The 57,232-nt window shown below is 34.2% G+C and overlaps 1 protein-coding gene, 1 long non-coding RNA gene and 1 pseudogene across 12 annotated transcripts; 1 reads left to right on the plus strand and 2 right to left on the minus strand.

Moving 5' to 3' along the window:
• The first annotated feature begins 8,382 nt into the window (after positions 1-8,382).
• On the plus strand, positions 8,383-16,809 carry LOC144564262 (protein GLUTELIN PRECURSOR ACCUMULATION 3-like; annotated as a pseudogene). The gene is made up of 16 exons (XR_013514586.1): positions 8,383-8,535; positions 9,175-9,272; positions 9,741-9,882; positions 9,969-9,997; positions 10,651-10,747; positions 10,851-10,906; positions 11,554-11,628; positions 12,204-12,260; positions 12,787-12,866; positions 12,999-13,083; positions 13,361-13,513; positions 13,626-13,717; positions 14,340-14,522; positions 15,012-15,114; positions 15,584-15,674; positions 16,653-16,809. The product of XR_013514586.1 is annotated as a protein GLUTELIN PRECURSOR ACCUMULATION 3-like (transcript).
• Positions 16,810-19,806: 2,997 nt separating this feature from the next.
• LOC144564440 (putative disease resistance RPP13-like protein 3) lies at positions 19,807-27,289 on the minus strand. The gene is made up of 3 exons (XM_078314039.1): positions 26,667-27,289; positions 24,543-25,328; positions 19,807-21,979 (listed from the first exon to the last, which is right to left on the minus strand). The coding sequence occupies exons 1-3, from the start codon at positions 27,287-27,289 to the stop codon at positions 19,807-19,809; spliced, it is 3,582 nt and encodes a 1,193-aa protein (XP_078170165.1).
• A 12,843-nt stretch (positions 27,290-40,132) lies between these two features.
• LOC144564356 (uncharacterized) lies at positions 40,133-44,241 on the minus strand. 10 transcript variants are annotated; one of them, XR_013514607.1, is made up of 7 exons: positions 43,993-44,241; positions 43,069-43,196; positions 42,589-42,739; positions 42,247-42,402; positions 40,743-41,820; positions 40,577-40,667; positions 40,133-40,432 (listed from the first exon to the last, which is right to left on the minus strand). It is a non-coding gene; the product is annotated as an uncharacterized LOC144564356 (long non-coding RNA). The 10 variants fall into 10 exon arrangements; XR_013514612.1 differs by lacking the exon at positions 40,577-40,667 and having other exon boundaries at positions 40,743-41,295; positions 41,535-41,820; positions 43,993-44,240; XR_013514611.1 differs by lacking the exon at positions 40,577-40,667 and having other exon boundaries at positions 40,743-41,307; positions 41,535-41,820; positions 43,993-44,240.
• Positions 44,242-57,232: the final 12,991 nt, after the last annotated feature.

Genomic DNA, 57,232 nt, shown 5'->3' on the forward strand with positions numbered 1-57,232 from the left:
GACGCCAGTATTCCCTGACCTATTCCAGGAGGCCGTTGTTTCTGTAAAAGACCAAAATAACCCCCAATAGGGCCGTTTGCATATCTCCGGATCCCAGCACCTGGTGCATGAGCATCTGGGGTGGACCAGAGCTGCACCGGCTCTGATTGGGCCGCCGGAGCCCCCCTTCTGCTTGGGTCCCCCATATGCAGGCGGCACTGAATTATCCTCCTCCTCCAGGGTGGTATATAGGGCCCCGTCTGAGCCGCCATTGTACGAGCATATGCCATGTTTTGGTGAGAGTCCCTCCCAGGTGGCGGAGGGGGTGGGAAGCCTTCAATGTTAGGTTCGTCCCTGCCTTGGAGTTCTACCCGACACTCCGACCATTGACTACCATGCCCAACTATTAACCTGCGGGGGATAAGGCCGGTGTCACAACAGTCAATCCTAAGCTGCACGTACGCCTGCTGAGAACCCCCCAGTGCCTCCTGTGAGATCCCAGTCAGGACTCCCATGCTTGCCACCGCCTGTCTAAAATAGTAGGGATGCCAATAGTCGATTGGAAATCTGTGGATCTTAAGGGTAATACTTTCTCGGACAGGCAAGGGATCCGTTCGGTTTTGTGCTTGCCAGGGGAGAACGATGAGAGCATGGAACCGTTCCCAAAACAGAGTATCCCCCTCTAGGTAGTCCCGAGAAAACCAATCGGGGACCTTCAGCAGGAAACCTCTATTCACCGGGGTTGGTGACCAATCCGCCAGTGCCCCTCCATACCTGGCTTGGAGGCGGATGGCAAAGAAGAGGGGTGAGGGGAGTTGATGGCCTTCCATCACCGTAAAGAGTACAGTTTGATCCAGGCGGACCACAACTCCATCATGAACCTCTTGTGGAGATAGAAAACAATACAAGGTATCCAGCTGTTCGGAGAATGGGAAAGGGTGCGACATTACCTCGTGGAGAAGAGAGGGTGAGGCTAGAGGGGAATAGGTAATACAAGGTATCCAGATGTTCGGAGAATAGATAATACAGTAGAGAGGGTGAGACTAGAGGGGATAAGACTTTGCTGTCTTAGAGGGGGAGAGGCTAGGGGGGGAGTAAGACAGAGTTGAGAGGAGGGAGTGGAGTAGGTAATAGCAATGGGGTTTGGGGGGCTGCCAAGGCGTCGCCGGAAGTCCATAGGCAATCGCCATTAGAGATAAAGGGCTAACGTAAAGGGCTAACCTACAGGCTTGAGTTTGAACTGCTGCTCAATTCCAGACAGCCCCAGTCGCTACTACTACTAGTACAGCGGGAGAGTTGACATAGTTAATTGAAGGGGAATTTCATGCATACCCTCAAAAACCTCATAAATTACGTATTAACTCCTCTAAAATTCATAATATCATATTTATTCTTCTAAATTTCAAAACTCATATTTAAATGTAAATGTTAGTATAATTTGTCGGTTTTTTTAATAAATGGTTCATTTATTTACTTCTGATACTTACATAAGCGTATACCTAAAAGTTACAGTGTGTAGGCCTTAATTAGAAATAGAAAAACAATTTACTCTCGAAAATCAATCAATCAGAAGACTGACTTTTCTTAAATATGCTTCATATTTTGTATTATTAGAATAAAGGATAAAATATATATATAAATTTAAAATGAGTTTTAATAGAAAAGAAAAGAAAATGAATAAATATGTGAGTTTTTTTCAATATAAAAGGGTAAATATGATATTATGAATTTTAGAAGGAAAAAAACGAAAATTTAAAGTTTTTGAGAGGTATACATGAAATTCCGCCAAACACAAAAGAGCAATAGTTTACCGGAATTAATTTTGTTTCCTTGAGTTGTGCACTTATTTCATATATAGGAAAAATGTTGTTTTGTTGTACGAAATCCTAATCTCTTACATGAGTTTCTATATTTCATGAATTAGTGAAAAAATGAATCATTATTTTAAAAGAATATTTTATTCAGTACTGGTACTCTTTGAGAAAGAAAACTTAATTCATTTCATTAGAAAATATATAACTAATGGAAGTTGAAAGCAAAACTAAATAAGTAAAAAAAGTTAAAAACATTATAGATAAAATTAAAAACTTGGACACTTCAAAAAGATCGAAATAACATTATAACAAAATATGCAAGTATTTATAATTTGTTATCTAATTAATAACACAAGTTTTATGTTAAATTAATGAGTATTTCATTTTTCAATTTCCATTATTGTCTTTCATAATTTATTTGAAGATCAACAAATGAGAGTATAAACATAATAAAGAAGTTGTCTGATTGTTTCCTTATTTTATTGAAGTAATTAACAGTACAAACATTCTCAGTCATTAATTCCCATAAAAGTATATAAAATGTATTGTATAAACAAACTGATGCCATGAAAACTAACAAGCTCAACAAGTGCATGCATGTGCAACACATCATCAGAGCATGATAATATCATGAGAGGAGGCATTTATTCACAACATTTGTAAATTACAACATCTTACACATACGGTGAAGTCCGATTCACTACTTTACGACTTCAGATTAACTCAAAAAACTATGTCGATCTATTCAGAATAGCGCAGGGACCAATATTATTTGTGCTTTGAGATCCATGCAAAGTTAAAGAACGGTCCGGATCATCTCACTCTACATATATAAAGGTACCTCAAAGGATACGAATTTTCTTCTTGCTACTTTTGATCAAGATAAAAAAAAACTATAGATAATTTTTCTATTTCGTTTGATTGGCAATTTTGGTGTATTTTGTTGGTATTTTGATTAACTACAAACCAAAAAGAAAAAGATAAAGGTTCCAAATCATTGTCTGAAGCTTATCCCCTGATTTTAAAGATGAAGTCCACACATTCTCTTCATCGATTTATGTAGTAATTACTAATTTTTTGAAAACCTGGCAGTAACTGCCATGTAATTTATTGATAGGGAGAGTTACACATACAAAGTTCTGAGATCTATATATTTTACAAAGGAGCTTTCAACAGACCACGATATTGAAATGGTATAAACATTATTAGCAGTATATTAACCATAGCTTCATGTCTTGGATGGCTCTGTTAGCGATCGCATCCGGTCTTGAAATCTCACCTCTGAAGATGAGGTGATTTCTGTTCTTCCAAATATTCCAACCTGTGCAAATGAATCTCACCATCCATTCTTTGAACTGCATGCCCCCCTGAGACCGTACCAGTTCCCAAGATCTATTCCAAACCCCCTGTACCGACTCAGCATGTCTGAAGATTTGCCTTCCCAAAAGGGATCCCACCTTGAACCAAACATGGACTGCCAACGGGCACAAGAAAATTAGATGCAGCTGTGATTCAACCGGACAATTGGCACAAACCGCACAGTGTCTATCTATTCTCATACCCCGATACGTCAACACATCTCTAGTGAGTAGCTTACCTTGCAACAGCAAAAATGCAAATATTCTAACTGTAGGTGGCAGTTTGCATTTCCAAATAGGATAGAATTGCCATCTAATCAGTCCACCTCCATTTAGGATCTCACTAATTGAACTTGCTGTATACGACCCATCTCTGCTCCAATTCCACCTGATTCGATCCTCTTCTTCCAAATTGAAATCTATTTGGATTGAAGGGTCTAAAGCAGGATCTATCTGGTTACGGCATGGGCAAGCTTGTTGCAGTGATAGTAGAGGTTGATTGATTTCCTGTACATACGTCTCCATTCTTGGCAAACCTCCCCAAGAATCAAACCAATATGAAATTGTCGACCCATCTCCTATCTCCCATGATGTGCTCCAAATGAATAGGGATTTCAGATTATGCAATTGGCGCCAGAAGAAGGAGCCCCCTTTTAACCAAAATTTTGCAGTTGTATCTCTAACCGACTTTCGATGAATCCGGTTAATCACTGTTGTCCACAATCCAAGCGGGTCAGCATACAATTTCCACCACCACCTTAGTAGTAGGGATATGTTAGTGATGTTGAGATTGGTGATTCCAAGCCCTCCCCATTTCTTAGGCCGACATGCCGATGTCCAGTTAATGAGGGATATTCCTCTCTTACTGTTATCAGTCGCCCCCCATAGAAATGATCTTCTGACCTTGTCAATTCGCTGTATGACCCATTGAGGGATACGAAAGCACATCATGTGATATACCGGTATTAACGAGAGGACCGATTGTACCAGTTGCAATCTTCCCCCCCTTGAGATAAGTTTTCCTTTCCATCCACTCAACTTTCTTTCAACCCTCTCAATTAGAGGTAGGAACAAATCCCTAGTCGGTTTGTTGATGGTTAGAGGTAGACCCAGATACAGAACCGGAAAGTCAAATTCCGTGCAACCCATTATCGATCGAATCCAAGTTAGGTCCTGTTGTTGTATATTTAGTGGAATAAAGGTGCTCTTATTAAAATTCACCTTAAGACCCGACACTGCACCAAATATCCGAATGATAAGCTTTAGCGAAATGAGAGAAGTGATGTCTGCCGATGATATAACCGCGGTGTCATCAGCGTATTGGAAAGCAAGAATAGAGTCAGGTATCTTTCGGGATAAGGTGTTGTGTAAGGACCCATTGATCGCCAAGATCATTTGCTGAAATACATCAGCCACCAGGTTGAATAGGAGAGGTGATAGAGGGTCGCCCTGTCGGAGGCCCCGTTAAGTAATTACTAATTAGCAGTGTTTTAAAATGCGATTTTGTTCATGCATGCGGAAGGCCACTGCATACTCCATATGCGGTATGCGGACGCATATGCGGATTTTCATGCATATTTTAAAATAAAAATTTACATACATATATATATATAGAGGTTGACTAAGATCAAAATGATAGTTCCTAAACTTTGGTGCTACCAGTGTTGTAAAATGTGGTCCTATGCAGCCGCATATGCGTTTGCGGTCCACAACCGCATAAAATCTAACTATGCGGTTTAATATGCGGATTCGATTCAGTCTCGATATTAACCAAAACCAAATACAATCCACTTAAAACAATTATTTATTTATATTTATATTTAAAAAAACACCGGATTCGGATCCTGATTCCAGTATAAAACCGAAACCCAGTTCTTAATCCTCATCCAGACTCCATAGTCTGTTAAGTTGATTTGCGAAGTTACCAACGGACCCCAGCCTCTTTTATAGGCGCTCAAGAGCAATGTTTCTCTTTGTTTGGGATTGTGGGACAACTGTATTGATTCTATATACCGGAATCATCACGTGCCCACGTGGTCTTCTTTTGATTTGGAATTGGGCTTGATAGATTTTGGGCCACGCATCTAGTCATTCACAGAATACAAATCATATAATACAAGTCACCCACTAGTTATCACGTGGTCTTCTTTGGGCTTGAGCCTATGAAATTTATAAAATGTTTGACTAAAAAAACATGAATTTGCTTTACCCAAGAATACAAATCATCCAGCAAACGTTTCCTTAAAAATTTTCTATTTTTTTTTCTATTTTGAAAATACAATACCATACATTTTGAAATTTTGAAAATATCATGCCTCTAATTTTAGATGTAGTCTTCTGAATTAGTCTAATTTGAATGTTCTCTTCCGCATAAAAATCCGCATATGCGGTGCCCTTCCGCATACCTTCCGCATACCGCATTTTACAACACTGGGTGCTACCAATTCGTTTTTCAATTTTTAAAGTTTAAAACATCGATCCGAACCGTTCAAGTTGTTCTCCATATTAAATTGTGCTTGGAGACCAAATTTTACATTTTTATGAATTTTTTTACTATTTATTAAGCCACTTTGAAAATAGCTGATCCAACGGTGGCTTCTGATTTTACTGTTTTGTTAAGCCACCGTTGGATCAGCTGTTTTCAAAGTGGCTTAATAAATAGTAAAAAATTTTAGAAAAATGTAAAATTTGGTCTCCAAGCACAATTTAATATGGAGAACAACTTGAACGGTTTAGATCGACGTTTTGAACTTTGAAAATTAAAAAACGAATTGGTAGCACCAAAGCTCAGAAACTACCACTTTGATCTTAGCCAACCTCTATATATATATATATATATATATAGAGGTTGGCTAATATACAATCGATTGTTCCTAGCCTCCCGTGCAACCAAGTCGTTTTCTGATTTTTAAAGTCCAAATGATCAATCCAAACCGTTAGATGTGATCTTCATATTAAAATGTGCTAGGAGACCAAATTTTATATTTTTTGGAATTTTTTTACTATTTATTAAGCTACTTTGAAAATCGCTGATCCAATGGTGGCTTAACCAAACAGTAAAATCTGAAGCTACCGTTAGATCAGCGATTTTCAAAGTGGCTTAATAAATAGTAAAAAAATTCCAAAAAATGTAAAATTTGGTCTCCTAGCACATTTTAATATGGAGATCACATCTAACGGTTTGGATCGATCATTTGGACTTTAAAAATTGAAAAACGACTTGGTTGCACAGGAGGCTAGGAACAATCGATTGTATATTAGCTTACCTCTATATATATATATATATATATATATATATATATATATATATATATATAGAGGAGGGTTCAAATGCACTCAAATTTGTGCACCCAAATGCACCCTATCGTTTTTCTTCGTTTTCAAAGTCTGAATAGTCAATCCGAACCGTTAGATGCGATCTATATATTAAGATGTGCTTGGAGACCAAATTTTACATTTTTTGGAATTTTTTTACTATTTATTAAGCCACTTTGAAAATCGATGATCCAATGGTCCAGAAAATGTAAAATCAGCGATTTTCAAAGTGGCTTAATAAATAGTAAAAAAATTCCAAAAAATGTAAAATTTGGTCTCCAAGCACATCTTAATATATAAATCGCATCTAACGGTTCGGATTGACTATTCGGACTTTGAAAACGGAGAAAGAGGATTTGAAAGATAGGGTGCATTTGAGTGCAAAAAAATTTTGGGTGCATTTGAACCCTCCTCATATATATATATAGAGTACGGCTAACGCGCTTCCTCTAGTATATCAACAATATGTTTTCGATCTCTAAAATCTATCAAATCGGCTTCAAATGACAAATCTAAACCGTTCAAACCAATGTCCTTAACGAGAACTTCGTTTCCATATAAAAAAAAATTTCAGTTTCAAATTTATTTACTATCAAGTCAAGCGGTCAAAAGATGAAGGATTTTATGCGTATTTTAATGCACTATTTTGGTAATTTTTTTGACCGCTTGACTTAATAGTAAATAAATTCAAAACTTAAATTTTTTTTATATGGAAACGAAGCTCTTGTTAAGGACATTGGTTTGAATGGTTTAGATTTATCATTTGAAGCCGATTCGATAGATTTTAGAGACCGGAAGCATATTGTTAATATATTAGAGGAAGCGCATTAGCCGTACTATCTCTCTCTCTCTCTATATATATATATATATATTCATATATTTGAATTTATTTTCACATAATAACATAACCAACAATAATTTTTTGACTTTTTTAATATAAATTTTAATTAAAATACAATTAAATTATCAAAACTGCATGAGAAGACTGCATGGCCGCATATTCAAACCACAAGGCCGCATATTCGGACCGCATGGCCAGGGGCGGATCTACTGTAGCACAGGGGGGGGGGGGGGGGGTCAGCCGCCCCTCCCTGGATTTCGAGTTTTAGTGGTGATTTATTGGTATCGGTTGACTCTGCCCCTCCCTGAAATTTTTTTTGCCCCCCTTTGAGTGTTTGAGTTGTAATTCGGGTTAAATTTAATGTTAAAATCAAAATATTTTTTTTGAATTATGATTGGTAATATTAATTATAAATTATAGAATTAGAAATTATAAGTCAAGGTGTTGAAAAAATAAGTCAAAACATTATTTTTTTATCGAGTACTCAATTAGTTAATAAGTTTAAATCCGATAAGCTATTTAAATCCGATTCGATATTTTTTTGCCCCTCCCTGACGAAAATCCTGGGTCTGCCCCTGCGCATGGCCACATTTTTAATCTGCATGACCGCATATTCGGATCGCATATGCGGCCGCATGGAAAAACAACATGAGCATTCTGAACACGGTTACCGACCACATACGCATATGCGGCCGCATTTTAAAACACTGCTAATTAGTGGTTAACGGTTCGAGTTCTACACTAGAAGGCGGGTCGGATATAATACAAGGATTTTAGCCCGAGAATTATATTGGGCCATATTGATTTATGGGCCCAGTTTTTCCAGAAGCTGGTTTATCTTGGGCCGTAACAACTTCTCAGATGAGGTGTTGCTTATACGAGTAGAATCCGAATCCTCTGAAGTATCACAAAATTTGAGTTCAGATCAAAACCCTCCGATCAAAATTAGGGTCCACCCAGTTCGAGGTGAATGCACGAGATCCTTTAATATTCGTTCTTAAACGGATCAGACGGTCTAGATCTAAACTTAAAATTTGAGTTACCCTAGTACTAGTATACTGCCTTCTTTCCTGGTTCGGATTCCATTGATGCTACCGCTGCTTCACCTCTGTGAAGACTAGATACTAGGAGAGAGCGAGAGAGAGACAGAGAGACAGAGAGAGATGGAGATGCACTGGGTAAAAGCTGATCCCTCTGATTTCGGAGGTGATCTCCCAATTGCTCGCAGGTAATTAAATGATCTCTCCTGTACTAAGTCAAATTTGCAACCATACCCTGCTTATTTGGTATAATTGTGTGTGCTAAAAGGTTAGAAATCAGTAATACAGTTGCACATTTGTTCTGAATTACTTTTTTTTTTTTTTAACTATTAAATCTGCAAAGAACTGATGAAACACACAAGTCTTGCAAAATGATACCTTGTGATGTTGGTAGTTAAACAGATCTGAGACTGATGAGGATATTTCAGAAAGCAAAAACTGAAGCAACAGGAAGCTGGTTCTAGTAACAATAAAACTGGTATCAGCAGCAAGGGTACTGGTACCAGTAGCACATCTCATCCCATATCTTGTCAGAAACCCTCTAGCAGGAGGGGAAGCAAGGGAACAGTGGTACCAGTAGGACTGGCTAGCATAGCCACTGATGAGGATATTATTAAGTGAAATTTTGCATTTTACATCCAATGCATTCCTATTTTGGTAATTTCCAGCATTTGTTTGATTTGTGTACTGCAAGGTTGCATTCCTTCAATTGATGTACCTAATTTATGAAATTACATATGAGAAAAAAATATGATAAACTTCCAACATAGAACAGAAATTACAAACATAAATAATGGACTTAGTTGAATACAATTATGTAACTACAGTGGACACACAGCTGTGCAAGTGGGAAAATCAAAGCTGGTGGTATTTGGTGGGTTTGCTGATAAGAGGTTCCTTGCCGACATTGCCGTTTATGACATCGGTATGCATAATATTCTCTTTGTGAAAACTAAAACTAGATAAGCCCTTTTTGTTGTACCAGTATTGTCCAGTTCTGTATGATACCTGTATGTACAGATTTTCTGTAATTTTTGCTGGTATTCGATGGAAACCCCTTGATCCAACCATACCCATAATGTACCAGGAATTCACATCCCCTGAGATATCTCCAACTTTGAGTTGATCTGTGGAAAATCCAGACCGTTCAAATCCTTTCTGCACGAATCTCAAAGCACAATAATACTGCCCCCTGCATTCCAAATAGGCACTTTAAAAAAATTGGCCCAGTTTTAGGTTAAGCTGAAAATTTGAGATATCTTAGAGGATACGGACTCCTATCCAGTGGGGTATGATGCATCAATACTGTTACTGAGAGTTCGACTGTTTCAGTATTTGTTATGTATAGGGACCTCTCATAATTTTACTTTTCTTTTTCTTTCTTTTATTTCAGAAAATAAGTTGTGATACACACCAGAGTGTTGTGGCAGTGGTGGTTCAGAAGAGCAGGTGGGCCCCACTGCCAGAGCATTCCATGTTGCAGTGGCTATTGATTGCAACATGTTTATTTTTGGTGGTCGATCTGGTACTAACAGGTTGGCACTTTGTTTGGAAGTAGAGATATTTTGTATGACCCAATAAGCAATACAAACAACTTCTGATTAGTATTTATATTTCTCAGGTTGGGTGACTTCTGGATGCTTGATACTGGTACGTGTCTCGCTGTATCTGTTATGCTCTCTTTTGATCCTATAATTATATTGTACATTAACTAATGCATCGAATAAACTATTTTTGTTGATGATCTTTTTATTATAATACATGAAGAGTGAGGCTATGGTACTGGTACGCATAGCGCAGATTGATCCATACTATAGATCAATATTTTCGTTTTTAGAGTCTGAATAGTCAATGTGAACCATTCAACATGATTACATATGAAATTGTACTTGCATTTTATTTTATTTTTTGAATTTTTTTACTATTTTTTAGGTAGGTAGAAAATCACTACTTCTGAATGGTCTAGACTCTAGAATCTTTATATCAAGCGATTTTCTACCTATCTAAACAAATGTTAAATAAAATGCTAAAAGATGAAAAATTTGATTTACAAGTACATATTTATATGGAGATCATGTTCAATGGTTCAGATCAATTGTTTGGACTTTGAAAATGAAGATATCGATCCATAGTACTGGTATGCGCTATGCATACATGATTATTATATTTTCTAGGATCTCAAAGAAACAATGAACAAGAAAAAAGAATGAAATAAAACACTTAATGTATAATCAAACATTATTCTTTTTGTAATGTCAATAGCTCTGACATTTACTTATTGCTTTTAATATTATCTTTCAAAGAGATATGGCAATGGTCTGAACTTACAAGCTTTGGAGATTTACCGTCACCGCGGGAGTTTGCTGCAGCTTCAGCCATAGGAAACAGTAGAATTGTTATGTGGGTCCCACTCTCTGATTCTTTCCATTGTCTTTTAACTGTATTCAGTTTATGTTCTTAGAACTTTTGGTAATTGGTAATATTATCTGTGATCTAAATTCAGGTATGGAGGTTGGGATGGTAAAAAGTGGCTTTCAGATGTTTATATTATGGATACAAGTGAGTTTTGTTTTTTATAATTTCATTAAAATTATATCCTTTTCTGCCCCTATACAACCTCTGTATAGCAAAAAAAGATTATGCTGTAGAAACTGAAGGAAATTTGTAGTACAATTCTTGTATTGCCTTAAAAAGTGGGTCCGTATCCTCCGAGTTATAGCAACTTTTCAGTTGATGTCAAAATTGGGCCAAAAAGTATTTTCGGTGCCTATTAGATGCATGGGGCAGTACTAATATAAAATGGGTTGCTTTAATATTTGTGCTGATCAGTTCAGATTTTGTAAGGATTAACTCAAAATTTGAGATATCTTAGGGGATGTGAATTCTTAAAAAATTACCCAAACTACTGCTCCTTTTTGCCTCATGTACAGAGAAACGCAGCAATTTAGGCATCCTTTTGATTTAATTAGAGTTGAGGAGAATGGGGGTATTTATCATGTTTTGTAAGTGTGTACATGATATGTTCTATATTTAGTTGGGGCATATATAAAGTTGCTTGACTATGGTGAGTTGATTTTGATTTAACCTTGATATGTGGGAATGAAAAAATGAGATATCTAATGTATTTTCTTTTATTTGTTATCTTTTTTCTTTTCATTTTGGAAACAAAAAAATGTCACTTGAGTGGACTGAGCTGTCAATCACAGGGTCGGTCCCACCGGCAAGATGTGGCCACTCTGCCACAATGGTCGAGAAGAGATTGCTTGTCTTTGGTGGTAGAGGTATATCTACTTCTGTTGCTTTAATGCTTTGCTAGAGTGAGGCTATGCGTAGCGCAAATTGGTCTGTACTATGAATCAATATCTCTATTTTCAAAGTTCAAATAGTCGATCTGAACTGTTCAACATTATGTCCATATAAAATTGTACTTGTAGATCAAAATTTACATTTTTTAGAAATTTTTACTATTATTTTAGATAGGTAAAAAATCACTTGATCTAATAATTCTAAACCATTCAAAAGTAGTGATTTTCAACTAATCTAAAAAAATAGTAAAAAGTTTTTATAAAATGTAAATTTTGTCTACAATTAAATTTATGGATATCATGTTGGAGGGTTTAGATAGATATTGGTAAATAGTATGCACCATTCCGCGCTATGCATAGTACCGTAACCTCACTCTTCTATCTTTTCTTACCAAATTTCTGGTGTAAAGCTACACAATTAAGGCCTTTATCTTTCTTGCTCTAATTATGTGGTTACTAGAGAAACTGAGTACAAATGAAGCAAAATAGACTTGTCCATGGTAGTGAACTTCTTTTATTTATATCTTTTGTATGCTTGTATGTTTTTTTAGGTGGCGGGGGACCTATAATGGGTGATTTATGGGCTTTAAAGGGCCTTATTGAAGAAGGTGGGTGTTATGCTATAGTTTCTGTTGAGCTCTTGAAACAAATATTACACTGCAAGGTTTTTATACTATAGCAGTTCATGCATGGTACTCATATTCGTGTGTTCTCATTTTATTTGTATTATTGGTTGTGCTTGCTGGTTATAATTCTACCATTGAAAAGCTTGTTAAATTCAGCCAGATACATTTAATAATCATAGAAATGAATGTCAAGATATCTATCATTCGAACCAAAATAAGAGAGATTAAACTGAACCAAATATAAAAAATCAAAGTAATTCAAGTAAATTTTTATTTGTTTGGTTGAACCAAAATAAGAGAGATTAAACCAAACCAAATATAAAACAAAATTTGGCAGTTCAGTTGAAAACCAAATTAACCGGATCCAATGAACAGCCCTAATTCTTGGTTTGTGCTTACTAGTAATAGTTCTTCTGTTGAAAAGTTTGTTAAATTCAACCGAACCATTTATTATTATTGGTCTGTGAAGAACTGGTACTGATAGCAAAATCCGTAATTAAATTTGAAGATAACGAGATGCCAGGCTGGACTCAACTAAGACATCCAGGCCAATCGTCAGCTCCCAGGTGTGGCCATACTGGTTATTATGTAAGAGCATTAACCTCTTATTTCCGGAATTATTACCAAATATTAACTCAATATCGGGAACAAAGTTAATGTGAAATTCATAATTAAACCATTTTGAGATTAAAATAGATTGTTTATTTATTTATTTTGTAGCTGTTACTTTTTGGCGGGCATGGGACTGGTGGCTGGCTTAGTAGATACGATGTATACTATAATGACTGTATAGTTTTGGACAGAGGTGAAGTAGAAACTGTTCTATTATTTTATGGGTAAACAATGTATATTTGCCAAAATAAAAAACCTTAAAATTTTATATAAACCAATGCAAAAAAAAATATCATTTCTCATATCCATAAAGCATGGGAATATCTTCTCCACCCCACCATCTCTTACTTTTCAAAAGATACCCAAATTACCCTTGCTTTCCTCAGTCATATTTTTTTTCACTATACTTTTGGTTTTTGGGGGTTGACTAAAAGTGACTTAAAGAAAACTAACATTTGTTGATGATTCAGTGTCTGTTCAGTGGAAACGAATGAATACGAATAATGAACCGCCGCCACCACGTGCTTACCACTCTATGACTTGTGTTGGTACAAGATATCTTTTATTTGGTGGATTTGATGGGAAGACCACCTTTGGTGATTTTTGGTGGTTAGTTCAAGGAGGTACTTGTCATTTCTATTTTACATGCATTTTGCTTTACAACACTTATCCTTTTATTTTGGCTGGGGTAAAAATTGTAGTATTTGAATTTATTTATCTTTTTTGTCTTTTCAGATGATCCTCGAGCAAAGAGACTGACAATAATTCCAAGTATTCCTTCAGAAGTCACTGTGCCTTCTGGTGGGTCCCAAAATGCTGATGCTAAGGTACTGAAAATTATAATACAAAATATGCTCAAAACTGTCCCTTTGGAACACTACTTGTATGTGAGACAAGGGTATTATTGGAGTTCTGTAGAAATGGGCACAGGAGGGTTATGCAAGTAACTAATTTATTGTTTGAGAGAGGCTATGGTACTATGCATAGCACAAATTGGTCAGTACTATGGATTAATATATTTCTTGTAAAAAGTTCAAATAGTCATTCTGAACCATTCAACGTGATTTTCATATGAAAATGTACTTGTAGACTAAATTTTATGTTTTTTAGAATTTTTTTACTATTTTTTTAGATAGTTAGAAAATCACTACTTTTGAATGCTCTAGAACTTTTAAATCAAGTGATTTTATACTAAACAAATAGTAAAAACAATCTAGAAAATGTAAAATTTGATCTACAAGTGTAGTTTCATATGGAAGTCATGTTGAATGGTTCAGATCGACTGTTTGGACTTTGAAAATGGAGTTATTGATCCATAGTACGGACCAATCCGCGCTATGCATAGTACCATAGCCTCACTCTGTTTTATAAATTACTAGGATCTATATAAAAAGACTAGCTTGTGACCATTTACTAATTCGTTCAATTGCATTTATTTGTGATTTCAAGGAAAACGAAGTGACGAATGAAGATTCCCTTATTTTAGAACTAGATGATAAATTGGGCATTTCAACTTCTCCAAAAGCTGATCTCAGTATTACCGATGAAATGGAGGACAAAGAACTAAGTGAATTATCAGCATGATTTACCAGAGAGAATTTACTGACTAGAGACCAAGCTGCTGGAATACAAGTAATTTGTAGTTGTATTCTTCTTAGATTACAGTGTACATGATTACATATCGTCTTTCTATGATTTAGGTTCTTAATCTATGCATAAACCCACAAAAGTTTAGAAAATAAATTTGACAATTAAAAAGGAAATATGAAGAGTAAGAAAATAAATTGTCCGATTTTCTTAGTTTCTCTTGCATTTGTTATGTCAACCATCTTCGTTTTTAAATATAAGAATACTATTATGCCTCCAAAAAAGAAACATAAATATAGTGGATAAAAGCACCAAACCTTGAAGGTACTGTAGTAATTTCTTTTGCAAAATTTGATTGTGTTAAATGAATAAGTGTGTGTGTGTGTGTGTGTTGGGGGGGATGGGGGGAGGGGTTTGTGGTATAAATATGCAGTGCAACCTGTACTATAATGAAGTAATTATTATGGTACATGAGATCCTCCCTGTTGACTCGTATATTGTTTGACAATTGGATTTATATCGTGAATCTTGAAGGTACATGAGATCACTGGAACAACTGTAGTCCCAGTTCCATACAACTCCAGGAGGTGGGTCCCATGTTGCGCGATTATAAGCGTCTCATTGTTTGAAACCACCTGTAAGTTCATTTTCATTCTTAATTTTGTGTGTTTGTTTATTTTTGAGGTATTACATGAAATCCCCAAGTTATTGACAAATTACGAAGTTTTAGAATTGTCGGAGAAACTAAAAAAGAGACCCTGTTTCTTGCTCATCTTAAACAACCATATTATTTAAAATGAAATAATGAAGCTAACTATGGTTAATAATTTAAACATCATTTCATAGAATAATTTGATGCTGCAGGAGTTTTATTTGCACATACTAGGAGCCAAAGAGATGTTTTTGCAATGTAAATAATAATATAGGGATTTTTTTGCAATTTTTTTTCCTCTCTATTTCTGTTATGTAAATGTAAATATGATTTCATGAGTCGTATGTTTGTGCTTGGTTTAAATTTGCATCTAATTTCAGTCGCATATTAATACAATTTATGCACTTAATTTGGCTACAAGAATTTGACTGATATGCAGTTCTACAAATTTCAGAGAAAAATTTAACTTCGATTTACATTCCTCTTCATCGGCTCATTCTGGCCAAGAAAATTACTGATTTTTTCACTTGAAAAGCGCTTCTCAGGTAATTACTCTCTCTCTCTCTCTCGCAATGTATCTGATGAAATGAAGTACCAAGCTGTACAGATTATTAGTGTAGTATTAGACTTAACAGAACTAAATGCAAATTGAGTGTGGCTTCGGTACTATGCATAACGCACACTGGTCTGTACTATGGCTCAATATCTCTGTTTCCAAAGTCCAAAATGTTTATCCGAACCGTTCAACATGATCTCTATGTGAAAATGTACTTGCAGAAAATTTAAACATTTTCAGAATTTTTTCACTATTTTTCAAAATAGGTAGAAATCACTTGATCTAAAGACTACGGACCATTCAAAATTTGTGTTTTTCTACCTATCTGAAAAAATTATAACAAAATTATAAAAAATGTAAATTTTAGTCATCAAGTACAGTTTTACGAAAACCATGGTTAGCGGTTTCGATTGACCGTTTGAACTTTGAAAACAAAGATATAGTAAATATTCACGCTCAGGTGTCATACAATATTTATTATATAATAGATTTCTTCAAATTATACCATAGTATGGACAGATTTGCGCTATGCTTAGTCCCAATTAAAAAGAAAATTGGTTGATGTTTCATTATTAGTTCGGTTGATTGTTGGATTCCTTGGGCGAATTGAATTTGGATCCCCTAAAACAACCCAAATTTTGAGTTTGGATCTGGACCATCTGATTTGCTCTGGCACAGATATTAAAGGGGTCTCGTGCATTCCACCTCAGGACGGATTGGCTCGGATTCTGATCGGATGGTCCAGATCTAAAGTCAAAATTTTTGTTTAGGAGATCCGGGCCCGTATGAATTGCACACAAATACCGAAACCCCGAAGGAAAAAAATATACGGTAACCTTAGATCCAGCTAGAATGAATGAGAACATATTAAATGAGGATATTATTTCAGCTGCTCGGAGCGAATATTTTGTACTGTTTATTTTTTTCTATTGTTTTGTCCTTATTTCAATTTTGATATATTTTATAGTTGCGTATGAACGACATTCCAAGTTTGCTTGAGGAATAGCAGCAACTCATCTCAAGTTGACAAATGCGAGTTGTAATGTTAGGAAATAGTAATTTGCGCTTTTTAATTTCTTTTATATGGCCTTCTTGACATCGGTCTCAAAAGAAACTTGAACACATGCCTCTACCAAAGAATAAAATATAAGTGCGTTTACAAAACTAAATATAACAAGAGGAGGGTTCAAATGCACCCAAATTTTTGTGCACCAAAATGCACTCTATTTTTCAAATATTTTTTCTCCGTTTTCAAAGTCCGAATAGTCAATCCGAACCGTTAGATGCGATCTATATATTAAGATGTGCTTGGAGACCAAATTTTACATTTTTTTGAATTTTTTTACTATTTATTAAGCCACTTTGAAAATCGCTGATTTTACATTTTCTGGACCATTGGATCAGCGATTTTCAAAGTGGCTTAATAAATAGTAAAAAAATTCCAAAAAATGTAAAATTTGGTCTCCAAGCATATCTTAATATGTAGATCGCATCTAACGGTTCGGATTGACTATTCGGACTTTGAAAACGGAGAAAAAGAATAGGGTGCATTTAGGTGCACAAAAATTTGGGTGCATTTGAACCCTCCTCATATAACAATGACGGAATAATAGAAAAACACAAGGCACGACTAGTAGAAAAAAGTTTTACTCACACATATACCTATAGATTACCAAAAAACTTTTGCATCAATTGCAAAAATGAATACTGTTATAATTTTACTATTTATTGATGTTATTTTGGGATGGAGTTTTTATCAGATGGATATAAAAATGTATTCTTACAAGGTTCCCTAGAAGAAGAGGTTTATATGTCATTATCCCCAGGTCATAAGAATGACATTGACAATAATTTTGTATGCCAATTAAACAAATTAATTTACAGACTTAAGCAATTTCCTCGAGCATGGTATGACAAACTTAGTGACTCTTTCTTGCTTCATAACTTTGTTAAAAGTTCAGCGGACTCATATTCTATGTTTATTAAACATTCAAACAACAAAACAAGAGTAATCCTTGTCTACGTGGGTGATATTATTATTATAAGAAATAACAAGGAAGACATTGAAAATATTAAAAATTACTTGAAAAATAATTTGACATTAAAGATTTAGGAAAATTTAAATATTTTCTTGGTATCAAAATAGCACAGGTAAATGTTTATTTCTCTCGCAAAGAAAATATATTCTTGATTTACTAAAAGAAACCGATAAACTAGATGTAAAATCAGCCAGTACCCCAATGAAATCCAACAGAAAACTTGACCTAGAAAATAATGAACCACTAAAAGATATAGAACAATACCAGAGGCTTGCCGGCAAACTAGTATACCTAATTGTTACTAGACGTGATATTGCATTTGCCGTTAGTTTAGTAAACCAATTTATACATGCACCTAACACCACTCATTTAGAGGCCACAAAAAGGATACTTGGGTACTTAAAAGGGTCTCCATGTCAAGGCATATGAATGTGGAAATATAATACTAATAATATTGTTGGTTCTTCTAATGCATATTGGGGTGGTAGATATGATCGGAAAATTGACCACAGGATATTGCGCATTTGTAGGTGAATCTTGTGACTTAGAAAAACAAAAAAACAAAGTGTTGTTGCAAGATCCAACAAAGAGGCATAATACATGGCTATGGCATCAAATGCAATCGAGTTGATTTGGATCAAGTAGGTACTCGAAGACATGAAGATTCCTTGCAATGATCCAATGCAAATATATTGTGACAATCAAGCAGCAAGACACATTACCTCAAACTCTTTGTTTCATGAAAGAACAAAACACAGAGAGGTCAACTGTCACTTTGTAAGAGAGAAAGCCAATCTGAACAAATCGAGACACCAATTTTTGGAAGTCAAAATAAACTAGCAGATGTATTCACTAAATCACTAGATAAAGGACCATTTGAAAAAAATTATCTTCGATGAGATCAATTAACATATATGAAGCTAACTTGAAGGAGAGTGTTGAAGAAAATATTATAGTATCAACAGATCTCAGAGAGATTCATTATCGATATAGACCCTAAATTATGTGAGAGGAAGTTGATTTAGAAGGGTGAGGAACTACTCCCCGAAAATGCCTTGCCCCCTTCCCTTTTCTTTTTTGAATATTTGCATAGATAATAAAAAAAAAAACGTCTAATTGTCCACCATTTGTCCACAGTTTTGACTTGCGCGAATACTGTAAAATTTTTTCTACATGCTGTATAATTATACAATATATCACATAAAATATATCAGTTAATCACAAAACATCCAGCAACTATATCAGGTGGCCATGGTTCAAATCGGTAGGGCAGAGGGTACATGTGGATCACCACATAGAGTCCTCATTCCCTTGAAGATTCTTTCGGTCATGCATCGATGATCCCTTCAAGGCGTTTAAATCCGGCCTTCTAGCCCCTAGCAGCTTATCCTACAGTGTTTCATGTGAACTGATGAGCTTAAAACAATAAAAATGAAAAATAATGAGGAACCTAGATGTCGGGTTTAATGAGAGAGAGGCTATCAGCATCCCTTAGTCTCTTCTCCGTTTCAATTGCGTACTGAAACCATCCAGTTTTGGTTTTTCCTCTGTTTTTTTTTTTTTTCTCTTCTCTGGTTCAAATTTATTTTCCTCAATCCGCTTCTTTTTCTTTCTTTCTTCGGCCCAAGCTGCTGGCCTAGTACCCTTTTTCTTTTCTTCCCTTCTCGGCCCAGCTTGGTTTCTCCCTTTTTGTTTGCAACAACCCATCATTTCTTTCGGTTGAAATTACTCGTTTCTTTCCTTCCTCAACATTTCTACAGAGCTAGACCACCCACAATTTAACCCTTCCCTTTTTTTTCACTAATTTTGTTTTCTCTATTTTTTAGAGGTAACACCGTGCAAAGTATATATGAACAACAAATTAAGACGGAAATACTGTAAAAAAATCTTACAAATACCAAAGAAACAATGAGATCTTACCAAATGTTCTCCGCACAGATAGAATACGCACAATTAATTTGTGTAGGTATTTGGGAGCTTGTTGGTTGTAAATGTGCATCAATCTTTGGGTGCTCCCACTCCCGAGATCTGGCGTTCATACCTTTTGCCCTATTACTTCTCATTGGGTATCTCACGTGAGATTCAATTTAGTAAGAGCTCTCGAAGAGCCTGCACCTTTTGCCTTGGATCTTCTCCTCCAATATGTTGTCGTAGCTCACGTGAGGGGCCCTTTATTAATAGCTCTTGAAGATCCTGCACCTTTTGCCTTGGATCTTCTCCTCCAACATGTTGTTGTAGCTCACGTGAGGGGCCTTTTATTAATAGCTCTTCAAGAGCCTGCACCTTTTGCCTTGGATCTTCTTCTTGTATATGTTGTAGTAGCTCACGCAAGGGACAATGTACTAATAGCTTTCGAAGAGTCTGCATCTTTTGCGCTAGATCTTCTCCTTGCATATGCTGCTGTAGCTCACGTGAGGGGCCATTTACTAATATTTCTTCAAGAGTTCGCACCTTTTGCCTTAGATCTTCTTCATGAATGCGGTGTTGTAGCTCACGTGATGTGGAATATTCTAATAGCTTTTGAAGTCTCACCACCTTTTTTTTTAGATCTTCTCCTTGTATACGTCGTTGTAGCTCACGTGAGGGGCCCTTTACTAATAGCTCTTCAAGAGCCCGCACCTTTTGCCTTGGATCTTCACCTTGTATATGGTGTTGTAGCTCATGTGAAGGGCAATTTTCTAATAGCTCTTGAAATTCCCGCAGCAAGTCCTCTTCTTCTACATTGGACAGCATTTTATCTTCTTCTTTTTCAGGCATGCGGTGTAACTCACGTGAGGGATCTGTAAATACTGGCCCTTGAAGAGTTTGCACGTTTTGCCCACGAGTTTCTCCTTGCAGATGGTGCTTTAGTTCACGTGAGGGGCCTCTATTTAATGGCACGTGAGGAGTCCGTACCATTCCTCCTGGATCTTCTCCTTGCATACGGAGTTGTTGCTCTACGGGACCACTACTTAATGGTTCTTGTAGATTCTGCTCTTTTTTCTCTGGATACCCCCCTTGCATATGGTTCTGTAGCTCACCTGAGGGGCCCCTTACTATTAGCTCTTCAAGAGACCGCACCTTCATTGGTTCGGGAAGTTCGTTCAATTTAGGACAATCAATTTTGAGGTGACTAAGGATGGGCATAGTTCCCTCTTCCACCTCCCACTGACATAGCTTTGGCAAGTGTTTAAGCTCTAGTTTTTTGAGGTTAGGAAACTGTCCGGTTGAACATCTTAGCTTTGTTCCCAAATATGAGTTATCCCGTAACTGAAGTATCCGGAGGCTCACTAGCCGCCCAAATATGGGTAATGGATCTTCCTGAAGCTTTGAAAATTCAAGCGTCAACTTGATGAGGCTTGTTGGGAACATCAAAAAACTTGGGACAACTCCCCACACTCCCCCGAGATGTAGATTTTTTATCCTCTCATGACAAGGTAAGTTGTTTGTATATAATTCATCAGTTGCAAATGGTAGCAAACACCCATCTGTTGCTACAATCTTAAGGGAGACCAACTGTTCTGTTTTTTTCAGCACATTCATGAGAGTTTTCCAATTTTCTGAGGGTTGTAAAATAGGATCTCCTGGCTTCTCTCTCCCATAGAGGATCCCTAACGTACGCATGTTTTTGATAGTAGAACCCAATCTAGGAACTTCTCCATGTCCCACACCTTTTAATGTCTGTAGATTTGTAAGGTCATCCCACTTTAATTGGAAACTTTTTTCAAAATCCTTGCAAACATATACATGTCTTAGAGTTGGGATTATGGCATCAAACCGGTGTGTGGTTTCCTTAGAATGATCTAAATGTGTTCCCTTGAAATCAATGGTTTCTAGATTATAGAAGGAATTCTTCCCAAATATTTTTGGTCCAATAGTGCAATATCTAATACCCAAGTACCTCAAGTGTATCAAGTCCCTTGAACTGAATTTTTTCATTTTAACACCCTCAATGGTTAACACTCTAAGTAGTCTAAAACCAGTATAATTTAGTACCCTAAAGCCATTATAATTTGAAGAATTTGGCGCAAAACCAAAATAAACTAAAGAACGAGTGTTTTCTGAATAAGCGCCATGCTCCATAGGAGTGCAAAATTGCACTGCTGCTCGGCGCGGCTTTATAGAAGCCAGCCGTTTACCATCTTCTGCAGTTGAGAATATGGTGAAGAAGTTCTCTTCCTTGGCTTGGTGGATAGCCAGGTCACGTAGAAGAATATGCATGCTGCAATATTTGTAGTTGTCGGTCCAAGATTTTTCAGTGACTTGAACCAAGCACCTGGGACATTATTTTACATTCAAATTGACATAAGAAAAGAAGGAAAATAATGTTTGATGAATAATTAAGTATTCCTTAAATCAAATTAAATTGATAAAAGTTTAACGCTCGGCTATGTGCTGTCCAAAAAAGTCCATATAAATGAAGATCTATGTTGCATGGATACGGGTACGGATATCGAAGTTATTAATTTAGTACAGTGGCAAATGGTATAGGGGTGTTCATCGGTTTGGTTGAAACCGAACCGAATTAGGCAAATCAAAGTTATTAATTTACATTGCAACCGAACCGAAATATATTAATTTATTTATTTAAAACAATTGATTTATAATAAACCGAAGTATTTAAAGCAATTTATTAAGAAATAAACCGAGGCGGTCCAGATCAAATTGATAATATATAAAAGTTCGGCCGGTTCGGTTATTTCGGTTTTGAAGTTTTTCAAACCGAACCGAACCGAAGTTATATGTCAGTTTTAAAAAAAAACCGAACCGAACCATTAAACCGAAAAAACCGAACCGTTTGATCTGAACTAATTTGGTTCGGTTCAAAACCGAATAAACCAGACCCAATGAACACCCCTACATATATCAGGGTTGTATCCCACACACTGACAAAGCTGTATCGTACAGTTTGACCACGTATCGGAGACCGTATCAAGGGGTTGAGGATACACCACAAAAGCCGATACGTCAGCTGGCGTATCAGATATGTATTGTGGCTGTATCGGATGCATGTCGGTATCCGATACGTGTCCGATACGAATACGAAGCCTACATAGGAGTATGAGGTAACATAGATGAAGATGTAGATGCAATGAGGCATCTGATTTGAGTGGATATATTATGTAGAAGTCTAAATTTATTTAGGAACTACTAGCCACACGTATTTGCCATGTTAATGTTCTGATTTCTCCATTTTTTTCGAAAACATTCCTAAACTTCCTTTTTTTTATTGTGATATCCTACCATTTTTAAAATTTCATTTAAAGATAGATTGCAATTCCTAAGAAAGCTGCAATTTTGAAAAACTCCCGAATTTACGATGAATATATATGGTAAGCTAGAGGATAATGCAAGGGTTGGCATATGAGAAAGCATATAAATAAGCTTCTGTGAAGCTTTTCAAAAAAAAGAAAGAAAGAGAAAGCATATAAATATATATATTTATATTTAAATCACCATCTATCTCTTCCTCTAAGCGGATCCGAACCAGCACATCATGTGATGAATCATAAATATTAGATTTTCTAGGTTTGCTCTTTTCTGGACTCTTTAGAGAAATTTTACTGAAACAAATATTAATTAAATATGAATTTTGATGATTATCCATCAATTTAGTTTGCATTGAATTTTAGGAGTGAAGAGGAAACACTTTTTTTTATCGTCAGAACATTTTTTAAATTCCTTTATAATTTATTCATATTTTTTTAATTTTAAATTATTGTTGGACAATATCAAGTATATTGGATATGCCGATACATATCATATCAGTGATAAAAAGTTCTTTTTGGATAAGAATTATAATTCAAAGAGTATGAATATGATGGAAGAATATTAAAAGAATAATAAGTGCAAGAGTAATGAAAGTGGTTTATTCATAGTGGTATTTATTATGTGTGATGATAAAAAATAAAATAGCATTAAAAAGAATATCCTGTCTCTTTATTAACTATTTTGCTGTTATTCTTTAAAATAATGATATATACATAGAGTAAGGCTTGAGTGCTATGGATAGCATAGAGGGCTACGGTGCTACGGCTCAATATTTAAGTTTTCAAAATTCTAACGGTCGATCCGAACCGTTCATCTTTGTTCTCCATATTAATATGTGTTTGGAGATCAAATTTGACATTTTTTGAAAAAAATTTACTATTTTTTTAGCTAGGCAGAAAATCACTTGATCTAAAAAATTCTGCACCATTCAGATATTTGATTTTCTAACTATCTAAAAAAAAAGTAAAAAAATTCCAAAAAATGTAAAATTTGGTCTCCAAACACATATTAATATAGAGAACAAGATGAACGGTTTGGATCGACCATTAGAATTTTAAAAACTCGAATATTAAGCCGTAGCACCGTAGGTCTCTATGCTATCCATAGCACCCAAGTCTTACTCTATATGAGTCTATAGACTTTTTAAATTTCGAATATAGACTTTTTAAATTTGACCTGTAAGCTTATATAAGTTGTTGAAAAGCCTTTAGGACTATATATATATATATATATTAAAATCTGAAATACAAAAAATTTGAAGTATGTTAAAATTGTTAATTATATCAAGCATCTCTTTGATAAAATAAAACCAGCCTAAATTATATTAGAAAAACCAATCGAAACATCTTTGGGAGAATGGTGTAATGAATGAGGTAAACAAGAGCTCATGTGTGCAATTAATTGTATTTCGGGGGGAGTCTTTTGACATGAATTAGTGTGCTTATTTTTAGATAGTTGTAAATTTAGTCTGAACGGGTTGCGACTGCATGGGCTGGTCTGGGCCGAAAACACATTATATTACTACTTTTATACATGCAACTTGAAAAATATGACTGAAAGGTAAGTACCTTTTTATTAGCTCTTCAAGGAATCCCTCAGCTCTGTCCTCCATTGTTCCATCTCCGTATTTTGGTACGAATCCTTCAGCCAACCACATTCTTGTAACGTGCTTTCCGGAAATCTTATGATTTTCGGGAAATGAAGCAAAATAAAGAAAACAAGGTTTGAGGTGGTAAGGCAAGTCTTCATAACTCATGGCTAGGACCTTCGAGCAGTTCGATTCATCTTCATTATGCCAATCCATGGTCAGCTCCGCATTGCTCCAAGCAGTGTAGGTGGGGTCTCTCCTTGCGAGGATATTGCCTAGCACAACCAATGCCAATGGTAGCCCACCACATTTTTTTGTCAATTTTTTGGCGACTTCCAATAGACTAGGAAGGTAATTCTCAGGTTGTATGTGTTGTTGAAAAGCTTTTTGGAAGAGGAGAGCTAGACTGTCATTGTCATCTAGGTAATGGAGTCTATATGGTTTTGTATTGCAATCTGCTGCGATAGCAACATCAAGCATTCTCGTGGTAATTATCACACGGCTCGCATTGTTTTCATCGGGTAATGCTAATTTCAATTGCTCCCAAAGATCAGTGGTCCACACATCATCTAGAATAATTAAGTACCTCTTACGGCTTAAGGAGCGATTAAGCATTGCCCGTAAATCCTTATATGTCATGGTTGGATCTTGGTGTTTCATTTTAGGTTTGATTGAGTAAATAATTTCTCTCAAGAGATTTTTTACATTAAACTTTGAAGAAATGGACAGCCATGTGCAACAGTCGAATTGCCTCTTGGAATGAACACTGTGGTAACAAGAATGAATGGGTTACATCATGAAAAAAGGCAGTAGAAAGAGGAAATTTTATTGCAAATTTATCCATGATTCCATATTTGACAATATGTATTATTAATAAGATTTGGACCACACTTTGTGACAAATTTATATATCATTATGGAATAAGAAAATTTAAACCACTTCTTTGGGTATAAATTACCTTCAAGCTAAGAATATTTGGACCAATTAATACCATCTTGTAAATTCTATTAACAGAAGCCGGGAGGTTATTATTATTTTTTTTTAAGTTGGAAGTTAAACCACAAAACTATGTATTATCCATAAGGAATTTTCCATGTAAGTTTGAAACCTGCGGCCTTTTACATAGAGAGGTTATTGTCTTTATCACTAAATCAAAGGGTGATTCTTGATAGACTAGTTTTGATGAAGGGTACAAATTACTGTGATTATTAATGGAATAAATTATCTGAATTATTTATTGAGTGTAGCTAACTGACATTTCAATGAATTTACGTGCATATTTGCAAAACATCAGAACATAATTTTGTCGATCAATTAAACTACAAAGAAAATCCCTTTATATAACCCAGTATGATATATTACATAATTTTATGTTCATCAAACCGGCAGGATTTTGTTCCCATAAAAAAAAAAAAAAAAAAAAAAAAAAAAAAACGTTTCAGATTGGTAGGTAACAATTCCATGCAAGGTAATTAAATGCTGATAGTAATGAAGAACTTATCAGAAAATCTCCTTATTTTTTACGGGTCTGTTCAGCAAATAGTAGATTAATTAGAGAAAAAAAAAGTGAGAACAAGTTGAATTTGAAATGAACTCTATTTTACATTATTTCAGTTGTGTTTGTTGGGAAGTAGAAGAATAACAAAATGAAAGAGTGGAAGATATTAGTAAATTAAACAATTTCATATATTAGAAAATGTCAATTACTCCATTAATATATTGGCTCATAACTAGAGAAGCAGAGAAGGAACCCACTTGTTAAAAGTAGAGGTTTGACCATAAAAATTAAAACTAAATTCTACTTTTTCTATTTTCACAATTTCATTGAATTAAGTTCTTATTTAACTGAAATAAAGCCTTTATTCAAATTTACTCCCATTTATCTCACCAGCGGAACAGGCCCGCACTTGATTAGATTAAAGAATTGAAGTATTTCATAACTTGTTAAGAAAAAGAAAAATCTAAACCAAGTATCGAATTTGAACTATTGACTTCTTAACAATTAGCTAGTTTTCAGATTTAGCAATTTTCTTGTTTAGATTGTTCCACAAATATTTACGCACTTTATATAGAAACGTCGGGTTATAAAAAAGAGCACACGCACCTACTGTATACTAATTTGGCCAGGGTGGTCTTCCCAAGGCCGCCAGTACCCACAATCGAGAGCACCATGCGCCTTGAAATCTTGCTATCAAGCAGCTGCATAAGTATCTGGTTTTTGTCAGCCTCAAGACCAACAATTTCTGAGTCATCAACATCGTAAGGTTTCGTCAGCCTTAAAGGTAGGCAACAAATTTCTTCATTACCAACACCAAGATCTGTTTTTCTCAAGTGGCTGGGTCGGCACTGGTCAATCGAATTGAGGTTGCTTATGATTTCTTTGAGTTCGCCACCCAGCTTGTTCATTTTGAAGCTTTTTTTTACAGCCGTCTGAATTATTTTAATCAACCGGCAGGAGTTTTTTGAACGGTTTTCTTCAATCTCAACCAGGAAGGTATCAATCACATCTTCTATTCTGTAGGCTATGTCTCTGACGCGAATCACCCACTTTTTTACCAATTCATCTCCCTTACGCTGGGAATTGGCATCTCTTAGATAGGCTTTGATTTTGTCAAGGTCCTGCTTCATCTGGGTGATCTGCTCATTGACATGGTGCAGTTCCTGAGCTTTCATCTCCAAGGTATCATTAAGCTTGTGCAACACCAAGCTCACAGCTGCCTCTGCCATGTATTGCGATTGTGGGAAGTGTCTTTCTGTTTTATGTTTTGTTGTATATATTCTTAATTTTGGCCGGGTTCAGTGGTGGGGTGGGGGTTGAAGGTTAATTGGCGGGAATAATACAGCAGGAGTGGTTATATATATATAGTGCTTTGCTGAATTTTAAATTAGACAAACAATTGGTAGATTGTTTTTTATTTCCTCTATAATGCATACAAGGGCGGATCTACTATAATTTAGGGAGTGCTTAGTTACTGCATTATGATTTATTTATTTTTAATAATGTATATTAAAATTTATATGTAGCTGTAGTACACATATTACGAATTTTACGTTTTTGTCTCCGCCCCCGAATACACAGCTGCTTATTTAAAATGGATTGTTGAATTAAATATGTGCTTTGCTGAATATTAGTTTTGGAGAAATTGCAGATTTGCATCTGGTAAAATATATGCACACGAGAATCTATATATGTTGAGTCATACACACAAGTCGATACAGCACACAGAAGTACAAAGGTTAATGGTGATACTTCAACTTATTTCAAATTATATAACAGGGGTGATAAGGACACGATAAATATCTTCGCAGCAAAATGGCTACAGATTATTTAATTTAACACCTGTTCTTTCAAGCAAACGAAATTGCATAACATCTGTTCTTCCAAGAAAACGAAATTGCATCGATCTGGCGGATTGGTTTGACCAAAATTGAGGTTCTAAATAGCAATTATCGCGAATAGCATAGCTATAACAAAAGCTATCTAAATAGTGTTTTTTTCTTAAAAAATTATATTATGTAATTATAATAATTATCAACATTATATAAAGTCTCATAGAGCACTAACTAATACCAAATTGATTAAGAAATAATAATATTCATATTTAATCAGTATAAAGTTCAAATTCATATGCAAAATACCTCTAGATAATATCATAAACTATATATTTTTTTATTGAAAATAATCTAAGCATCATGACACAGACTAATTAGTTTCTCTATTAAAAATAACCTAAACATAATGTCATAAATTATTCATAGTTTTCTATTTAAAAACAAAATTAAAAAAAATTGGCCCTAAATAGAAATTTTAAATTTGAACCATGAAATAAAAACTTATGTAGCATAGCGTGCGTTATTTGCGATACATGCTACGCGCTATAACAAACCTCTATTACTATTATAGCGGTCATAGCTAAAATAATGCACTTTTATCCCATTACTTAGTGTTTAAAGTCTAAATAAGCTGTAACGCAATATAACACTGACCAAAATCATATCTTTCGATCCGTCAATTGAGAAACCTTTGCAATTTTGGTGTGCTGCTTCTGACATTAATTAAACTTACTGAAACAGAAGTGATTCTCTATTTTATTTAAACTAAATTATAATTTTGGTGGTAAGAACAAGAGAATAGTAAACATATGTTTTTATTACGAGGAGTCTAGTTGGATTTAATTGTTCATCTCATATCTGATAGATATAAATATATTCATACATAGGTATAAATACTTCGGAATATAAGCATTAATACTTTAGAAAAAAAAAATTAATGTTGAAAATTTTGCGATTTCTTCAGGTAGTTATGATAATTATAGTGTGAGAACTTTGTGAATACTTTAGTACGGGTACTCTTATCCACTTTCTTTTTTTTTATTATGAGGAGTGTTAGTTATATTTAATATATGGGGGAATTTCACGTATACCCCTCAACTTCAAAATTACATATTTTCCCCTCTAAACTTTGAAATTATGTATTCTCCCCTCTAAACTTCAAAAACTCACAAATTTATCCATTTTTATTGTCTTTTATATTATAACTCATTCTAAATTTATAAAATACCAATTTTACCCTTTATTAAAAGCATAAAACGCCCCATCAGACTAAAATGCCCCATCGGACAGTAAAATTGGTAAATTTGGGAATTTTTGAAGTTTAGAGGGGGAAATACGTAATTTCAAAGTTTAGAGGGGGAATACATAATTTTGAAGTTTTTGAGGGGTATACGTGAAATTCCCCCTTAATATATTCATTGTTGACTTTTTCTATGACCATTGAGAAAGTCTAGTTGCATATTTTTTACACCATTTAAATAAGGAAGCTGATATGAGTACCCGCGCTACAGTACCCGCACAGTACCCACACCTAAACTGTCATAATTGCTTGTGATGACCAAACTGTCATAACTGCACTTCAGATCTGTAACTTTTTTTTTTAATATTAATAGTCAAATCTTGAAGTATGTAGTCCAAAGAACACAAGTATTTATATCTATATAGTAAACAATATAAATGATAAATTAATTATTTTTAAATAATCGTACCCGCACCTTTTTTTGAAATTTCTGATGCATACCCGTACCTAAACTGCCATAATTGCTTGTGGGGACCGCAACCGTTCCAGATCTGTAACTTTTTTTTAATATTAATAGTCAAATCTTGAAATATATAGTTCAAAGAACACAAGTATTTATATCTATATAGTAAACAATGTAAATGATAAATTAATTATTTTTAAATAATCGTACCTGCGCCTTTTTTTGAAATTTCTGACGTCGTACCCACACTTAAACTGCCATAATTGCTTGTGGGGACCGCAACCGTTCCAGATTTGTAATTTTTTTTTTAAATATTAATAGTCAAATCTTGAAGTATATAGTTCAAAGAACACAAGTATTTATATCTATATAGTAAACAATGTTGTAATTTTCACATAACTGCTTGTGGGGACCTAAACTGCCATAATGTTGTAATTGGATCCCTCCTCTTTTTACATATGACACTCAAAGTATTAATATTTAAGTATTGAAAGTATTTATATCTATGTACTGAAGTATTTATTTTTATGAGGTCAACAATTTTTGTTAGATAAATGTTGACGCGGAATTAGTGCCGAGACTTTGAAAGGGTGCTGCTGAGATTTTAGAATAATAATTAGTTGAGACTATATAATATATTTTTAGAATAATAATTAGTGGACACAATATAATTAGTGGGGACCATAATATATTATTCCTCTAAATGCGGTTACTGTAGCGCGGGTACTGTGCGGGTACTGTAGCGTGGGTAATGATTATTCTTTAAATAACCGCCTATATATTTTTTTTTTTAAACTAAACAAACATGCCAACTTGTTCTTCTTGAAAAAAATAATTCTTCAAGCGTGATGGAAACTTCATGGAATGGATTTGTTTGACCAAAATAATCCTTCAAGCATGTGGCAAAGGCTTCGTATATTTTGGTGTGGTTAATTTCGCATTCTGACAATAATTAATTGTTTGATCTTATATATGTCATTACACTTAACCACCAAAATGAATAGTATATAGTAATTCTAAACCTGTCTTTTAACCTTTGAACACCTTTTGTCGAAATTTATGGAGCACCTATATATGTTTCTAACGAAATTCCCTTCCTACCCATTCCGGTTCAGCTATTTAAATTAAACAAATAGTAGAATATTTAAAACATCTCTGAACTCAATCAACTTGAATTTACAGAGACAGTAACATAGTGTTCCATGGTATTACAATCACCAAGGATAATTATCTTTTACCATTTTATATAGCTGGTAATAAAAATGGATGTATGACATTCTTTATAATTGTGATGCACATGTACCATGATGACTTTCTATATATGTACGTAGAGTCACACACATAAGTCGATACTGAAGTACAAATTAAAGTTAATGGTGATAATTTAACTTATTTCAAGAAAATTATAATCTTTTCTGCAAATTAAATGCCTACAGATCATTAATTAATTTATAATCTGTTCTTTCGATCTGTCTATTGGAAACCTTTGTATCTTTCCGCTTGGTGCATTCCGATTCCTACCATTTACACTTGACAAAATGCATAGTTGTATTTTTAAACCTGTTATTTATAAATTATTGTAACTTGTCATAAACAAGACATAGGAAAAATAAATGTAAAATATTTTACCGGGTGGATCTGTGATCATAGAAGAAGGGGCCGAATCAGAAACGATTATATATGTGACAGGTTTGGGGTACCACCAATTGAAGGAAAACTCGTTCAATATCACTTGAGATGGTTTGATCATCTCCTACGCAGGCCTTCTGAGACATCGGTGCGTATTAGAATTATAAGCAGTATAGAAAGCACAAGAAGAGGCAGAGGTCAGCTAAGATTCACATGAAAGGAAACAATAAAAGGAATCTTGAAGAAATATAATGTATCTAAAGAGTTGGTTTCGAATAGGAGCGCATGGAAGTTTGCGATCAATATACTAGAACCATAATCTAGGTATCAGGGCTTAGGGGTAGTATTATAAGATTTAGGTCCTAAGGCTTCTGATTCGAGGTGAAGGAAATAAGGCTATGGACTTCAGAACCTACAATTTATAGTATAGACATAAATTGTTAGTATTATGAGCAAAACTATTGTGTGATGTGCTCATCAAGAGATGTTGATGAGCACATCTCCAAAAGATTATCAGATTGATCGATCTCCAATGACAAATTCAAATGAAGTTTGGAATTCATTTAGTACATGGTCAAGAGGTAAAAAATAATAATGAAAAGTGAATACATAACATAATTTTGACCGCTAAACCATGTGATAAATGAATTCAAAACTTAAAAAAAATTAGCATGTATGCATACGAATTACATGAATTTTTACGGTTTTGAATCATTGTTGAAAATCAATCCGATAATCTTTTGGAGGTGTGCTCACTAACCTTTCTTGATGAGCACATCACACCCTAATTTTGCTCTATTATTATTATTAGTATTATACTATTATTACTATTATTATGGATACCATTCTTATTATTAGTATTATTATTTTTTATAACTACTTATTTTTCTTTTGTAATTGCGGTTGGATTTTATTTTCTAGTCTATTCAAATGGTTTGAGACTAAAAACGTGGTGGTGGTTGTTGTACTTTTAACACATTAAGTCTCAATTTATCAAGCACCTATGTAATTTCCCAGGAAATTTCCTACCTACTGATAAGTTTGGTTCACCATTTCTAATTAAACAAATAATAGACTTAAACATCTCTGAACTCAATCAGGGACAATAACATAGTGGTCCATGGTATTACAACCACCCACATTATTTATTTTGAAGCATTTAATGTAGTGGATTGTGTGAATGACAATCTTTTTGTGATGCGTACGTTGCTGACTTTCTATATCTTTAATCATTACCAAAATTTGATACAGAAGTACACAATTTCAAGATCATTATTGGCTCTATTGTTTGATCAAAGCATCTAACGATGAGCATATATCTAATATAATTATGAATTGTGCATTGTCATGGACGATTATTGTATAACTATAAATGATCTCATGTAGATTTAGAATATATGATAATCTATGTATTTATTAAGGTGTGATCTAATAATAAATAGGGAGCACCTAACTATCTCCGAAACATTTCCCATTTCATGTCTAGTCATTAACTACTTGAATAACTACTAACTATCTAAGGGAACCACTTACTATATAGAGACCACCTAATATTTGAAAGATTTTATAACTGGTGCGTGCAAGTATTCATCTATAATTTATCAAGTATTCATCTATAACACATTAAGTATTCATCCCAAAGAAATTAAGTATTTAAAAAAAAATGAACACGTTTTTAGAGGTGGTTTTTTTTCCCCGTTCAATCTAATCAATATTTCTGACGATCGGTGAGAAATTTTGTAAATCTAAAATCACGAATGTTGTCTACATAATTTTATTTTTCAAATGATATCCATGATGACATACTTCGAGTTGTCTGTTGCACAAGTATTCATATCTTCTCACGCAAGTATTCATACCTCATTGAGAAAATATTCATCCTCATTATGCAAGTGTAAATATAAAAAATTGGACACATCACTCATTCATTTTTTACACATTTTTAGATGTGGTTTTTTTTTCTCTCTTCAATTTAAACAATATTTCTGACGATATGTGAGGATTTTTGCAAATCTAAAACTACGAATGTTTTATACACAATTTTATCTTTCAAATGAGATCTATAATGACATACTTTCGAGTTGTCCGTTGCACAAGTATTCATATCTTATCACGCAAGTATTCATACCTAAGATATCAGGTATTCATGCATACAAATTGAAGTATTCCTATCTAAAGCATCAAGTATTCATTTGTATACCTCTATGTTTTTTTTCAAAAGAAATTTTTATGTCATTTATTAGTATGCAGTGACTTAATTCACCATTAATAAAGCTTTGTTATTTGCAAATAACTCGCTATTTCATGAGGAAGGGGAACATAGACATGAAAGTGATTAATTGCATCCACAGATATAAAAATATTTTGGTACAGTCAACAATAATGCAATCGACCTGGCAGAGGCATGCTCAAGTATTCATTCATACACATTGAAGTATTCATTCATGCACATTGAAGTATTCAATCTTAACATAGGCGTGCTTGATTGGAATGGAGTGACAGATGATCTCTGGCAGAACGTTCGCTGGAGCGGGAGTACCAGGCATAGACGGAAAAAACGGAAGCGGTGGTGGAGGTGGGAGAGGAAGGGAGCTTATCGTATTTATCATTTTGAGGTGAGAGAGGGAATGAGCTTATCAATGGAAAAACGGAGGCAGAGGTAGAGGTGAGAGAGGGAGGTAAAGGTAGAGGTGGAAGAGAAAGGTGGAGACAGAGATGGGAGAGGGAGGTGGGAGGCAGAGGTGAGAGAGGTGGAGGTGGGAGAGGTGGAGGTGGGAGAGAAAGGCAGAGAGGCATAGGTGAGAGAGGGAGGTGGGAGGCGGAGGTGGGAGAGGGAGGCAGAGCTGGAGGTGGGAGAAAAAGATGGAGGTGGAAGAGGAAGATGAAGATGGAAGAGGAAGAGAGAAAGATGAAATAAATAAAGATTGCTAAAAATGGTAGTTATAGTTAAAATAAAAAAAATAATTAGTTGGAGATAAAATGAGAGATAGGTAGGTGAGAGAAATTATAATTACACCAATACATAAATTAATATGAGTAAGTTGCGTAGGGAGCAAGAATTGTCTTGGAGGGCCGGACGAAACCTGTTAATTTAGTAAGGTTGGTTATTCAGGAAAGTCGGTTCTCACAACGTGTCTCGGACCTTGCCGCACGCAGGCTATCATAACCGTTTTCTTGTTTAAAGGGATTAGACCACAAGTTAAGACACGACAATATATGAAACTCACAGATTCTGAGTAGAAGTTACTCAAGGGAGAATACATATCGGTGTGTTTTTCCTCCCTCTTCTACCATCAAATAAAACAAATAAGAGACAATAAAGAAAATTGGAGAGAATTTTCCAAGGATCAAGTTTTGAAGATCTAGTCCCAAGACCTCATGTATGTCAAACTGGCAAGAAGAATTTTTTGCCATTAGTCATGTCTCGTGCTAACGGAGACAGTTGCTGCTCTATGATTAAGGTGGGGAACATTATGGAATTAGATATTATGTTCCGTTTTTCTAATATATGTTATTGGATTGATTTTGGCATATGACAGTTCTTATGATTAAGGTGGGGAAATTCCCTAGATGAGATGTATTTGTTTGACCTTGCCCCAACATTCTTCAATTTTAATATCCACAATAAAAGTTTCATCTGAATTTATATATGTGATTTACTGTAGGATGCTGATAACAATCCCTGCAGCTTCATCCCCGCAAAAAACCCTGCACATACTGCCAAAAACAATCATGGGGAGACCGCTCAATTATTAATGCTCCACAGAAACTGTTAGTATTTAACTTGAAACATCAAAGTATTTATCTTGAATTTGCAAAGTATTAATCTCTATGCAATGATCTCTATTTATGAAAAAAAAAAAAATCAATCCATCAGTTGTCCCTGCACAAAATTTTATTTTTGTTTGAATCGTCACCGCACAACAGGGGACCATTAAATAAACAATCCCCTCATAAATACTTGTCATTTATCCCTGCACAAAATTTCTTTTTTTTGTTTCTGGATTGTCCCCGCACAACTGGGGACCATTAAATAAACAATACCCTCACCCAATGATAAATACTTCTCAAACATAATGATAAATACTTTATGTTAAATGGATAAATACTTCTCAGACATAATTGCAACTTTCAGTTGAACATCAATGACAAATACTTCTCAGACATAATAATAAATACTTTATATTACATAGATAAATACTTCGCAGACATAATGATAAATATTTTATGTTACATGAATAAATACTTCTCAGACATAATTACAACTTTCAGTAAAATATCGATGATAAATACTTTTCAGACATAATGATAAATATTTTAAGTTACATGGATAAATTCTTCTCAATCATAATTGTAATTTTCAGTAAAATATATGTATGTCAAAGACAACGATAAATACTTCTCAGAATCAATGATAAATACTTGTCAGAAATAATGATAAATACTTTATTGAACTTTGTTCTTCAACTTGTTAATAAGTAATGTTTAATCAAATCAAAGTATTATTATGTAAGAGATAATGATAAATACTTCTTAGATATTATGATAAAGAGTAAAGATGTTGCCCCCCTTGAATCTGTCCCCTAACAACCTTCCTTTTTTGTTCCCTCACATGGTCAAAACCCATCATTTTCAATCTTCTCTTAGAAAAGAAAAAAAAATTCAACATAACTCAAAACTCACCATGTTCTTCTCCTCTACTGCTCGCCACCATCTACCCACGCTGACAGTTGTGATGGCGGTCAAGATCCGGCGAGGCGAGCGTGGTGCACCGTCGAGATCCGGCGAGGCGAGCGTGGTGCACCGTCGAGATCCGGCGAGGCGAGCGTGGTGCACCGTCGAGATCCGGCGAGGAGAGCGTGGTGCACCGTCGAGATCCGGCGAGGAGAGCGTGGTGCACCGTCGAGATCCGAAGAGGAGAGCATGGTGCACCGTCAAGATTCGGCGGGGAGAGCGTGGTGCACCATTGGAGGGGGTCCATGCTAGCCCAGCGAAGGTTGTCACAGTGCAACATATGAATACTTTATTAGTTAGATATGAATACTTCAGTTGTTAGATATGCATACTTCATGTTACATATGAATACTTCTTGGAATAGGTAGGATGAGAGAGATGAATCTGACTTTGAATTTTGAATTGTATAAATTATTTCGAACATGTATGAATACTTCGTAATCGTCAGTATGAATAATTCTTTAGTTAGATATGAATATTTCATTGTTTTAGACATGCATACTAGTATGTTGAGAATATTTTTTGGTCCCAATCTGGGAAGGTGTGAATATTATTAGTGTCAGATGTGAATATTGTTAGTGTCATACGTGAATACTTCATTAGTTAGATATGAATAGTTATATATATGAATATTTCATTTGTTAGATATTGAGTACTTCATTAGTTAGATATGAATACTTCATTTGTTAGATATGCATACTTCATGTTAGATATGAATACTTCTTGGAAGAGGTGGGTGAGAGAGATGAATTTGACAATGAATTTTGAATTGTATAAATTATTTTGAACATGTATGAATACTTTGTAATTGTCAGTATGAATACTTCTTGGAAGAGGTGGGGTGAGAGAGATGAATCTGACTTTGAATTTTGAATTGTATAAATTATTTCAAACATATATGAATACTTCGTAATCGTCAGTATGAATACTTCATTTGTTTAGATATGAATACTTCTTTATTTAGATATTAATAATATATAGATTCGCTGTAGTGGTCCCCAATCTTGGCAAATGTCCCTTTCAGACGATTGCGGTCCTCAATCCAGGCTGTCACAAGACGTCAGCGGTCCCCCTGGTCGTTACTGGTCCCCTCCAGCTTGTGTTTACATATGACGAATAATTCTGATAATAAGTATGAATACTATAAATTCGTAGGTATGAATACTATACGTTTTGACTATTAATAAAATAGCATTAATCTTGCTCTTTGGTGGTAGTTAGCACGTTTTAACTATTTTTTTTGTCTTTTAGTGCGGGGGACAGATAGGGGATTGAAGTAGGAGGACTGTTAGTCGATCCCTATGATAAATACTTGTCAGAACAATGATAAATACTTTATTTATGTTGATCTTTGTATTTTTTTTCATTGGAGATGCAATTTTGTTGGAGACCTTTAACCAAGAGGCATCATGTCATGGATTACATGCACACTTCTTTTTTGATATGTTGGATCTAATACAACTAAGTATGTATGAAATTTCGGTCCAAACTAGATCATAACTAGATCATAACCAAACATTTTGGCAACATGAGCCCAACTTTTATATAAACATTGTATTGGATCTTGAGGAGTATATGTTATGTGAATCACATGAGATTGCATGTGTACAAAATGCAATATGTATATATGTTGCATGAATTGAAATCTGTTATGGTTTTATATGAATTCATATATAATAATCGACCCAACAAAAGTTTATTGTATATTTTTCATATAAATAATTTAAACCATATAACCTTATTTTTTTTAATAATTGGTTGATATCAATTTTTATCAACTTTAAATTGCAATTTTCAGAAAAAAAAATATATGTATGTCAAAGACAAAGATAAATACTTCTCAGAACAATGATAAATGTTTTCTTGAACTTGCCAATAAGTAATGTTTAATCAAATCCAAGTATTTATCATGTCAGGGACAATGATAAATACTTCACAGACATAATGATAAATACTTGTCAGAACAATGATAAATACTTTCTTGAACACCTGAAAATATGAACAACAAATTAAAATAACTATGCATCAAAGTATTAATACTAGTATGTACGAGTATTAATACTAAATGAATCCATAAATAATTGATGATTTGTGAAAAAGTACCTGATTAATTGCTCAATTAACTGACCACTATGAAAAACGACAGATCGCCAAGTAATATCATAGATCGCCTGAAAACATGATCGACGACTTGAAATCAAATTCAAAAATAGTATTAATTCTGAATCTAACAAGTATTAATCCTACATGAATCTATCATACATCCACAACTGGTTGAATTCGCTCAAAAAAAATCCATCGATTAAGAATTCATCGAATCTAGATAATAAAATGACATAGAAATAGATTTAAACCAGATAAATTGTTATAATTCAAAACACAATCACCAGAAATATGGAAGATCGTCGAAGAACAACAGAGATCAAATGAATGCTCGTGCAAAAATGACGGGATGAATGATTCTCTCGCCTCTATCGCCTCCAATACACCCTGCACTCGCGCAATTCCGAATGGATGATCACCTCTATCGCCTATATCAATTGCAGTCTACGCTTGCCTATGTCACCTTTGAATTCAGCCTTAAATCGTCTCGGATTGCTGTAAAAATCGCCTCAGAGCCGAAAATGGAAATTGCGGGACACATTAATTTTGAATTTAGAAAATGGAAAATGCGGAGATGCAATAAGGGAACAGTGATAATATATACGCGGGGATGAAGATGCTTTAATTCAAAAATTAGTGCGGGCATTAGAATCTCTTGCGGGCCCCACATCAGACAGTTAAGGCGGTTAATCCTATATAGGATTCTGCGGGAAAAAAGAGGGGACAGGGGTGAGAGGCTCCTTATAATTATTCTTTACTGTATATACGTAAAGAATTATCTTTTGCCGCTAAATTGAAAACTAGTTATTGATGACAATTTATTTTATTTTGACAAAATTATAATTTGGGTTAAAACAACTATAGAAGAAAATTATTCAGAGAAATGTCTACAGATTATTTAAAATAATTTTCTTTCAAGATGAAATTACATCCGGTGGATTGGCCTGACCAAAATTGTATCTTCGATCCGTATGTTGTGAAAGTTTTGCATATTTGTGTGTGGTGCATTCCGATTTCTGACATTAATTGAACTTAATGAAACACATACTTTATTTAGCTAAATTATTATAATTTGGTGGTAATAACAAGAGAATAATATTTCTGGTGAAATGCTTAGGGATAATTTTAAAATGTGTTTTTATTATGAGGAGTGTTAGTTATATTTTGTTTATTTATTGTTGACTTTTTTCATGACCGTTTAACAACTCTACTCGGATATATATTTTTTTTGTTCTTCATAGAAAAATTAATCCTTTAAGCAAGTGGAAGGTTCATGAAATGGTTTGGTTTGACCAAAATGAGATCTTGCGATCTATCTGTGGCAAAGGTTTTGTATAATTTGGTGTGGTTAATTTCGCATTCCCATAATAATTGTTTGATCTTATATATGTTATTACACTTAATAACCAAAATGGATAGTGTATTGTAATTCTAAACTGTCATTTATAAAAAAAAGGTAAATTCCTTAAACAGAACATAAAAAAAAAATATTGTACTATACTTGAACTGGATTCACTAGTACAGGAAACGTGACTATCTACAGCAGAAATACCTTTCTGCAACCGGCCAAATGGGTCGCAGATGGGTGGAGCGCCGGTCCCAGAAGGTGGGAGCCGGTCCCAGATGACTGAAATGTGTCGCAGATGACCCGGTCGCAGTTGCTCCGTCACTGATGACTGCCCTGCTGACGTCACCGGTCTCTGAAGGGTATGGCGCCGGTCGCAGATGACCCCTTCAGCGACCGACTAGATCCGTCCCTGGTGTGACATGCTGACGTGGCTAAGGGCTTATCAGAGACCGACTGAGCGGTCACAAAAGGTTCCCATATGGGTCGCAGAAGCGTATTATTTATTTATTTTATTTTTTTTGTTTTTTTTTATTTCCAATTGGTAAGAACTGTAACAAACAAATATAATATTAAACCCATTCTATTCATATATTTTTCTCTCACCTTAATTGGTACGAAACGTGACCTAGTGACGAAAACTCATATTTTTTTGTTTTAATTGGTACATACGTACCAAGAATTTAACATCAAATATCAAGTAATTCACAAACAATTCACAAAAACAACATAAACATGAAATATCTAAAGTACTACATAACATCAAATAAGAAATATCTCAAGTATGACATAAAACGTCTAAAATACTACATAAGCATCAAATATGTAATATCTCAAGTACGACATAAAACATCTAAAGTACTACATAAAAACAAAATATCTAATATGAAATATCTCAAGTACGACATAAAAACAAAATATCTAAAGTACGACAAAATATCCTAAAACATCAAATATCTACTAGTCATCTCCGAGATCATCCCTACTGTCATCATGAGTATCGGGGTGCAAGGTAGAACCTCCCTGTGAGAATATAACTAAAATTTTTATGGATGCCCTTATTGGATTCAAACATACCCAAAAATATATTTGATTAGTTTAGTAAGATTTTTGAAACCGAATAAAATTTAGATTTGACTATTTTAATTTGGTTTTAACCGAACTGACCCAAATAACACCCCTATCGATAGAGCCTGATTGCTGGTCTGTTCAAGACAATGGCTTCCAAATATTTCTCTTTAAATTTAGGCAGGTTATGCTGGACAGATTAGAAACTTTTAGATATAAGAAAATCAGAATATAAACTAAGCCAGGTCAGAATGTGGTTGCTTACTTTCTCTTGAGAATTATACGGTATAAGATGCCAGTACTTATGATGTTAAGGTTCTTCAGAATCTGGTACCCAGGAGCCTCCACATAAAATATGTAGTACTGACAAGCAACAAAATATATTATCAAGGGAAAATTTTTTATTTGCGACTCCAAAACTTGGAAATTAGTTGTTTGCCACTCCAAAACTTGAAATTACTTATTTGCCACCCCAAAGTTACTAAATTAAGCTAATTGCCACAATTATACTCAAAATTCAGATTTTTTATTTAAATTATACTGAAAATTAAACAAATTATAACACTGACCAAAATACCCCTCTGATTATGTGAAGGGAAAGAAATACTGAAACAACCAAAATACTCCGTCAGTTTACAAATCTAAGCACGGCTGCACGGCTGACTCTCTCCTCCGCCCCTGACTGCATCAGTTTGTCAAAAGGGTTGATTTGCATATAAGGCGCTATTTCAATCCAGGGGCTATTATTATTGTTTCCAAGGTACTGAACGCAATTGATCCATTTTTCCTGTGTTCAGTCATTTTTCCAAACAAATTTCCTGTGTTCGACACTGCATTAGCAATTTTCACATCAAATCTGAAATAGTTTCAACAAATTAAAAAGGTTCAGCTAATTTTCAATAATTTCCCTCAATCAAAAAAGACACTGCATTAGCATGAGTACCCCTTTTTGGTGTTCAAGCCAGTACCAACAACAGTGCCACCTTGTGCAAGCTGTTTAGCATGATAAGTTAAATTAATTAAGTGCCATAATTTTGTACTATATATATATTATCACCTAATCACAGTTTTGACTGGTATTGTGACCAGTGTATCAAGTGATTCACCATGCCCTCTTTACTCGCTTCCCATGCTGACTATTTGATTGACAATGGTACTGGTATTGTGACCAGTATGTGCGAGAGGATTGATGGAAGGGAAGCAATTGGAAGGGAAAAGCTTCTGATCGAAGAAGAAGAATCAGTTGGAAGGGGAATGCAGTTGTTTAGGTTTTCCGATGGATTTGCAGAACTTGGGAGGGATCCACTTCCGATCGAAGAAGAAGAGAGGCGCCTATGTATTTGCTGAGGCGAAGGGAATTAGAACTGATTAATTGAAGAATTGAAGGGTATTATAGGAAATACTAAAATACATTTTTTATACACTAATTTTCAGTATAATTTAAATAAAAAATTTGAATTTTGAGTATAATTGTGGCAATTAGCTTAATTTAGTAACTTTGGGGTGGCAAATAAGTAATTTCAAGTTTTGGGGTGGCAAATAACTAATTTCCAAGTTTTGGAGTGGCAAATAAAATTTTTTCCCTATTATCAAATACCCACTGATTTTTTTAATTGAAACAAAAATAGTAATCAAGAATAAACTTTCAGTTCTGAAATTGAAGAATATTGAAAGGTTAAGACCAGATCAACAAAAAAAATTTGAAACAGTTAAAATTGCACCAGTATACTACCAGTACAGGACCAGAAGCGGGTATCAGTAAACACTACCTGTAATAAATTTTTCGCCATATAAAGAAGTGCAGGAATTGGATACAGCTTTGCTTCGTCAAATGTCGTACTTAATTTGTTATCTTCGGAAACACCTTCAGTTTTGCATATTCTGGTAAGAACTGCTAGTGACATGGCACATTTCATTGTCTCTACCTAGAAAGAGAGAGCAAGAGAGAGGCATCAGTACATATATAGCAGTAATTCAAGTATGGTAACAGATATAATGCCTAGCGCCAAGCCAAAGTGCCGTTCATGGTAAGAACTCCTAATCATTGAACTGAAATGCAGATATGAAATCCAAATTTGAAAGTTCCATAAGAAAAATATAAATTTACTAACCAAGAAATTTGAGGTGGTGACACTGTACTTGTACTTTGCATGTTTCTCATCCTGTGTAGGATCTTTTGGACTAGCTGTCGATTGCTTCGACCAATATATAAGTATAGCCTGAGAACTTGTCAGAATCGTCAGAGCACATATCACAAATGCCCTGAAGGATTGATAGAATTAACAATTAATAAACATTCAAAATCAATAATGGATCTCTCTGGTACTGAGCAAGGGCACAGGTCAGAGTTTTCTTTTGGGCTTCTTTGATATTTAGTTCGGTTATTGGCTTGAACTACAGTTAAATCAAACTATTTAAGGTCTAGTACTGTCATGAACTTTATCCACAGTAATAACACAAAGCATTAGTAGAATAGTTGAATTTGACACTCGATATTTGCAAAAAAAATAAAAATAAAATAATATTACCATAATTGAACTCGTTAAAAGCAAAAGGTTCTATACATGATATTTGTAAGGAAAAACTCTTACTTTAACTTCCAACTGATTTTTTTGGGTGAAGTTGTCTCCTTTTGTTAAAAGTGATTTCTGATAGTGCGTCGTAGAATTCAGATATAGAACTTACTGCCAGAAAGAGGTGCCTGCGCTTCTGCATCCTCCTACAACAATCAAGTTTCAAAATTCAAACATCAACAGTAGTTCAGAGAGATTACTTGAAATGATGAATGCTGGTACATTCCTTTACCAGCAAAGATGCTATGTCTGGTATCTAATCCCTTTTAACTCTTTGATTTCAATAGGTATCTGTCATCATCAAAAAGAAGAAAATAAAAAAACGGCTTATACCACATCATAAATTTGTCAGATGCTTATTTGCAAAGGTTTGTATTGGAAGGCAGAAATGCAATACAAGGTTTTGGAGCAACAAGAGCAGGAACTGATACTTGCAGAGTAACATAACTACAATTTTCACATACAAATCACGTACAAGAGACCACTACCTAACATTGCAAATAAACAGTTTTTTTTTTAGATGAAAGTGAGGTCATTCCTCACCAATTTCCATTGAAATCGAATGGAAATTGAATATAAAAGGCTAGATACCAAACCACTGGTATCATCATGCTTTACAGATTGGGATGCATTGCATTGAATTGAATTGTAAGGTACTGGTACAAGTGTAGAACAGAATGTGTGGGGTTTTGGTGACCAGGTGGGCCAATTATCAGTCACATTCATCCCAGACAAATTTCCAGTTTTCACTCCCAAATTTAAGGCCGGTGGTTCCAGTGGCTTTTATTAATTAATTTGTATATCAAAATCATGTGGGGGAGTATTTGGATGGTGAAATTAGAGAGATGTTTGCAAAATCAATACTGGTATGCAGCACCAGTATACCACTGGAGGGTATCGTACAAGCATCCACAGATAAATAAAAAGGAAGCGGAGACTTACTGAGTCAGAAGACGGAGACGCAGAGATCCAAAGGAAGCGGAGAGACGCTGAGAGGCGAGCAGGAGAGACGCTGAGGGGAGGAAGGCCCCTTCTCGATCTCGATCTCGATCTCCAGATCCCCTTCTCGATTCTCCTAATTTCTCGATCGCCGATCGTCGCCAGCAGGAGAGACCCGATCGCTCGCGTCGATTTCACAGCGGCGTGTGCTGATTTCTTTCTTTCTTTGTTTTTTCGCTAACAAAACGTGCCAATTTCAGGGGATTTTCGCGGCGTGTATTTCAGGTGACACTTCTGGGACCGGGCCAAATCGGTCCCAGAAGGCTATGCCCAAATCCGTCCCAGCTGCGTTTTTTTTTAGATTTTTTGAAATCTTCTGCGACCGGCGATCGGACCCGTCTCAAAATCCAGTCCCAAATAGATAATTTTGCTGTATACACGGTATACTATATACGGATGTGAAAAATTGACAAATTAACAGTATGTAATGTCACACGAGAAAAAACCTCCAACGTCCAAACACGATCTAAAAGTTTTAAACCATGTCCATAAGTGACAAATATATATTTTGTACACGGTAATAAAAATGTATGCACAACATTCTTTATAATTAATTGTGATGTAGATGTACCTGAATTTCTATATATGTACGTAGAGTCATACACATAAATCGATACCGATGTACAAAAGTTAATGGTGATAATTTAACTTATTTTAAGTAAATTATAAGAGGAGTGATAAGAACAAGAGAATAATCTTTCCAGCAAAATCATATCTTTCAAGTAGACGAAATTGCCTATTTAATTGGCTTGACCAAAATCATATCTTTCGATCCGTCTATTGCGAAACCTTTGCATATTTCCGTGTGGTGCATTCCGATTTCTGTTATTTACACTTCACAAAATACATAGTAGTATTTTTAAACCAGTTATAATAAATTATTGTTACTTGCCAAAGACAGGACAGAAGAAAAAATGAATGTACAATAATTCTCCTTTCCGTATTGGATTCAAATTTTTTTTACCTGGGTGGAATCTTACAAAAATATTTGAGGTTTAAATTTTAACACATTTTGTCTCAATTTAATTATGAAGCACCTATATATGTTTCCTGCGAAATTTCCGGCGTACTGATAAGTTTGGTTCCAACAATATTTCTAATTAAACAAATAATAGACTTAAACATCTCTGAACTCAATCAACTTGGATTTACTGAGACAATAACATAGTGACGTCCCATGGTATTACAATTACCCACATTAATTATTTAGAAGCATTTAATGTATATATAGCTCGTGAATTGTGTTTTCATGTATTATTAACAATTAGTTTTTAATACAGTGACAAAAACGATAATGCCCATCAAAACAACATAATATTCAAAATCCACATACAAACTTCATATTGTTTCTTATATCCCCTTTTATCTATTTATTTTTTAATTTAATTATTTTAAATCTCAAATTTACAAGTATACCCTTCTCTCTATCAAGAAGGTGTCCAGTGCTCTCCCCAGCTAATTTTTCCCATGTCCGCCCCCTCTCAATCAGTGGCGTAGCCAGGATTTTCATCAAGGGTAGGCAAAATAAATTATTATTATATTAATTATTATTATTATTATTTTATTTTATTTTATTTAAATTATTAAATTATAAAATATTATAAAATAATTTTTATTGGGAGCGGAATCAGTAATTAACCATGAATTAAAATTGAGAAAATCGGTAGAAATCCACCGAATTAGATCGAAAACTCGATGTTTTTGAAAGTTTACTTTGAAGCATAGTTCACAAGACTCTTCTATTAAAATTCAGCTCATTTTAAATAGTTAAACATAATAAAAATAATTTAATGCATTACATTAAATTTCATAATATTACTTTATAAAATATTTTAGTCTATTCCTTTCACAAAAAATAACAAATTTATTGTAGTCCCACTATCATACCATTCTTATTAACCTTCTTCTTGTCGGAGTATTTCAAAATAGATAGATGAAAGACTACCAAAATTGTAACGACTCCGCCAATTTCACTAATCGAGAACTTTGACTCAATCGGGAATAAACAAAACTCAAATCCAAACCAACTATATACAAACTTGATACCGTATTTCAAAATTCAGGGGTAGGCGACTGCCTACCCCTGGATATAGGTGGCTCCGCCACTGCTCTCAATCACTCATGTCTAATCTCGCCATGGCTCTCTCTTCCTTCTCTCTTATAAGTAAAACATCGTTCATCATGCCTTCTTCATTAACTACTTCATACCTCTCCATTTCTTCATTAAACGACAACTTGATTAAGAACAAAAAGAGATAGAGAGAGTGAATAGGTTTGATTGGATCAAAATTCCGCTTGAAGACATCACCGATTTGTTTCTTCTAAACAACAATAACGAAGTGACACATTTTCACTACTACAGAAATGGTCATTGTACACTGCACATTATACACGGATTCGATAATTTTACCTAAAAACCGTGGAGAAATTCTAATTTTTTGGAAGCCCGAAATATGTGTGGGATCTCTACACGGATGTTTACTAAAGAATCAGTGTAGAAAGCCGTGAGAGAGCTACACAGACGTTTATTAGGAAATGTACACGGATTATTATTTAAATAACAGTGTAGAAAGCCTTGAGAGAGCTACACGGATATTTAATTAAAGAACCGTGAAGAAATGTCCAAATTGTACACGGATGTTTGTTTAAATAACAGTGTAGAAAGCGTGAGAGAGCTACACGGACGTTTAATAAAAAATCGTGTAGAAAAGTTCTTTTAGGGTTTTGGTTATTAAAGGGCGCGCATTTTCCAGCACCAAGTTGGTTATATAAAAGGCCTTCTCCTTCCAGCGCCGATTTGATCAATTCTCTCTCTCTATGTAATCTGATCATTTTAGAGGCGGATGAAGATCATGTTTTAATAAAGAAATAGCTGATTGAATAAAGAATCGGATGAAGATTTTCAAAAAAAAAGGAAGAGGTGAGATGAAGGACCTTCAGAGCCAGACGAAGAACCGGATGAAGAGTCGAATGAAGAGTCGGATGACTCTTCATCCGACTCTGAAGGTTCTCCATCCACCTCTTCCCTTTTTTTTGAAGGTCCATCCAACTTTTTATTTCCAGCTAGCTCTTTCTTTATTAAAATATGTATCTTCATCCCTAAGAAAAGAACCCTACTGGATAATTTCAGAGTCGGCCGGATGAAGAGTTAGAGAAGGACCTTCAAACCGGATGAAGAGTCGGTCTGATTTGTGCGCTAAAGTGTTTTTGGAGGATAATTTCAGAGCCGGATGAAGAGTCGGATGAAGGACCAGAGCCGGATGGGGAGTCGATGAAGTGTCGGATGATCTCGTCCGACACTTCATCCGACTCTCCATCCGATTCTGAGTGTCCTTCATATATCCACCTCTTCCAGTCCTTAATAGATTTTTTTAGTTTATATGGATTTAACTTTTGTAATTAATGCTCAATAAGAATTTGTAATTTTTCTATAAATTAGTGTTATTGAATTTTTTGTTCAAATTGCTATATATGTTTTGGAATTGTGGATTTTAAATGTCTTCCTCTGTTTTGGAAATTGTTTGTTTTGCTATCCGAAAAACATTAAAAAAAAAATACAATGCTACACGGACGTTTAATAAAGAGCCGTGTAGAAAGGTAGAATAAAAAAAAAGGTTTTTTCTTTTAATTAATAGTGTAAAAAACAATTCTACACGGCTGTTTATATAAAAGTCCGTGTAGCTCTCTCGACTTTCTACACACATTTATAGCTAAATGTCCGTGTAGAAAGGTTTAGGGTTACAAAAAGCTTCTTCCAGCAGGCTTCCAGCGCCATTTTGATCAATTAATACTCTCTCTCTCTCTTTCTCTCTGTATTGAATTGGTCTGATTTCTGCGCACAAGGATTGATACCGGAGCTGAGATCTTTGAAGTTAATTTGTATTTCTCATCTCTATCCTGCTAGGTTAGTCTTCCTCTTTTCTCTCGCTAATTTTCTGGTACTTATTATAGCTTAATTATTTAGGTCAATTTATTTATTAATGCATGCATGCTTAATCTGTTTAGGTAATGTAAATAATTAGTGTATTGTGGTCCAATAACTGACCTATTGATGCTTTTAGGTCCATGCCCGTTCAAAATTAATCTAATAGGGATTAATTTTGGATAGTCCCCCGTTTGGGACTTCTCTTTGAATATTGTGTCTCATTTAGGATGTGAACACATATTAGCGGGATTTAATTAGTGTTTGAGAAAAGTTCGAGAGCATTTCTCCTTATTGCTCCTACGAGTATGTGGTTTTATGCATACTTGGGGAGTTAAGGAGAAATGTTGTCGAATTTTTCTTAAGAACTAATTAAATCCCGCTAATTAATGTGTCACTATTACATGCTGAAATATACATGTCACTAATTTTATGCTAAATTACTACAATTCTTCTCCAACAGCGGCCACTGGTCTTTGCTTGTGATTGTGTCACTTGAAAATACGATTTATATCATGGATTCAAAACGGCCCGACAAATCCATCACTACTCACCAGTCCAAAAGAGTCATGCCTGTTATAATTAAGTAAGTTATCTAAATATCACTTGGTTTGATTTTTTTTATAATTGTGGAATTGCTAATTACAATCACTCAATTTTGTAAGGGCTTTTATGCAATATGTTAAAGAGGGTGGTGTGCAAAGCACGAGTAAGAGCATAAATAAAATGAATGGGAGGTGGTTGGAGGTGAGCACACTATAATTTTATAATTTCATATTTTTTGTTTCAAAAATTTATTGTCATTCTGACATAGGCTGCTGAATGTAAATTTCAGTGCCCGCAACAGATTGGCGGTTGGGAATGCGGTTATTACACGATGATTTTTATGTTTCACTTTGTTGAGCGCATACAATTCCAATGGACAGCATATCCGGTATGTAATTCATATGTTTTGCCTTGACTTGTCCATACAATTAATATTGATTTCCTCTAAACTTGTTTTATTAGTTGCATTGTTATAATTGCAATAATTTATTTCTATAAAGCAAAACAGAGATGTAGTTGCTATATTTTTGTAACTTGCATGTTTTGAATTTTTTGTAGGATTCATCAGAGTCAAAGAGTTACTCCAAGGAGAAGTTAGATCAGTGTAGATGTATGTGGGCAGATTTTTTTATAAAATAATTTTGTAAACCAGAATATGGATTTGTATGATCTTTGTATAATTTAGTGTACATGAATTTTGTATTAATTTTTGATATAATTTGGAAATTTCCAAAATTTAGGGGTTTTGGTATTCTTATTTTGGAAATTCTCTGTTCTGGAATTGATCTGATTTTAAATGGCTGACAAAACTGGAGGCTAGCAAAAAATTGCAAAAAATGTAAAAAAAAAAAGTAGTTCAATTATACACGGAGATTTTAAAAAATATCCGTGTAGAAAGGTTTTTCACCATTAAAAAATATTAAAAAATAAAAGAGCTACACGGATTTAATTAAATATCCGTGTAGAAATGTTTTTCCACATTAAAAAAATAAAGAAGAAAATTAATACATAAAATTAAATATTAAAAAAATATTAAAAAATAAGAGAGCTAGACGGATATTTAATTATATATCCTTGTAGAAAGCTTTTTCCAAATTAAAAAACATTAAAAAATAATATAGCTACACGAAAATGTAGCTAGATGTCCGTGTAGAAAGGTTTTTCACAATTAAAAAAAATTTTAAAAATAAGAGAGCTACACGGAAATCTAGCTAAAAGTCCGTGTAGAAAAAATTTTCAGCATTAAAAAAAAATTAAAAATAAGAGAGCTACACGGAAATGTAGCTAGATGTCCGTGTAGAAAGGTTTTTCAGCATTAAAAAAAATTAAAAAATAAGAGAGCTACACGGATATCTAGATAAAAGTCCATGTAGAAAGGTTTTTTTTCAGCATTAAAAACAATTCAAAAAAATTAATACATAAAAAAATAAGAGAGCTACACGGACATTTAGCTAAATAACCGTGTAGAAATCTAATTGTACACTGCTTTTTATGTAATAATCCGTGAACGATTAGGGAGAGCGCCAGTGTCAAGGATTTGTAAACGGTTGTTTATGTAATAATCCGTGTAGCTATCAGTAATTGTACACGGTAAATATCCGTGTGTATATATACAAGGATTTCTACACCGTGGCAGCCCACGCGGCAGGAAATCCGTGTAGCTCGCTTGTTTATGTCCGTGTATAATCACTTATTATGTAGTAGTGTTTGCTGCTTCCCTCCATTTGAATCCAATGGAGAAGATGATTGTGATGGTGAAGTAGTAGCTTTTCAAAAAAAAAAAGTTTAGATAACGAGATGTCTCTGTTTTTTTTCAAAATTGCCAATTAGTGAAGATTTTTTTTTTAAAGTTTAATTACAAAAAAGAAACATTCTGTCTATTGCATCGAGAAAAACTTGTATTGCGTGCATGCTTCAGCTGCCAGCATCTTTTAGTTTAGTGCCTCGACTCTTGGTGATAATCACAGAGGAACAATTAGAAAGACTGATTTAGCAATTGAATTCCACGAGAAAGGGTTAATTTGGACTAACGAAGGTGAAGTGAGAAATGTTATCAAACAGATTGTAAACGAAGCGAACTCAAAAAGGAAATGCACCAAAGCCGTAGAAAGGATATATTTGTCATTGTAATATTTAAAATAATTAAACAAAAAGAAAAATAGATAAAAGGGGAAATAAGAAATAATATCAAGTTTTTATGGGCATATTGGATATTATTCTGTTTTAATGGGTATTGGCTATTTTGAAAGTTTTGATGGGTACGCCAGAAATTTTCCCTATATTAAATGTGAAAAATTCATTGTGACTTGTGTACTTTTGTATTAATTTAATTTTTGGTAATGATTCAACATAGCAAGCCAGCAACTTAGTTTTGAAGAACTATTCAAAAATATCAGGTCTAAAGATAAACCAAGCTAAGAGCACCTTTGTCTCTATAGCGATACCCAATGACCTTATACAGGTCATACAAAAACATTTTGTCGTCACCTCTTTCTCAGCTTCCGATCAAATATTTGGATCTCCCTTTATCAGTAAACAAACGAAGAAAAATACACTTCCAGCCGATGTTGGATGTTGTCCGTTCGAAAAGGGGAGGGATAGACCTCAAACTTCCTTCCATATGGGGGCAGGATAACTGTCACACCCCCGATACCGGAGGTGCGACAACTCCGCGTCTATTTACAGTTAGACAATTATATATGACAATACAAAATTCATAATTATATATGAGATAATTTTATAGTTAGACAATTATATATGCTCGATCACCGTTGGATGCTATGGTCCAACAAAAAAGTCAGTAATGATCGTGAACTTGTGTACTTCGGTATCAATTTTTGGTAATGATTCATGATATAAAGTCAGCAACGTACGAATCACAAAAAGATTGTCATTCACACATTTCAGTACATGAAATGCTTCTAAATAATTAATGTGGGTGATTATAATACCATGGAACACTATGTTATTGTCCCAGTCAATCCAAGTTGATTGAGATCAGAGTTGTTTAAGTCTATTATATGTTTATTAGAAATTTCCTACCTACTGATAAATTCCCAGTAAATCCAACTTGACCGAGTTCTGGGATGTTTAATTAAGACTATTAATTATTTGTGTATTTAGAAATGCTGGAACCAAAACTTATCCGAAGGTAGGAAATTTCGTGGGTAACATAGGTTCCTGATAAATTGAGACAATATGTGTTAAAAAATACAACAACAATCACGCCTTTAGTCTCAAACAAGTTGAATAAATTAAAAAGTAAAATCCAACCGGAATCTCAAAACAAAGATATGTAGTAATAAAAATAATAATAACAATAGTAGTAATACTATAATAATAAAGGTATCCATAATAATAATAATATTATTATTATTAATATCAACAATATTATTTCTATACTATAAATTGAAGAAGAACGAAATCCACAGCCCAACTTTCATGCGACGCTGTTCGAAACCAACTCTTTAAATACAATCTGTTTCTTCATAAAAACATTTTACGATTTCATATGATGTGAATCCTAGCTGACTTCTATCTCTCCTTGTGCTTTTTGATACGACTTATAATTTTAATACACACCGGTGCCTGAAGAGGCCTGCTAAAGAGATGATCAAATCATCTCAAAGGGTGTTTAACGAGCTTTTCTTCTAGTTGATTGTGTTCCGAGATGTTTTAATATTCTATTTTTTGTTTAATTTGAATAGCTGAACCGAACTCGGTAGGAAGGTGATTTCGTAAGAAACATATATATCTATTAGTGCCCAAAAACCTCAGACAAAAGGTGTTCAAAAGAAAAAGCTGAATATTTCTTAATATTTCTACCACGGTAAATGATATTTAATCCAGTGCAAGTACAATACAATTATTTTTCTTATGTCTGGTTTAAGCAATTTACTTTCTTTCTTTTTTTATAAATGACATGTTTAGAATTATACAATACATTATTCCTTTTGGTTATTAAGTGTAATGACATATATAAGATCAAACAATTATTATCGGAATGCGAAATTAACCACACCAAAATATACGAAGCCTTTGCCACAGATAGATTGCAAGATCTCATTTTGGTCAAACCAATCCATTTCATGAACTTTCCACTTGCTTAAAGGATTATTTTTTTCATGAAGAACAGGTTGGCATGTATATTTTGTTTCAGAAAAAAAAAAATATAGGACTGGCCTCCAAGTCGCTTATATATTTTCCAGTTAATAAATATGCGAGTAGAGTTGCTAAACAGTCATGGAAAAAGTCAACAATAAATAAATTAAATATAACTAACACTCCTTATAATAAAAAAAATTAAATTAGAATAAAGATTTATTTCCTCCCGTACGTCTATTTACTCTATTCATCCCCCCATTACTTACTTTCTAGGAAGACCACAACTTTTCGCTAAAAAAGACAAAATAAAACGTGCATCAAAATCATTAATTACATGAAGAGACCGCTAATTAATTGGAGGGGCAATTTATATTTGAAATTTTTTACAACTGATGCGAGCAAATATGTATACATAACTTGTTTGGAATTGAGTATTGGAATAATATTTCAACATAATTAGAATAACTTGTTTAGCAAAACAAGTTTTTAAACTTTGAAAACAACATATAGACATGTAAGAAGTGATCAAATTTAGATTAAAACACACATTTGCTAATTTCAAATCTCAAATTTAGGGAATAAGATAATGTTTTTATGCATCAAGTAAAAAAAAAAGTTAATTATAGTTTTCAATTTGAGCAATTATAATCTACTTTTCATATTTTGTTTGTTTATTTTCAGAAATATTGAACTACATTGAAGAAGATCACACTGACAGTGATACTTCAAGATTTTTTTTTATGTTATACTTGATCCATTTTTTTCATTTGTGTTTTTTTAAAGTAAAAATGTGGAGGCCAAGCCTCTTTATATCATTTGTTGTTATTTCTTTTACTGTTATTTATTATTTGTCTCTCTCTTTCTTTTCATTTGGGTTTTTTCTTTTCACTTGGCAATGTCAGATCACTGAGAATTCCTTCATATTCTATTCAATCTTATAATACGCCCCTGTTGCAATGCATGGGCACGATACTAGTGTATACTTATGCTCGCAAGTATTAACATATAATATATCAAGTATTCATATCTAAGATATCAAGTATTTCTTTAAAACAATGGACATCAACTTTATTTTATCTTTCTCATCACATATCCATCTTTTACACATTTTTAGAGATGAATTTTTTCCCTTCATTCAATATCGTTCATATTTCTGATAATCTGTAAAGACAAATGAGATCTAAAATCACAATGATGTACAAAGACTATGGTGTCCATATAGAAACATCCGATAGTCCTGCTTATTTCTTCTGTCGGGCTCAATGACTATGCTTGTGACACGTTTGTGAATCTAAAATCACAAACGTCTTCTATACAATTTTCTCTTTCAAATAAGATCTATGATCAAGTATTTTTGAGTTATCATTTGCGCAAGTATTCATACCCCGTAGTGCAAGTATTCATACATCGTCGTGTAAGTATTCATAACTCATCGCGATCCCGACCCCGATCCATACCGCATCACCTCCGACTTCCTATTGTCGGCTCCTACTGATCCGCCGGCAACATGACTTTTGAGGTTGTCATAGGCGATATATGGATACTTGCACGACGAGGTATTAATACTTGTACGACGAGGTATGAATACTTGCTCAATGTGGTATGAATACTTGATCAACAAGGTATGAATACTTGCTCGACGAGGTATGAATACTTGCTCGACGTGATATGAATACTTGCTCGACGTGATATGAATACTTTCTCGACGAGGTATGAAACATGCATGACGAGATATGAATATTTGTGCGATGGACAATCCAAAAGTATATAATCATGGATCTCATTTGAAAGAGAAAATTACGTAAAAGACGTTCATATGATTTTAGATTCGCAAATTTTCTAACAAATTATCATAAATATTGACGAGATTGAACGGAGAAAAAAAATAACATCTCTAAAAATGTTTAAAAGATGAGTATGTGAAGTGTCCGGTTATTTTTTAGAAATATTTGATGTATTATATAATAACACTTGCATGCATGCATATGTATCTATATCTATGCGTGCCAGTTGTAAAATATATCAAATATTAGGCAGTTCCCCAAGTAGTTCGTTTTTCCCCCAGATAGTTAATGACTAGAGAATAAATAGAGAAAATAAACTAGAGGATAGTTAGTTGCTCCCTTAAAATTAAAATTATTATCGGAATGCAAAATTAACCACACCAAAATATACAAAGCCTTTGCCATAGATAGATTGCAAGATCTCATTTTGGTCAAACCAATCCATTTCATGAACTTTCCACTTGCTTAAAGGATTTTTTTTTTTTTATGAAGAACAAGTTCGCATGTATATTTAGTTTCAGAAAAAAAAAATATAGGACTAGCCCCCAAGCCGCTTATATGCTTTCCAGTTAATAAATATGCGAGTAGAATTGCTAAACGGTCATGAAAAAAGTCAACAATAAATAATAAATATAACTAACACCCCTCATAATCAAAACATATTTTAAAATTATCGCTAAGCATTTCGCCAGAAAGATTATTCTCTTGTTATTACCACCTAATTATAATTTAGCTAAATAAAGTAAAGTATCACTTCTGTCCCATTAAGTTCAATTAATGTCAGAAATCTGAATGCACCACACAAATATGCAAAACTTTCACAACAAACGGATCGAAGATACAATTTTGGTCAAACCAATCCACCGGATGTAATTTCATCTCGAAAGAGCAGATTTTTAAATAATACGTAGACATTTCTCTAAAAACTTTTCTTCTATAGTTTTTTCACCCAAATTATAATTTACATAAAATAAAATAAATAATCAGCAATAACATATATAAATCCAGCAGAAGTTTTTTGGTGAATATTAAAGTTGAAAAATGTTGGTGTGAAGTTAAACAATTAAATCTCATATAGAGGTCAAACACTTACACTCGAGAAAAATAAAAAAAAGATCTTCACCTTAATCTTAAGAACCGTAATATGCCAATATTGATCCAAAACTTATATCTGAAATGCAGAACATAATATCTAATTCCATATGATATTCCATCGAATAGTGCAATTAATTTTGACTTACATTGCTAAGCTGAATCTCAAATTCTTTTTTTAGGCAAAACAAGCTTGCATTTAGTCAAAGTAGAGAACAGCCATTTTCGTAAGCATCAGACAATACTCTATTGTTTCTTGCCGGTTTGTGATGAGGTCGTGAGAATAGGTCTTCCAAGATAGCAAGACTTGATCCTTGAAAGATTCTCTCCAATTTTCTTACTGGATATTTTATAATTTCTTTTCATTGATAGTGGAAGATGAATAGAAGACACATAGACTTGTATTTTCCCTTGAATAATTGCTATTCGGAATATGTTAGTTTCGTATATTTTCGTATATTGTCTTTCCCTTTAAATAAGAAAACTGTGATGGCAGCATGCATGCGGCAGGGTTCCAGACAAGTTGCGAGAACCGACTTGCTTGAATAACTGGCCTTACTAAATTAACAGGTTTTGTGCGGCCTGCCAAGAAAATTTTAGCTGCCTACACAACTCTAGGTTAAATGTCTGAATTATACTTTAACTTCCCGGTTGTACTCTGCATCCCACCATATGCCTTTGTGCATATGGTCAGTTCCATAATTGTCAATTCCATAATCGATCTATCAATAATTTGAGCCTTGTCAGTATTAATCTACATGTTATTAGACCACAACTTAATGAATATATAGATAATCATATATCATAAATCCAAATAAGATCATTTTATAGTTAGACAATCATATATACATGCATGATCATACACAATTCATAATTAATTACATATATATATGCTCCGCGTTGGATGCTATGATCCATCAAAAAAAGTCAATAATGTACTTGAACTTGATCTGTACTTATGTATCAATTTTTTTGTTATGATTCAAGATAGAAAATCAGCAAGGTACGAATTGATCACAAAAAGATTGTCATTCACAGAAATAAATCTGCTACGATTCTAAAGAATTGTAGGGACTCTGCTTTTCTAAATTCAATCATTTATTTATTTTGAGATTTGTGCATAAAAACAAACTCCACTAGTGGAGAACTTGGAATTAGTGTCGGTTGTTTATGGGTATTAGTGTCGGACATTAGGCGACACTAATCGGGCTGATACTAATACTTTGTAAATAGCCGACACTAAAAGTAATACATTAGTGTCGGCTATTTATTAAATAGCCGACACTAATACTAACTTTTAGTGTCGGCTATTTATTAAAAAGCCGACACTAATAAGCATTAGTGTCGGCTATATAAACAACCGACACTAATTCTCAGTTATTAGTGTCGCCTACATCTAAATAGCCGACACTAATGTATTAGTGTCACCTTTTTATAAACAGCCGATACTAAAGTATTAGTGTCGGTTTTTTAAGGCGACACTAATTGTATGTTCTCCACTAGTGCTCTCCACTAGTGCTCCTTTTGTGATACGTGTATTCTAAAATATTAATCGTTAGATTTGAAAAAGTAGAATCCTACAATTCTTTGAATTGTAACAGAATTATTTCCGTCATTCAAACATTTCAGTGCATTAAATGCCTCTAAACAATTAATGTGGATGATTGTAATACCATGGAACACTATGTTATTGTCCCAGTCAATCCAAGTTGTTTAATTAGAAATGCTGGAATCC

The sequence above is a fragment of the Carex rostrata genome, chromosome 13 (genome assembly GCF_964058835.1).
Source record: "Carex rostrata chromosome 13, lpCarRost1.2, whole genome shotgun sequence".
In the NCBI taxonomy this organism is placed as follows: Eukaryota; Viridiplantae; Streptophyta; class Magnoliopsida; order Poales; family Cyperaceae; genus Carex; species Carex rostrata.

Bases quoted from the DNA above. Each gene is read 5' to 3' on its own strand.
- LOC144564440 (XM_078314039.1), bottom strand. From the start codon at position 27,289: ATGGCAGAGGCAGCTGTGAGCTTGGTGTTGCACAAGCTTAATGATACC. The intron at 25,329-26,666 runs GTGCGTGTGCTC...TTGTTACCACAG, and splicing joins GCCAAATTAGTATACAGTAG to TGTTCATTCCAAGAGGCAAT. The intron at 21,980-24,542 runs GTACTTACCTTT...ATAATGTCCCAG, and splicing joins CTTGAAGAGCTAATAAAAAG to GTGCTTGGTTCAAGTCACTG.